The sequence below is a fragment of the Cervus elaphus genome, chromosome 20 (genome assembly GCF_910594005.1).
Source record: "Cervus elaphus chromosome 20, mCerEla1.1, whole genome shotgun sequence".
Taxonomy (NCBI): Eukaryota; Metazoa; Chordata; class Mammalia; order Artiodactyla; family Cervidae; genus Cervus; species Cervus elaphus.
This window is the reverse complement of record NC_057834.1, coordinates 56,270,745-56,342,833: the sequence shown is the minus strand read 5'-3', so window position 1 is coordinate 56,342,833 and position 72,089 is coordinate 56,270,745. Positions and strand designations below refer to the sequence as shown.

The window sequence follows — 72,089 nt, the reverse complement described above, 5'->3', positions numbered from 1 at the left end:
GAATAGAATCCAGAAATAAATGAATGGATATGTGGTCAATTAATTTACAATGAGGGAGCCAAAAATACAAAAAGGAGAAACAACAGTCTCTTCAATAAACTGTTGAGAAAACTGGTCAGTTACGTGTAAAGAGTAGAATTTGACTCCTGGCTTCAGTTCAGTTCAGTCACTCAGTCGTGTCTGACTCTTTGCCACCACATGAACTGCAGCACACCAGGGCTCCCTGCCCATCAACAACTACCGGAGCTTACTCAAACTCATGTCCACTGAGTCGGTGATGTCATCCAACCATCTCATCCTCTGCCATCCCCTTCTTCTCCTGCCTTCAATCTTTCTCAGCATCAGGGTTTTTCCAATGAGTCAGTTCTTCGCATCAGGTGGCCAAAGTATTGGAGTTTCAGCTTAAGCATCAGTCCTTCCAATGAACACCCAGGACTGATCTCCTTTAGGATGGACTGGTTGGATCTCCTTGCAGTCCAAGGGACTCTCAAGAGTCTTCCCCAACACCACAGTTCAAAAGCATCAATTTTTCGGTGCTCAGCTTTCTTCACAGTCCAACTGTCATATCCATACATGACTAATGGAAAAAACATAGCCTTGACTAGATGAACCTTTGTTGGCAAAGCAATGTCTCTGCTTTTTAATATGCTGTATCTAGGTTGGTCATAACTTTTCTTGCAAAGAGTAAGCGTCTTTTAATTTCATGGCTGCAGTCACCATCTGCAGTGATTTTGGAGTCCCCCCAAAATAAAGTCTGACACTGTTTCCACTGTCTCCTCATCTATTTCCCATGAGGTGATGGGACCAGATGCCATGATCTTAGTTTTCTGAATGTTGAGCTTTAAGCCAACTTCTTCACTCTCCTCTTTCACTTTCATCAAGAGGCCTTTTAGTTCCTCTTCACTTTCTGCCATAAGGGTGGTATCATCTACATATCTGAGGTTATTGATATTTCTCCCGACAATCTTGATTCCAGCTTGTGCTTTTTCCAGCCCAGCGTTTCTCATGATATACTCTGCATATAAGTTAAATAAGCAGGGTGACAATATACAGCCTTGACGTACTCCTTTTCCTATTTGGAACCAGTCTGTTGTTCCATATCCAGTTCTAACTGTGGCTTCCTGACCTGCATACAGGTTTCTCAAGAGGCAGGTCAGGTGGTGTGGTATTCCCATCTCCTTCAGAATTTTCCACAGTTTGTTGTGACCCACACAGTTGAAGGCTTTGGCATAGTCAATAAAGCAGAAATAGATGTTTTTCTGGAACTCTCTTGCTTTTTCAATGATCCAGCAGATATTGGCAATTTGATCTCTGGTTCCTCTGTGTTTTCTAAAACCAGCTTGAACAATCTGAGGGAGCTAATGTGAGATAGCAACTTAAACTGTGGGATAGCAATATATATAGAGAGAATTAACCTGCGAAAAGTTCACAGTTCACGTATTGCTGAAGCCTGGCTTGGAGAATTTTGAGCATCACTTTACTAGGGTGTGAGATGAGCACAATTGTGCAGTAGTTTGAGCATTCTTTGGCATTGCCTTTCTTAGCGATTGGAATGAAAACTGACCTTTTCCAGTCCTGAGGCCACTGCTGAGTTTTCCAAATTTGATGGCATATTGAGTGTAGCACTTTCACAGCATCATCTTTCAGAATTGAAATAGTTCAACTGGAATTTCATCACCTCCACCAGATTTGATTGTAGTGATGCTTTCTAAGGCCCACCTGACTTCACATTTCAGGATGTCTGGCTCTGGGTGAGTCATCACACCATTGTTATTATCTGGTCGTTAAAATTTTTTTGTACAGTCCTTCTGTGTATTCTTGCCACCTCTTCTTAATATCTTCTTCTTCTGTTAGGTCCATACCATTTCTGTCCTTTATCGAACCCATGTTTGCATGAAATGTTCCCTTGGTATCTCTAATTTTCTTGAATAGAGCTCTAGTCTTTCCCATTCTGTTGTTTTCCTCTATTTCTTTGCATTGATCCTCTACATAGAAAAACCCTAAAGACTCCACCAGAAAATTACTAGAGCTAATCAATGAATATAGTAAAGTTGAAGGATATAAAATTAACACACAGAAATCCCTTGCATCCCTATACACTAACAATGAGAAAACAGAAAGAGAAATTAAGGAAACAAATCCATTCACCATTGCAATGAAACGAATAAAGTACTTAGGAATATATCTACCTAAAGAAACAAAAGACCGGAGAGGAGCTAAGATGGTGGAGGAATAGGATGAGGAGACCACTTTCTCCTACACAAATTCATGGAAACTACATTTGAATGCTGAGCAAACTCCACAAAACAAGTTCTGATTGCTAGCAGAGGACATCAGGCAGCCAGAAAAGCAGCCCATTGTCTTCAAAAGGAGGTAGGACAAAATGTAAAAGATAAAAAGAGAGACAAAAGAGTTAGAGACAGATATCCGTCCCAGGAAGGGAGTCTTAACAGAGGAAGTTTCCAAACACCAGGAATCCCTCTCACTGGTGCGTCTTGGGGAAGTTTTCAAATCTCAGAGGGCAACCTAACTGAGAGGAAAAATAAATAAAACGCACAGATTACAGGCCTAAAAGCCACTCCCAGCAGAAAAGTACCCCAGACGCTCGCATCTGCCATCAGCAAGTGGGGCTGAATGGAGAGGCGCGGGCGGCATTGCTTAGGGTAAGAAGTGGACCTAAAAGCCCTGAGGGCAATCGGAGGGAGCTAATGTGAGATCGCAACTTAAACTGTGGGATAGCAATAGAGAGAGACAGAGAATTAACCTGCGAAAAGCCCAAACCTAAGGCACAGCCGGCCCATCCACAGAACAAAGAATGGAGCAATACCAGAGAAGAGCTAGCCGGCTGCTGACTGGCCCATCCCCTGCAGGAGGCAGGGGGAGGTGGGCGCCAGGCCAGAAAGGGGCAAACTCAGCCCCAGAGAGGGCATCCCCTACAAAATTGCAAACAGGCTTGCAGTTTCTAACCAAAGACTTCCTGAGATTCTGGATGGTTGACATCCACCGAGAGGGTCGCAGCTAGAGACCAACTCCCCAGAAGAGACACAAGGCGCACTGGACTGGGGCACATGGAAACTGAGACTGGGACCGTGGAGGGGATAAGGCACACCGCACCTGGGGAGAGTGTGCTCATCAAGCTCCTGGGTACCTGAGCTACTCACGGAAGGCACAAAACACAGGCCCAACCCTGTCTGTGTCTTTGTGGAGTACCCGAAAACCTGAACCTGAGCGGCTTAGGCCTGGGAAGTGCATGCAACTCAGGGCCCACTCCCTGGAGAGCAACCTGGAGCCTGAGCAGTGTAGACGGGGAAGGCACACACGCCGTGAGCGGGGGCAAACCCAGTGTGGCCAGAACACTACAAGTGCTCCCCACACACGCCAGTGGTATTTGTCTGCAGTGCCCTTCCCTCCTCACAGCACGACTGAACAAGCAAACCTAAACAAGAGACCACCTCCGCCCACTTGTGTCAGGGTGAAAATTAGACCCTGTAGAGGCCTGCAAACAAGAGCCAAATAAACAAAGGGAACCGCTTCAGAAGTGACAGGTGCAACAGATTAAAATCCCTGTAGTTAACACCAATTACACTGGAAGGGGCCTATAGATATTGAGTAGTATAAGCTGGAAAAAGGAACTATCTGGAGCTGAACTGAACCCACACTGCCTGCAACAGCTCCAGAGAAATTCCTAGATATATTTTTGCTATTATTTATTTTTTTTTTTTGGAGGGCTGGACTTGGTGTTGTTTTTTTTTTTTCCATTTATTTTTATTAGTTGGAGGCTAATTACTTTACAATATTGTAGTGGTTTTTACTATTTTTTTTTTAATTAAAATTTTTGTTTCTTTTTTAAAAAGTCCTCTATTACTCCTCTATTACTCCTTAATTTTCATTTTTATAACCCGCTGCTGTTGCTAAGTCACTTCAGTCATGTCCGACTCTGTGCAACCCCACAGACAGCAGCCCACCAGGCTCTGTCGTCCCTGGGATTCTACAGGCAAGAACACTGGAGTGGGTTGCCATTTCCTTCTCCAATGCATGGAAGAAAAAGGTGAAAGTGAAGTCTCTCAGTCGTGTCCGACTCTTCACAACCCCATGGACTGCAGCCTACCATTGCCTTCTCCGTTTTAACCCACTATAACCTTGCAAAAAAAAAAAAAAAAAAGGACCCTATTTTTAAAGCGAACTTCATATATTTTTCTTAAATTTTTTAATGTTTTTTTAATATTGTATTTTTAAGAGTCAAACCTCTACTCTAGATTTCTAATCTTTGTTTTTCAGTATTTGATATCAATTTTGGACAATTAAGAATCCAATCTTCAATACCCATTTTTACTCAGAGTGTGATTACTGGTTTGATTACTCTTTCCCCCTTTTTGACTCTCCTTTTTTTCCCCCAGATAACCTCTATTTCTTCCCTTCCCTTTCTCTTCTCAATCCAATTCAGTGAATCTCTGTGGGTGTTCTGGGCTGCGGAGAACACTTAGGGAACAGAGTACTGCGTAGATCTGTCTCTCTCCTCTTGAGTCCCCCCCTTTCTCCTCCTGCTCACCTATATCTCCTTCTTCCCTCTCCTCTTCTTCATGTACCTCCGTGAACCTCTCTGGGTGTCTCTCAGTGTGGAGAATCTTTTCACCACTAACCTAGAAGTTTTATTATCAGTGTGGTATGCATGGAGAATTCTTGAGGCTACTGGAAGAATAAGATTGAAATCCAGAGGCAGGAGGTTTAAGCCCAAAACCTGAGAACACCAGAGGAATGCTGATTACTGTTCAGTTCAGTCACTCAGTTGTGTCTGACTCTTTGCGGCCCCATAAATTGCAGCATGCCAGGCCTCCCTGTCCATCACCAACTCCCAGTTTACTCAAACTCATGCCCATCAAGTCGGTGATGTCATCCAGCCATCTCATCCTCTGTCGTCCCCTTCTCACCTGCCCCAAATCCCTCCCAGCATCAGGGTCTTTTCCAATGAGTCAACTCTTTGCATGAGGTGGCCACAAGTATTGGAGTTTCAGCTACAGCATCAGTCCGTCCAATGAACACCCAGGACTGATCTCCTTTAGGATGGACTGGTTGGATCTTCTTGAAGTCCAAGGGACTCTCAAGAGTCTTCCCCAACACCACAGTTCAAAAGCATCAATTTTTCGGTGCTCAGCTTTCTTCACAGTCCAACTCTCACATCCATACATGACCACGGGAAAAACCATAGCCTTGACCAGATGGACGTTTGTGCGCGAAGTAATGTCTCTGCTTTTTAACATGCTATCTAGATTGGTCATAACTTTCCTTCCAAGGAGTAAGTGTCTTTTAATTTCATGGCTGCAGTCACCGTCCACAATGATTTTGGAGCCCAAAAAAAATAAAGTCAGCCACTGTTTCCACTGTCTCCCCATCTATTTCCCATGAGGTGATGGGACCAGATGCCATGATCTTAGTTTTCTGAAAGCTAAGCTTTAAGCTAACTTTTTCACTCTCTTCTTTCACTTTCATCAAGAGGCTTTTTAGTTCCTCTCCATTCTCTGCCATAAGGGTGGTGTCATCTGCATATCTGAGGTTGTTGATATTTCTCCCGACAATCTTGATTCCAGCTTGTGCTTTTTCCAGCCCAGCGTTTCTCATGATATACTCTGCATATAAGTTAAATAAGCAGGGTGACAATATACAGCCTTGACGTACTCCTTTTCCTATTTGGAACCAGTCTGTTGTTCCATATCCAGTTCTAACTGTGGCTTCCTGACCTGCATACAGGTTTCTCAAGAGGCAGGTCAGGTGGTGTGGTATTCCCATCTCCTTCAGAATTTTCCACAGTTTGTTGTGACCCACACAGTTGAAGGCTTTGGCATAGTCAATAAAGCAGAAATAGATGTTTTTCTGGAACTCTCTTGCTTTTTCGATGATCCAGCAGATATTGGCAATTTGATCTCTGGTTCCTCTGTGTTTTCTAAAACTAGCTTGAACATCTCGAAGTTCTTGATTCATGTATTGCTGAAGCCTGGCTTGGAGAATTTTGAGCATTGCTTTACTAGCATGTGAGATGAGTGCAATTGTGCGGTAGTTTGAACATTCTTTGGCATTGCCTTTCTTTGGGATTGGAATGAAAACTGACCTTTTCCAGTCCTGTGGCCACTGCTGAGTTCTCCAAATATGCTGGCATATTGAGTGCAGCACTTTCACAGCATCATCTTTCAGGATTTGAAATGGCTCAACTGGAGTTCCATCACATCCACTAGCTTTGTTCATAGTGATGCTTTCTAAGGCTCACCTGACTTCACATTTCAGGATGTCTGGCTCTAGGTGAGTGATCACACCATTGTGATTATCTGGGTCCTGAAGATCTTTTTTGTACAGTTCTTCTGTGTATTCTTGCCACCTCTTCTTGATATCTTCTGCTTCTGTTAGGTCCATACAATTTCTCTCCTTTATCGAACCCATCTTTGCCTGAAATGTTCCCTTGATACCTTTAATTTTCTTGAAGAGATCCCTAGTCTTTCCCATTCTGTTGTTTTCCTCTATTTCTTTGCATTGATTGCTGAGGAAGGCTTTCTTATCTCTCCTGGCTATTCTTTGGAATTATGCATTCAAATGCAAATATCTTTCCTTTTCTCCTTTGCTTTTCGCTTCTCTTCTTTTCACAGCTATTAGTAAGGCCTCCTCAGACAACCATTTTGCATTTTTGCCTTTCTTTTCCATGGGGATGGTCTAGATCCCTGTCTACTGTTCAATGTCACGAACCTCCGTCCACAGTTCATCAGGCTCTCTATCAGATCTAGTCCCTTAAATCTATTTCTCACTTCCACTGTATACTCATAAGGGATTTGATTTAGGTCATACCTGAGTGGTCTAGTGGTTTTCCCTACACTCTTCAGTTTAAGTGTGAAGTTGGCAATAAGGAGTTCATGATCTGAGCCACAGTCAGTTCCCTGTCTTCTTTTTGCTGACTGTATAGAGCTTCTCCATCTTTGGCTGCAAAGAATATAATCAATCTGATTTCGGTGTTGACCATCTGATGATGTCCATGTGTAGAGTATTCTCTTGTGTTGTTGGAAGAGGGTGTTTGCTATGACCAGTGTGTTCTCTTGGCAAAAATCTATTAGCCTTTGCCCTGCTTCATTTCACACTCCAAGGCCAAATTTGCCTGTTACTCCAGGTGTTTCTTGACTTCCTACTTTTGCATTCCAGTCCCCTATAATGAAAAGAACATCTTTTTTGGGTGTTAGTTCTAAAAGGTCTTGTAGGTCTTCATAGAACCATTCAAATTCAGCTTCTTCAGCATTATGAGATGGGGCAAAGGCTTGGAATACCATGATATTACAGGAAACATTAATTAATAAGAGATCTTCCAAAAGCCTCCATACCTACACTGAAACCAACCACCACCCAAGAGCCAATAAGTTCCAGAGCAAGACGTACCATGCAAATTTCCAGCAACGCAGGAACATAGCCCTGAGCATCAATATACAGGCTGCCCAAAGTCACACCAAACCCATAGACCCATCTCAAAACTCACTACTGGACACTCCACTGCACTCCAGAGAGAAGAAATCCAGCTCCACTCACCAACGCACGCTTCCCTAACCAGGAAACCTTGGCAAGCCAATGGTCTAACCCCACCCACTGGGAGAAACCTCCACAATAAGACGGAACCACAGGCCACCAGAATACAGAAAGGCCACCCCAAACACAGTAATCTAAATAAGATGAAAAGGCAGAGAAATAGCCAGCAGGTAAAGGAACATGAAAAATGCCCACCATGCCAAACAAAAGAGGAGGAGATAGGGAATCTACATGAAAAAGAATTTAGAATAATGGTAATAAAAATGATACAAAATCTTGAAAACAAAATGGAGTTACAGATAAATAGCCCAGAGACAAGGATTGCAAGATGCAAGAAATGTTTAACAAGGACCTTGAAGAAATAAGAAAGAGTCAATTAAAAATGAATAATGCAATAAATGAGATTTTTTTTGAATAAATGAGATTAAAAACACTCTGGAGGGAACCAACAGTAGAATAACAGAGGCAGAAGATAGGATAAGTGAGGTAGAAGATAAAATGGTGGAAATAAATGAAGCAAAGAGAAAAAAATAAAAAAGAATCAAAAGAAATGATGACAAACTCAGAGACCTCTGGGACAATGTGAAACGCCCCAACATTCGAATCAAAGGTGTCACAGAAGAAGCAGACAGAATGAAAGGACATGAAAAAATATTCAAGGAGATAATAGCTGAAAACTTACCCAAAATGGGGAAGAAAATGGTCACACAAGTCCGAGAAACCCAGAGAGTCCCAAACAGGATAAACCCAAGGTGAAACACCCCCAAGACACATATTAATCAAATTAACAAAGATAAAACACAAAGAACAAATATTAAAAGCAGCAAGGGAGAAATAACAAATAACACACAAGGGGATTCCCATAAGGATAACACACAAGGGGATTCTCATAAGGATAACAGCTGACCTTTCAATAGAAACTCTTCAGGCCAGAGGAAACGGCAGGACATACTGAAAGTAATGAAAGAGAATAACCTACAACCCAGATTACTGTACCCAGCAAGGATCTCATTCAGATATGAAAGAGAATTTAAAAGCTTTACAGACAAGAAAAAGCTGAGAGAATTCAGCACCACCAAACCAGCTCTTCAACAAATGCTAAAGGATCTTCTCTAGACAGGAAACATAGAAAGGTTGTATAAACGCAAACCCAAAACAACAAAGTAAATGGCAACGGGATCATACCTATTAATAATTACCTTAAATGTAAATGGGTTGAATGTCCCAACCAGAAGACAAAGACTGGCTGAATGGATAAAAAAGCAAGTCCCCCATATATGCTGTCTACAAGAGGCCAACCTCAAAACAAGGGACACATACAAGCTGAAAGTGAAGGGCTGGAAAAAAAAATATTTCATGCAAACGGAGACCAAAAGAAAACAGGAGTCACAATACTCATATCAGATAAAATAGACTTTGAAATAAAGGCTGTGAAAAGAGACAAAGAAGGACACTAAATAATGATCAAAGGATCAATCCAACAAGAAGATATAACAATTATAAATATATATGCACCCAACATAGGAGTACTGCATATGTAAGGCAAATGCTAACAAGTATGAAAGGGGAAATTAACAATAAAACAATAATAGTTGGAGACTTTAATACCCCACTCACACCTATGGATAGATCAACTACACAGAAAATAAACAAGGAAACACAAAACTTTAAATGGCACAATGGACCAGCTAGACCTAATTGATATCTATAGGACATTTCACCCCCCAAAAATCAATTTCACCTTTTTCTCAAGTGCACACGGAACCTTCTCCAGAATACATCACATCCTGGGCCATATCTAGCCTTGGTAAATTCAAAAAAATTGAAATCATTCCAGTCACCTTTTCTGACCATGATGCAGTAAGATTAGATCTCAATTACAGGAAAAAAAAAAAAAAAAAAAAAAAACTATTAAAAGTTCCAACATATGGAGGATAAATAACATGCTTCTGAACAACCAACAAATCATAGCAGAAATCAAAAAAGAAATCAAAATATGCATGGAAATGAATGAAAATGAAAACACAACAACCCAAAACCTATGGAACACTGTAAAAGCAGTGCTAAGGGGAAGGTTCATAGCAATACAGGCTTACCTTAAGAAACAAGAAAAAAGCCAAATAAATAACCTAACTCTACACCTAAAGCAACTAGAGAAGGAAGAAATGAAGAATCCCGGGGTTAGTAGAAGGAAAGAAATCTTAAAAATTAAGGCAGAAATAAATGCAAAAGAAACAAAAGAGACCATGGCCAAAATCAACAAAGCTAAAACCTGGTTTTTTGAAAAGATAAACAAAATTGACAAACCATTAGCCAGACTCATCAAGAAACAAAAGGAGAAGATCCAAATCAACAAAATTAGAAATGAAAATGGAGAGATAACAACAGACAACACTGAAATACAAAGGATCATAAGAGACCACTACCAGCAGCTATATGCCAATAAAAAGGACAACTTGGAAGAAATGGACAAATTCTTAGAGAAGTAAAACTTTGCAAAACTGAACCAGGAAGAAATAGAAGATCTTAACAGACCCATCACAAGCACGGAAATCGAAACTGTAATCAGAAATCTTCCAGCAAACAAAAGCCCAGAACCAGACTGCTTCACAGCTGAATTCTACCAAAAATTTAGAGAAGAGCTAACACATATCTTACTCAAAATCTTCCAGAAAATTGCAGAAGAAGGTAAACTTCCACTCTCATTCTATGAGGCCACCATCACCCTAATTCCAAAACCAGACAAAGATGCTACACAAAAAAGAAAACTACAGGCCAGTATCACCGATGAACATAGATGCAAAAATCCTTAGCAAAATTCTGGCAAACAGAATCCAACAGCATATTAAAAAGATCATCCATCATGGCCAAGTGGGCTTTATCCCAGGAATGCAAGAATTCTTTAACATCTGCAAATCAATCAATGTAATATACCACATTAACAAATTGAAAGATAAAAACCATATGATTGTCTCAATAGATGCAGAAAAAGCCTTTGACAAAATCCAACATCCATTTATGATAAAAACTCTCCAGAAAGTGGGAATAGAAGGAACATATCTCAACATAATAAAAGCTATATATGACAAACCCACAGCACACATTATCCTCAATGGTGAAAAATTGAAAACATTTCCCCTAAAGTCAGGAACAAGACAAGGGTGCCCACTCTCACCACTACTATTCAACATAGTTTTGGAAGTTTTGGCCACAGCCATCAGAGCAGAAAAAGAAATAGAAGGAATCCAGATAGGAAAAGAAGAAGTAAAACTCTCACTGTTTGCAGATGACATGAACCTGTACATAGAAAACCCTAAAGACTCTACCAGAAAATTACTAGAGCTAATCATTGAATATAGGAAAGTTGCAGGACACAAAATTAACACACAGAAATCCCTTGCATTCCTATACACTAACAATGAGAAAACAGAAAGAGAAATTAAGGAAACAATTCCATTCATCATTGCAACAAAAGGAATAAAATATTTAGGAGTATATCTACCTAAAGAAACAAAAGACCTATATACAGAAAACTATAAAACACTGATGAAAGAAATCAAAGAGGACACAAATAGATGGAGAAATATACCGTGTTCATGGATTGGAAAAATCAATATTGTGAAAATGAGTATACTACCCAAAGCGATCTATAGATTCAATGCAATTCCTATCAAGCTACCAACTGTATTTTTCACACAACTAGAACAAATAATTTCACAATTTGTATAGAGATACAAAAAATCTCGAATAGGCAAAGCAATCTTGAGAAAGAAGAATGGAACTGGAGGAATCAACCTGCCCGACTTCAGACTCTACTACAAAGCCACAGTCATCAAGACAGTGTGGTACTGGCACAAAGACAGAAATATAGACCAATGGAACAGAATAGAAAGCCCAGAGATAAATCCACGAACCTATGCACACCTTATCTTTGACAAAGGAGGCAAGGATATACAATGGAAAAAAGACAACCTCTTTAACAAGTGGTGCTGGGAAAACTGGTCAACCATTTGCAAAAGAATGAAACTAGAACACTTTCTAACACCATACACAAAAATAAACTCAAAATGGATTAAAGATCTAAATGTAAGACCAGAAACTATAAAACTCCTAGAGGAGAACATAGGCAAAACACTCTCCGACATAAATCACAGCAAGATCCTCTATGACCCACCTCCCAGAATATTGGAAATAAAAGCAAAACTAAACAAATGGGATCTAATGAAACTTAAAAGCTTTTGCACTACAAAAGAAACTATAAGTAAGGTGAAAAGACAGCCGTCAGATTGGGAGAAAATAATAGCAAATGAAGAAACAGACAATGGATTAATCTCAAAAATATACAAGCAACTCCTGCAGCTCAATTCCAGAAAAATAAATGACCCAATCAAAAAGTGGGCCAAAGAACTAAACAGACATTTCTCCAAAGAAGACATACAGATGGCTAACAAACACATGAAAAGGTGCTCAACATCACTCATTATTAGAGAAATGCAAATCAAAGCCACAATGAGGTACCATTACACACCAGTCAGGATGGCTGCTATCCAAAAGTCTACAAGCAATAAATGCTGGAGAGGCTGTGGAGAAAAGGGAACCCTCTTACACTGTTGGTGGGAATGCAAACTAGTACAGCCACTATGGAAAACAGTGTGGAGATTCCTTAAAAAACTGGAAATAGAACTGCCATATGACCCAGCAATACCACTTCTGGGCATACACACTGAGGAAACCAGATCTGAAAGAGACACATGCACCCCAATGTTCATCGCAGCACTGTTTATAATAGCCAGGACATGGAAGCAACCTAGATGCCCATCAGCAGATGAATGGATAAGGAAGCTGTGGTACATATACACCATGGAATTTTACTCAGCCGTCAAAAGGAATTCATTTGAACCAGTCCTAATGAGATGGATGAAACTGGAGCCCCTTATACAGAGTGAAGTAAGCCAGAAAGATAAAGAACATTACAGGATACTAACACATATATATGGAATTTAGAAAGATGGTAACGATAACCCTATATGCAAAACAGAAAAAGAGACACAGAAATACAGAACAGACTTTTGAACTCTGTGGGAGAAGGTGAGGGTGGGATGTTTCAAAAGAACAGCATGTATACTATCTATGGTGAAACAGATCACCAGCCCAGGTGGGATGCATGAGACAAGTGCTCCGGCCTGGTGCACTGGGAAGACCCAGAGGAATCGGGTGGAGAGGGAGGTGGGAGGGGGGATCGGGATGGGGAATAAGTGTAAATCTATGGCTGATTCATATCAATGAAAAAAAAAATATATAAAAAAAATAAAAATAAATGAACACACATATAATAATAAATATACTATTTTTATAAATCTTTTTTACAAAATCAATTCCAAGTGAAATAAATATCTAACTATGAAAGAAAAAGAAACATAAAGCTTTTAGAGGATAATATAGGAAATTCTCTTCTTAATCTTGGGGTAGATAAGGAATTTTTAAAGAACACGGCAATAATCACAGAAAGAAGAGACTGATGAATTTGATTACATTTTGTTGTTGTTCAGTTGATGAGTTGTGTCTCACTCTTTGTGAACCCATGGACTGCAGCATACCAGGCTCCCCTGTCCTTCATGATCTCTCAGAGTTTGTTCAAATTCAAGTCCACTGAGTCAGTGATACTATCTAACCATCTCATGCTCTGCTGTCTCCTCCTTTTGCCTTCATGAGGGTCTTTCCCAGTGAGTCAGCGCTTCACATCAAGCAGCCAAAGTATTAGAGCTTTAGCATCAGTCCTTCCAATGGATATTCAGGGCTGATTTCCTTTAGGATTGACTGGTTTGATTTCCTTGCTGTCCAAGGGACTCACAAGAGTCTTATCCGGCACCACAATTCAAAGGAATCAATGGTTCAGTTGCTCAGCCACAACTCTCACATCTGTACGTGACTATTGAAAAAACCGTAGTTTTACCTATATGGAAAATTTTCAGCAAATTGATGTCACTACTCTTTTATACACTGTCTACATTTGTCATAGCTTCCCTACCAAGGAGCAAGTGTCTTTTAATTTCATGACTACAGTCACCATCTGCAATGATTTTGGAGCCCCCCAAAATAAAATCTGTTTCCACTTTTCCCCCTTCTATTTGTCATGAAGTGATGGGACCAGATGCCATGATCTTGATTTTTTTTGCATGTTGAGCTTCAAACCAGCTTTTTCATTCTCCTCTTTCACCCTCATCAAGAGGCTCTTTAGTTCTTCCTCAAATTTCTGCCATTAGAGTGATATCATCTGCGTATCTGAGGTTATTGATATTTTTCCTGGAAATCTTGATTCTAGTTTGTGATTCATCCAGCCTAGCATTTTGCATAATGTACTCTGCATAGACATTAAGTAAGTAAGGTGACAATATACAGCATTTTGTATTTCTTTCCCAATTTTGCACCAGTCAGTTGTTCTATGTGCTGTTCTAGCTGTTGCTTTTTGACCAGCATATAGGTTTCTCAGGAGACAGGTAAGGTGGTCTGGTAGTCCCATCTCTTTAAGAATTTTCCAGTTTGTTGTGATCCACACACTCAAAGGCTTTAGCAAAATCAATGAAGCAGAAGTAGATGTTTTTATGGAACTCCCTTGCTTTGTCTATGAGCCAATGAATGTTGGCAATTTGATTTCTTGTCCCTCTGCCTTTTCTAAACCCAGACTGTACATCTAGAAGTTCTCAGTTGAAGAACTGCTGAAGCCTGGCTTGAAGAATTTTGAGCATAACCTTACTAGAATGTGAAATGAGCACAACTGTATGGTAGTTTAAGCATTCTTTGGCATTGCCCCTTTTGGAGATTGGAATAAAAACTGACCTCTTCCAGTCTCGTGGCCACTGATGAGTTTTTCAAATTTGCTGGCATATTGAGTGAAGCACTTTAACAGCATCATCTTTTAGGATTTAAATAACTGAGCTGGAATTCCATCACTTCCACTAGTTTTGTTTGTAGTAATACTTCTTAAGGCCTACTTGACTTCACATTCCAGGATGTCTGGCTCTAGGTGAATGAACACACCATGTGATTATCCAAGTCAGTAAGACCTTTTTTGTATAGTTCTGTGTATTCCTGCCACTTTTTCTTAATCTCTTCTGCTTCTGTTAGGTCCTTACTCTTTCTGTCCCTTATTATACCCATCCTTGCACTAGATGTTTCCTTGATATCTCCAGTATTCTTGAAGAGATGTCTAGTCTTTCCCACATTACTGTTTTCCTCTATTTTTTTGTGTTGTTCATTGAAGAAGGCCTTTTTATCTCTCCTTGTTATTCTCTGGAACTGTACATTCAGTTGTATATGTTTTTCCTTTTCTTCCCTGCTTTTCACTTCTCTTCTTTCCTCAGCTATTTGTAAAGCCTTCTCAGACAACCACTTTGCCTTCTTGTGTTTCTTTTTCTTTGGGATATTTTTGGTCATAGCCTCCTATGCAGTGTTACAAACCTCTGTCCATAGTTTTTCAGGCACTCTATCTACTAGATCTAATTCCTTGAGTCTATTTGTCACCTCCACTGTATAACCAGAAGGGATTTGATTTAGGTCATAGCAAAATGGCCTAGTGATTTCCCTTACTTTCTTCAATTTATGCCCAAATTTTGCAATAAGGAGCTCACAGTCTGAGCCATAGTCAGCTCCAGGTCTTGTCTTTGTTTACCATATAGAGCTTCTCCATCTTTGATTGCAAAGAATATAATCAATCTGATTTTGGTATTGACAATTTGGTGATTTCCATATGTAGAGAAATCTCATGTATGTTAGAAAATGGTGTTTGCTATGAGCAGTGTGTTCTCTTGACAAAACTCTGTTAGCCTTTGCCCTGTTTCATTTTGTACTCTGAGGCCAAACTTCTCTGTTACTTGATCTCTCTCTCTTTTTTAGAATTATGACTGATTTTAATCTTTTTTTTAAAATTTATTTATTTTAATTGGAGACTAATTACTTTACAATATTGTAGTGATTTTGGCCATACATTGACATGAATAGCCATGGGTTCACATGTGTTCCCCATCCTGAACCTCCCTCCCACCTCCCTCCCTATCCCATCCCTCTGGGTCATCCCAGTGCACCAGCCCTGAGCACCCTGTCTCATGCATCGAACCTGGACTGGCGATCTGTTTCACATGTGATAATATACATGTTTCAATGCTATTCTCTCAGATCATCACCCCCCCCTCGCCTTCTCCCACAGAGTCTAAAAGACTGTTTTATACATCTGTGTCTCTTTTGCTGTCTCGCATATAGGGTTATCACTACCATCTTTCTAAATTCCATATATATGCATTAGTATACTGTATTGGGGAGAAGGCAATGGCAACCCACTCTGGTACTCTAGCCTGGAAAACCCCATGGATGGAGGAACCTGGTAGGCTGCAGTCCATGGGATCGCTAAGAGTCAGACACGACTGAGCGTCTTCACTTTCATTTTTCACTTTCATGCATTGGAGAAGAAAATGGCAAGCCACTTCACTGTTCTTGCCTGGAGAATCCCAGGGACAGGGAAGCCTCATGGGCTGCTGTCTATGGGGTCGCACAGCATCGGACACGACTGAAGTGACTTAGCAGCAGCAGCAGCAGCATACTGTATTGGTGTTTTTCTTTCTGGCTTACTTCATTCTATATAATAGGCTCCAGTCTTGACTTCATCCTTTTACATTCTAGTTCCCTGTGATGAAAAGGGCATCTTTTTTTTGGTGTTAGTTCTAGTAGGTCTTCATAGAACTGTTCAACTTCAGTTTCCTCAGCATCTTTGGTTTGGGCATAGACTTAGTTTACTTAGGTTTACTTTACTCAGGTTTACTTACATTTTAGGTTTACTTTGGTTTACTTAAGTTTGGGCATAGACTTGGATTACTCTGATGTTGAACGGTTTGCTTTGGAAATGAACTGAGATCATTCTGTCACTTTTGAGGTTGCACTCAAGTACTGCATTTCAGATTCTTTTGTTGACTATGAGGGCTATTCCATTTCTTCTAAGGGATTCTTGCCCAATCCCTTAGTAAATATAATGGTCATCTGAATTAAATTTACCCATTCCTGTACATTTTTTTTCATTTATTTTTATTAGTTGGAGGCTAATTACAATATTGTAGTGGGTTTTGTCATGCATTGACATGAATCAGCCATGGAGTTACATGTATTCCCCATCCCGATCTCCCCTCCCACATTTTAGTTCACTGATTCCTAGGATGTCAATATTTCTCTGTCATCTCCTGCTTGATGACATCCAACTTACCTTGATTCATGGACCTAACATTCCAGTTTCCTATGCCATATTGTTCTTAACAACCTCAGACTTTACTTTCACCACTAGAGACATCCACAACTGAGCATTGTTTCCTCTTTGGCCAGCCACTTAATTCTTTCTGGAGCTATTTGTAATTGCCCTCCACTTTCCCCCCATAGCATAATGAACATCTTCCGACCTGGGTGGCTCATCTTCTGGTGTCAAATTTTTTGTCCTTTGAAACTCTTCATGGGGTTTCCCAGCAAGAATCCTGGAGTGGTTTGCCTTTCCCTCCTCCAATGGACCAGAGTTTCTCAGAACTCTTCATTATGACTCATCCATCTTGGTTGGCAGAACATGGCAGGGCTCATAGCTTCACTGAGTTACACAAGCCCCTTTCCCATGACAAGGCTGTGATCCATGAAAGGGTTGATTACATTCATCATATCAAAAAAACTCACCAAATCGGAACACACCACAGAGGTGGAGAAAATATCTGCATCATGGAGAATCAAAAAAAAAGGCTTATATTCAAAATTGATAAAGAATTCCTGAAACTGGATAAGAAAAGAATAATACAGAGAAAGTGGGCAAAAGATTTGACATAAGTTCAGTTCATGTGGTCAGTCGTGTCTGACACTTTGCAACCCCATGGACTGCAGCACGCCAGGCTTTCCTGTCCATCTCCAACATCTAGAGCTTACTCAAACTCATGTCCATTAAGTTGGTGATGTCATCGAACCATCTCATCCTCTGTCATCTACTTTTCCTCCCACCTTCAATCTTTCCCAGTATCAGGGTCTTTTCCAATAGTCAGTTCTTCACATCACGTGGCTGAAGTATTGGAGCTTCAGCTTGAGCATCAGTTCTTCCAAAGACTATTCAGGACTGATTTCCTTTAGGATTGACTAGTTTGATCTCTTTTCAGTCCAAGGGACTCTCAAGAGTCTTCTCCAAGACTACAGTTCAAAAGCATCAATTCTTTGGCACTCAGCTTTCTTTACAGTCCAACTCTCACATCCATACATGATTACTGGAAAAACGATAGCTTTGACTAGATGGATCTTTGTTGGCAAAGTAATGTCTTTGTTTTTTAGCATGCTGTCTAAGTTGGTTATAACTTTTCTTCCAAGGAGCAAGCATCTTTTAATTTCATGACTGCACCCACCATCTGCAGTACTTTTAGAGCCGAAGGAAATAAAGTCTCTCACTGTTTCCATTGTTTTCCCATTTATTTACCATGAAATGATGAGACTGGATGCCATGAACTTAGTTTTCTGAATGTTGAGTTTTAAGCCAACATTTTCACTCTCCTTTCACTTTCATCAAGAGGCTCTTCAGTTCTTTGCTTTCTGCCTTAAGGGTGCTGTCATCTGCATATCTGAGGTTATTGATATTTCTCTCAGCTATCTTGATTCCAGCTTGTGCTTCATCCAGCCCAGCATTTCTCATGATGTACTCTGCATTATAAGTTAAATAAGCAGGGTGACAATATAGAACCTTGATGTACTCCTTTCCCAATTTGGAACCAGTCTGTTGGTTCATGTCCATTTCTAATTGTTGCTTCTTGAATTGCATACAAATTTCTCAGGAGGCAGGTGAGGTGGTCTGGTATGCCCACCTCTTTAACAGTTTTCCATGGTTTGTTGTGATCCACACAGTCAAAGGCTTTGGCTTAGTCAATAAAGCAGAAGTAGATTTTTTCTGGAACTCTCTTGCTTTTTTGATGATCCAACAGATGTTGGCAATTTGATCTCTGATTCTTCTGACTTTTCTAAATCCAGCTTGAACATCTGAAAGTTCACGGTTCACATATTATTGAAGCCTGGCTTGGAGAATTTTGAGCATTACTTTGCTAGCATGCGAGATGAATGCAATTGTGCAACAGATTGAATATCCTTTGCCATTGCCTTTCTTGGGGATTGGAATGAAAACTGACTTTTCCATGAAAACTGACTTCCTGTGGCCACTGCTGAGTTTTCCAAATTTGCTGGCATATTGAGTTCACCACTTTCACAGCATCCGCTTTTAGGATTTGAAATAGCTCAACTGGAATTCCATCACCTCCACTACCTTTGTTCATAGTGATTCTTCCTAAGGCCCACTTGACTTCACACTCCAGAAGGTCTGGCTCTAGGTGAGTGACCACACCATCGTGGTTATCTGGGGTCATGAAGATCCTTCTATGTATTCTTACCACCTCTTCTTAATATCTTCTGTTTATGTTTGGTCCATACAATTTATGTTCTTTACTGTGGCTGTCTTTGCATGAAATGTTCCCTTGGTATCTCTAATTTTCTTGAAGAGGTATCTAGTCTTTCCCATTCTATTGTTTTCCTCTATTTCTTTGCACTGAACACTGAGGAGGCTTTCTTGTCTCTCCTTGCTATTCTTTGGAACTCTGCATTCAAATGGGTATATCTTTTTTTTTTCTCCTTTGCCTTTCACTTCTCTTCTTTTCACAGCTATTTGTAAGCCCTCCCCAGACAGCCATTTTTCCTTTTTCCATTTCTTTTTCTTGGAGATGGTCTTGATCACTGCCTCCCATACAATATCACAAACCTCCATCAATAGTTCTTCAGGCACTCTATCAGATCTAATCCCTTGAATCTGTTCTGTCACTTCTACTGTATAATTGTAAGGGATTTGATTTAGGTCAAACCTGAATGGTCTAGTGGTTTCCCTACTTTCTTCAATTTAAGTCTGAAATTTGCAATAAGAAGTTCATGATCTGAGCCACAGTCAGTTCCCAGTCTTGTTTTTGCTGACTCTATAGAGTCTCTCCATCTTCGGTTGCAAAGAATATAATCAATCTGGTTTCAGTATTGACTATCTGGTGATATCCATGTGTTGAGTCTTCTCTTGTGTTGTTGGAAGAGGATGTTTGCTATGACCAGTGTGTTCTTTTGGCAAAACTGCATTAGCCTTTGCCCTGTTTCATTCTGTATTCCAAGGCCAAATTTGCCTGTTACTCCAGGTGTCTCTTGACTTCCTACTTTGGCATTCCAGTCCCCTATAATGAAAAGGATATCTTTTTTTGGGTGTTAGTTTTATAAGGTCTTGTAGTTCTTCATAAACCCTTCAACTTCAGCTTCTTCAGCATTACTGGTTGGGGCATAGACTTGGATTACTGTGATATTGAATGGTTTGCCTTGGAAACGAACAGAGATCATTCTGTCATTTTTGAGATTGCATCCAAGTACTACATTTCAGACTCTTTTGTTGACCAGGAAGTCTACTCCATTTCTTCTAAGGGATTCTTGCACAGAGTAGTAGATATAATGGTCATCTGAGTTTAATTTACCCATTCCATTCCATTTTAGTTCACTGATTCCTTAAATGTCGACGTTCACTCTTGCCATCTCCTGTTTGACCTGGACCCAACATTCCGGGTTCCTATGCAATACTGTTTTTCACAGCATTGGCCTTTACTGCCATCACCAGTCATATCCACAGCTGAGTGTTGTTTTTGCTTTGGCTCCATCTCTTCATTCTTTCTGGACTTATTTCTCCATTGATCTCCAGTAGCATATTAGGTACCTACTGACCCAGGAAGGTCATCTTTCAGTGTCCTATCTTTTTGCCTGTTTATGCTGTTCCTGGGGTTCTCAAGGCAAGAATACTGAAGTGGTTTTCCATTCCCTTCTCCAGTGGACCACATTTTGTCAGTACTCTCCACCATGGTCCTCCCATCTTGAGCGGCCCTACATGGCATGGCTCATAGTTTCATTGAGTTAGACAAGGCTGTGGTCCATGTGATTAGATTGGTTAGTTTTCTGCAATTGTGATTTTCATTCTGTCTGCCCTCTGATGGAGAAGGATAAGAGGCTTATGGAAGCTTCCTGATGGGAGAGACTGACTAAGAGGGAAACTGGGTCTTGCTCTGATGGGTGGGGCCAGGCTCAGCAAATCTTTAATCCAGTTTTCTATTGATGGGTGGAGCTGTGTTCCCTCCCTGTTGTTTGATCTGAGGCCAAACTATGGTGGAGGTAAAGAAGATAATGGCGACCTCCTTCAAAAGGACCCATGCATGCACTGCCCCACTCAGTGACCCCAACCCTGCAGCAGGCCACTGCTGACCCATGCCTCCACCAGAGACTGACATGACACTTCACAAAAGAGGAAATTCAAACAGCTGGTAAACATAATAAATTACTCAAATTCATGAGCAATAAGGGAAATAAGATATCACTGCATACCTATTACATTGGTTAAGTAAATAAATAAATAACAGAGCTGACTAGTTCCTGTATTAAAATATGAAATATTTGGAAATCTTATATATTGCTGAGGAGTACATAAATTAATACAATCCTTTGTACAACAGTGTGACACACTCTTTGATGCAGAAATTTCACTCTTAAATAAGCATCCTACAGAAATGCATAGTTAAATGCTCATGGACATAATATAAATTTGTTTTACAGAAGCCTTGTCTATAGCAGCTGAATACTGGGGAAATCCCTAATCTCTATCAATAATAGAGTAGATAAATTGTGACATATTCATGTGATGAAATATTAGATGTCAATGAAAATGAATTAACTAAATGATGATGTTTTAAAACATAGTACTGTATTAAAAAACAACACGGCAATAAATATATACAATATATTTCTATTGAAAACCTTTAGAGTTATGCTATATTTTCCATCAAAAAATTAATTATCATTCTTAATAGAGCAAAAATATAAGTATCTAGAAATAAACTTCTAAAAAGTTATGCAAGAGCTTCTTGGAGAATAGTTTAAAACTCAGTTGAAAAGCATTATAGAAAACTTAAATAGAGAAATGCACCATGCTTAGAGATTGTATCTGTTAACATTATATAAGTTAATACATGTTAATTATTTCCAATTTAATCTATTGATTTAATTCAACCTGAATACATACCAACAGATTACATTATGGAATTTGAGAAGATATTTCTAAAATTTATATAAAGATGCTAAGGATCAAAACACCAAGATACTGTTGATCAAGAAAAGTAAGATAGGGTACATGCCAAGATTTATATTAGAGCTACTGTAATTAAGACACAAGTACTCACTGATTTATAGATATCACTTAAGTTAGGTACAACTATACTAATATATATACATAGATATACTAAGAGAAAGACCAGAAAACAAACCCATACATGTATGTTCACTTGCTATATGAGAAACTTGATATTACCTGTCAAAAGAGAAAAGATGGACTTTTCAATTAAGGATCTTGAAACAATGGGTTAATCATCATTTGGAAAGAAATGGAATTGAACTCATTCACACTGTACATACATGAAAATCAATATGAAGCAAGTTAAAGACCACTCTTTGAAAGGAAAAAATTCTAAACTCTTAGCAGAAATTGTTGGAGAATTTTAAAATAAATTCAGGGTAGTGTATAAGTCAGTGTTCAATCAGAGAAGCTGAACCATTAGAATGTGGAATATGTATGTTTGTGTATGTGCAAAAGGATTCATTCTAGGAATCTAATCTTCTTGCGTCCTTGGGAAGAGCTGTTGTCTCCCTATCTGATTGTGAAACTTCAAGACCACAGGGCAGGAAATCAGCAAGAAATTCTGAGGGAGAGGAAGAACAAGTCGGAACACACAAGGACAAGCTGAGGGCCACAGGACAGATTGAAATTTGTGTCAATTCCTGTTGTCTCTGACCTTGATGATATGCATGTTCTCTTTGTCACAGAACTAAACTTAGTGACTTGGCCACCAAGTAAGAGAAGCTGAAGAAAGATACAGGGAAGATGAAGTAGTTCCATATCTGGCCACACCTCATGACAAAGAGATGTGCCAGTAGATCAGACAATCTGTGTGAGCAATAAAGTGGCTACTGCTCTGCTTTTGCCTCCCAAGTTTCCCACAGAAGTCTCTCTTGTAGTCCACCCTAACTAGAAATACGATATACAAAAGGAAGTTCTAGGAAATGTAGCTTAGCCTAGCCAGGTGACTTAATACAAAGCCACTGTTGTTCAGTCACTCAGTCACGTTCGACTCTTTGTAACCCTATGGACTGCAGGACGCCAGGCTTCCTTGTCCTTCTCTATCTCCCAGAGTTTGTCCAAATTCACGTCCATTGAATTGGTGATGCCATCCAACCATCTCATCGTCTGTTGTTCCCTTCTCCTTCTGCCTTCAATCTTTCCTAGCATCAGGGTGTTTTCCAATGTCAGCTCTTCGCATCAGGTAGCCAAGGTATTGGCGCCTCAGCACCAGTCCTTCCAATGAATATTCAGGGCTAATATATTTTTTAAAACACAATATGCAAGGAATGCCCTGGTGGCCGAGGGTTAGGACTGAATGCTTCCAATGCAGGGGACCTGGGTTCAACCCCTGGTGGAGGAACTAAGATTCTGCTAGCTGTGGGGCCAAAACAAAAGCCCTACAATGAGCTGTAATAGCACATGTTAAAATAGTTTTATTCAATAAGGAAACCTGAGAAGCATATTTTCTGGGCTCTTGCATATTTGAGAATATCTTGTTCTACAAATCATTTTTCATTCAGAACTTAGGCATGCAGAAACTTCTTTTAAAAAAAAATTTTTTTTGGAGCGTCATTGATTTACAAAGTGTATGGTTTCAGTTGTACCGCAAGGTCAATCAGTTATACATATGTCCACTCTGTGGGTTTTTTTTTTTTTTTTTTTTTGGCCACACCTTGCAGCATGTGGAATCTTGGTTCCTTGATCAGGGATTAAACTCATGACCCCTGCAGTGGAATTGTTAACCAGTAGGTTGCCAGGAAAGTCCTGCACTTTTTTTTTAAAGATTCTTTTCCCATATAGGTCATTACAAAATATTGAGTAGAGTTCCCTGAGTGAAGTCAGACACAGAAAGACAAATATCATATGGTATTGGTAATAGGTGGAATATAAAAAAGGGATACAAATGAACTTGTTTAAAATACAGAAGTAGAATCACAGATGTAGAAAACAAAATTATGGTTACCAGGAGATAAGGGGGAAGATGGGGAGGGATAAATTGGGAGATTGGGAAAATTCTTTACATTTTATCCCTCAGAACCATAAAAGTTGTGCTTCCCCTTCTTCTTAATATTATTGAAACAAAAGTATAAATTTATGAAAGCTTTTGGCTGTCTCCTAAGTAATATTATATTTTTGTCTAAATAGTTTAGAATATTCATTCTTTGTCCCTCTAAATTTTTTGTCAAAATGTGGTAGATATGGTTTTTGTGGCAGACATTATCAGTAGCCTACCCAGTAACCACTTCCTTTCTTCTTTATTCAACAGAAACTAACTTTTGTTTGAATAGTAATATTCCCAGGTCCCCCCCCAAAAAAAAAAAATTCCCAGGCTTCATTGCAGATGGTCATGTGAAATATTTGGCCAACACATGAAGATATGATGAGAGGTTTTGCTTTCCTAATATATTTCTTCTTTGAGTGTGTGTGTATGTGTGTGTGTGTCTTTCTTTCTGCTCTTGAAACTAGAATAAGACATTGGAGATGAAGCAACCTCCACATGACTATTCATTCTCTCTTCATGTTCACTGGGATAACATCAGTGAAAAAAATAGATCTAACTTTAACTTAGGTGCAGCTTAAACTCTGCTGTATTATCAACATACAATAATATAATCAGTATCAATAAAATATTCAGTATATTGATAATGGTAACAAGAGCAGTGGAAAAAGTAATATCAGAATATGGAATTTCAGGTAGCTGGTGGGTATAAAATAAAATAGGGTAGTGAGAAATGTTTCACTGATAAAATGATATTTGAGTAAAGACAAAAAATGTGAAAGAGCAGGTACATGCAGTTAGTTACAGCCAGTAACTAGAGGAAGAACAGCCAGTGGTATTGGGAATAAACCAATGTAAAGACATAAGCCAGAAATGTGCCTGCTATACTAAGGAAAAATAAGAACTTAGTTTGGCTGAAGTTTAGTGGGGAGGGGGAGACTAATAGGAGATGTTAGAGATGAAGCAAGGGAACAGTGAGTATAGGGCTTCTCCTATATGAAATTTGTATAGGGCTTTCCCATTGTACAGAATTTGGCATCTAATTTGAGTGAGATAGAAAGCCACTAAGAGGATTTTGAACAGGAGAGGGAATATTCTGATCTGCATTTTTTAAAGATTTTGTTTTGTTTGTAAATTTTTTGCTCTAATTCTAGAATAACAGAAAATTTGCAAAAATGGTACAAAGAGTTCCTTTATATCCTTTACCCCACTTCCCCTATTTAACATCAAAAACAGGAAATTAATACTAGCTCAATACTATTAACTAAGCTACAGATCTTTTTCAAATTTCACATTTTTCATTCATGTCCTAGAATCCTACTCCAGGTCCCATATTGTGTGAGTTTTTGTTTTTGTTTTCCTCCTAGTCTCTCCCAGACCACAACCGTTCTTTACTCTTTTCCTTGTCTCTCATGACCTTGACACTTTGGGAGAATACTAATCAGTAATTTTGTAGAATGCTCCTCAAATGGGGTTTACTCACATTTTCTCATGGTTGGAAAGAGCATTAGCTCAGGCTGCCATAACAAAATGTCACAGACTGAGTGGCTGCAGTAACTGATACCTATTTCTCAGTTTTGGAGGCTCAAGTCCAAGGACAAGGTTCCAGTCAGTTCAGTCTCTAGTGTGAACTCCAACGTGAACTCTCTTCCTGGTTTGCAGATGGCTACATTCTCACCATGTCCTCACTTGATCTTCTTCAGAGCGAGCATGCTGGTTCAGTACATTCTTGCTGGGAGGGGTGATTGTGGGGGATCATTCTAAAGTCTCATAAGGACACTAATCTTACTAAATCACAGTCCCATTCCTATGACCTCATTTAACCTCATTTACTTCCTTAGAGGCCCCATCTCCACACTGGGGCTTAGGGCCTCGGTGTATGAATTTTAGAAAGGACACAAACATTCAACCTGTAACAGAAAGGTTTTGCATTTTTGGAAAGACTACCACATACAAAAATGTAGTTATGCATCATATCAAGGGATTCATGATATTGATATGTCTACTTACTGGTGTTATTTATCTTGATCATTTGGATAGGTTGTGTCTGCTAGGTTTCTCCCCTAAATTATAGTTACTTCATTTCCCCTAATAGTTAATAAGTATCTTTGGGGAGATATTTTGAGATTGCAAATCCTTCTCAAACTTTTGCCCCCTAATTTTAGCACCCATTGGTGAATCTTGTCTGCAACAGATATTACCAGGGCACTTACGATGATGATTCTCTAATTCCCCTTTCCATCTACATTTAATTGAAATTCAACTTTAAGGAAGACCTGCCTCTTTTCCTTCATTTATGTATTTGATTTTTATATTCACATAGACTCCCTGAGTATATTATTCTAGGGGTTAAAGTCAAGCACTATTATATTGTTATCCACATTATTCCAGTTCTGGCCATTAAATGCTCCTTCAGATTGGCTTCTCTGTTTTTAACAAGCCTCCATCTTTCAGAGGAGCACTTCCTTACCTTCTGACATCACAAAATGTCCTAAGTTTATCTTGTATTTTTTTGCTCCAGGCTGCCCTTGAATCAAATTACCCAAGGAACTCTGGTCCCTTATGTTGGAGCATGGCATTTAGAAACCAAGATCTGGTAGTAGGTGTGTTCATTGTTCTGGAGTGTCAACTGCTTCTAGGTCTTCTCAGTGAGTTAGGAAATATGAATATATACTAACCCACACATATGCATATATATATACATATATATATGTCTGAATTATATATTAAAAACCATGAATCTATGTAGATGCCTCTTATTCTAATCTAATACCACAGGCTTGACTTTATCCTTCTTCCTTTCTTTACAAAGTCTTCCTCCAACAGTAAGAAGCTTGGCTGTCACTATCCACAATATACGTACTTACTTGTTCAATTCTAGTATATAGTAAGCAAATGCAGTTTCAGGGTTGCTAAATCATATACCTGTGAGAAAAACATTTACTAACTAGAAGACAGTGCTTAAGACTTCAGCTTTGCGCCTAGTGACGATACTGCTTCTAAGTTGCTTAGGTTGATTTTTTTTTTTCCCATCTCCTTAAGTATGGTCATGTTATTCTTTCATAATACATTTACTTTCATTTGTTAGTATTGGCATTCCAATTTTCTTTTGTCATTTCCTGCTTGGTTTTAGTCATTTGTTTATTTAAGGGTATGTGAAGAGTATGCAAGATTCTAAGAATCACATGAAAAGATATAATCAGAGAAATGTTACTCTACTTCATTCTTGCTAACCTATTGCCATTCTCTTCTTCTTTCTATCCCTTTCCTTTAGGTAGTCTGTCTTGTTAGCTTTTGGCTTATGCTTCTCATATTTTTAATTTTGTACAAATGAGAAGATGTTTATTTTCTTATAGTTCTTGTGCCTGCTAAGTTGCTTCAGTCGTGTCTGACTCTTTGTGACTCCAAGAACCGCAGTCTGCCAGGCTCCTCTGTCCATGGGATTTTCCTGGCAAGAATACTGGAGTGGGTTGCCACGCCCCCCTCCAGGGGGTCTTCCCCACCCAGGGATCCAACCTGTCTCTCCTGCATTACAGACAGATTCTTTACTGCTGAGCCACAGGGGGGAGATATTATGAAGGGTAGATACATGAAGGGTAACATGCTATACTCTTCTGTTTTGCTTTTTTTTCATTTTAGAGCATGTCTTAGAAATTACTCCATGTCTTAGAAATCACTTATCAGTTCATAAAGCTCTTCCTCATCCCACTATGTAGACATATCATGGTTTTTTTCAACTACTCTCCTATGAATGGGCATTTAAATTGTTTCCAATACACTGCAATTAAAAACTATTATAATTAATACATTTTTGTATAACTTTAATACTGTTGGAGGGATATCTTCAGGATAGATTCCTGAAAACAGAGGAGCTGGCCCCATTGGTTGAAATGTAAATGAATAATTTTGTTACATACCATCAAATTTTCCTCCAGAAAAACTGTATCCATTTGTAGTCCCATCAGCAACATGTGAACATGACTATTTCTTTACAGTCTTGCCAACATGTGTTGCCATATTCTTAAGTATTTTCCATTCTGACCAATGAAAAATGTTGAGTGGTTTTAATTTGCATTTATCTAATTGGGCTTCCCTCATAGCTCATTTGGTAAAGAATCCGTGTGTGATGCAGGAAACCCTGGTTTGATTCCTGGGTCTGGAAGATCCGCTGGAGAAGGGATAGGCTATCCACTCCAGTGTTGTTGGGCTTCCCTTGTGGCTCATCTGGTAAAGAATCTGCCTGTAATGTGGGAGACCTGGGTTCAATCCCTGGGTTGGAAAGATCCCCTGCAGAAGGGAAAGGCTACCCACTCCAGTATTCTGGCCTGGAGAATTCTATGCAGTCCATGGAGTTGCAAAGAGTCAGACACGACTGAGCGACTTTCACTTTCACTTCACCAATCTCAAATGAATTTGAATATTTTTTGAGTGAAGATTATATCTTTCATCACGAATTATCTGTTCCTGTATTTTGCCCATTCCCATTCTGCTTTTGGTCTTTTACTCTCATTACCTATACTTTTGGGGCTTCCCAGGTGGTGCAAAAGTAACAAATCTGCCTACCAATGTAGTAGCTGCAAGAGATGCAAATTCAATCCCTGGGTCTGGAAGATCCCCTTGAGTAGGAAATGCTAACCTATTCCAGTATTCTTGCCTGGAAAATTCCATGGACAGAGGAGCTTGGCAGATCCACTCCACAAGGTCACAAAGAGTTGGACATGACTGAGCATGCACACATTTATATTTTTAGCAAAATTATTTGGCTATGGTGCTAAGTAAAGGTTGTAGGAGGACACTGGTGGAAGCAGGGACACGGTTGTTTCAATAATCCAAATGACAGATGATGCAAGGTTGTCACCATACAGGTGGTAAACAATGGTCAGATTCCATGTAAATGAAGACAATTTCCTAACTGTCTAGGGTAAGAGAAAAAGAAAAATCAAGGTGTACTCCAAGATCGACTTTGGTGTATGTAAACCCTCAGTCATGTCTGACTCTTTGCGATCCCATAGACTACAGCCCTCCAGGGACATCAGTCCACGGGATTCTCCAGGCAAGAATACTGGAGTGGGTTGCCATGCCCTCCTCCAGGGGATCTTCCCAACTCAGGGGTCAAACCCAGATCTCTGCACTGCAGGTGGATTCTTTACTATCTGAGCCACCAAGGAAGCTCAAGAACACTGGAGTGGTTAGCCTATCCCTTCTCCAGAGAAGCTTAGAGTATAAGAAAAGAAAACTCAAGGTGTACTCCAAGAGTGTACACTTGAATTAGTGGAAGCCTGGATTTGTCATTAACTGAGATAGAAATCTTAGTTGAGGAAAATTGTGGGTGTGGATTAGAACTTCGGTTTGGTCTATGTTAATTTTGAGATGCTCACTGGACTTCTAAACAGAAATATCAAGGTGGTTGGATACACAATGTTGAAGTTCAGAGAAAAGTTCCTGTATATAGATGGTATTTCAATTCATGAGAACTAGATGAGACTATCATAAGTGAATATAGGTGTAAAATCAAAGACACACCAGGACTGAGCTGTATGTAACTTCAACTTGAAGAGATCATGGAGGAGGGAAAAAAATAATGAGACTAAGAAGGAGCAACCAATAAGGTAGTAGGAAATCAAGAATATGTCTTGGTAGCAAGAGTGAAGAACAAATTTCAATGTTGTTGTTCAGTCACTCAGTTGTGCCCGACTGGATGGAGAAATGAGAAATTGACTAAAAACAGGAACATGGAAACTCTTTGGAGCAACAGAAACACATCTTGCTTGGTATAGGTGTGTGTATCAGTTCAGTTGCTCAGTTGTGTCTCTTTGTGACCCCATGGACTGCAGCACTCCAGGCTTCCCTGTCCATCACCAACACCCAGAGCTTGCTCAAACTCATGTCTAGCGAGTTGGTGATGCCATCTAACCATCTCATCCTCTGTCGTCCCCTTCTCCTCCCACCTTCAATCTTTCCCAGCATCAGGGTCTTTTCAAATGAGTCAGTTCTTTGCATCAGGTGGCCAAAAGTATTGGAGCTTCAGCTTGAGCACCAGTCCTTCCAAAGTATATTCAGGACTGATTTCCTTTAGTATGGACTGGTTTGATCTCCATGCAGTCCAAGGGACTCTCAAGAGTCTTCTCCAACACCACAGTTCAAAAGCATCAATTCTTTTGTGCTCAGCTTTCTTTACCGTCCAGCTCTCACACCATACATGGTTACTGGAAAAACCACAGCTTTGACTAGACGGACTTTTGTGGGCAAAGTAATGTCTCTGCTTTTTAATATGCTGTCTAGGTTGGTCATAGCTTTTCTTCCAAGGAGCAAGATTCTTTTAATTTCATGGCTGCAGTCACCATCTGCAGTGATTATGGGGCCCAAGAAAGTAGTATCAAATTTCAATGACAGACTTAAAAAACTGTCAAATGCTGCTGACAGGTCAAGTGAGATAAAGACTAAGCATTGACCATTAGATTTAGCAATATGGTGATATTTGAAGACCTTGAGAAAAATAGCTTTAATGGAGTGATAAAGATAAAACCCTAATTTGAGTGAATTTCAGAATGAAAAATAAGAGTTTAAGACCATCAGCATAAATAAATTTTGAGAATTTTGCTCTAAAGAATTCAAGCTACATTTCCATATTATGGAATTTATTATCAGAAGAAATGAGTGCTCGATAATTCCATAAGCAGCAAAACCTTAATAATAAAAGCAGAAAACATCAAAAGGATGTAAAGTAAGAAAATGAAATGAAAATGGATGCAATATGTCTATTAGGATGATTTTAGATGATTTTATTTAACAAATACTGATACATCGCTGTCAGGCACTATCCAAGGATTTATAAATACCATTCATTCAAGAAGCTTTTGATTCTCAAAATTCATTTGAGACTGCCCTTTTCCCAATCTTTAATTGTACTAAGACATGAGCCCACAATTTCACCTTCTTCTCTGTTTATACTGTTTCCCTAAGTGAAGTTATTCAGACATATGGCTTCAAATGGTATTTATTTACTGATAGCCTTTAACTATGTATCCCCAAGCTCCAATATTTAATATTTTAGCTTGATAGGAAAGTGAATTTTTAATATTTTAGATTGTTGTATTTGCAATTTTCCCACAATGGACATGTACTGCTTCTTTTTTTAAAGCTTAATTTTTTTTTCAAAGGAGGTAATTAATTCATGAACTAATCTCCCCACAGATAGATAAATTAAGAAGACTGAGAACTAACCACTGGATCTAGCAACATGGTAGTCACTGGCATCCTTAACAAAATAGGATGAAGGGGGAGAAAAATCTGCCGGGAATAATCTGGCAGCTCCTCAAAGTTAGGGTATGGTCCAGTATACACTCCTAGGTATATACCCAAGAGACTTGAAAACATTATGTCCACACAAAAACATATACCCAAACATTCAGAAAAACACAACAATATAACATCCTAGTAGCCAAAGTATACACAACCCAAATGTCCATAAATGAATGGATAAACAAAGTATGGTATATTCATACAATGGAATATTAGCAATTTAAAAAATTAAGTATGAATACATATGACAGCACAGACGAACCTTGAAAATATTAAACTAACTCAAAGAAATCAGTCACAAAGGAAAATATACTGAATGGTTCATTCCATGCATATGACTGCCTAAACTACGCAAATTTAGAGAGACAGAAAGTGTACTGGTGGGTTGCCAAGGGATGGGGAAAGAAGGGTCTAGGGAGTGACTGCTAATGAGTATGAAGTTTTCTAGGTGATAATGAAAATTATCTAAAATTAGGTCATGTTGGTCACACAACTCTGTGAATAACAACTGTACACTTCAAAAGGGTGAAACTTACAATATGCAAATTACCTTAATAAAGTTGTTACCAAAAAAAGTGGGGGGGAGGGCAGGAGAATCTAGTTGATACTCAGTTTGCATTTGTTTTATTCCCTCTCAGTCTTTTCTGACTTTCTATTTTCTATTTTGTTGCCAATGTCCAGGTTTTATTCGACCTTACTTCCAGGAATTTATCATTTCTTAAAAATAACCTTTTCCTCCTTCCCCTTAATCCCTATCTCTACACCACTCTCCAACTCTCCAAATCAAAGATAACCAGAGATAAAAATGTCTGGCTCTATTAAGAAAAGCTACACTTTACAATTTTAAAAAGTATTAAATGTGACCATGTTCAGATTTACTTTTCCTACAGTCTTAGTCATATATTTACATATTTCAAAAAAGGGAAGCATTTGCCTAGAGATAACATACACTTTAAGCAAACAATACATTATACAGCCTGAATTCTAAAACCCATTTTGTATCATAAGAAACTACTTTGTAAAAGTTACAAAACAAACATCCCTCATTCTTGAGAAATGTTTGAATTTTTTAATAATGCTGCTATAATACATTTTCTTTCATAAAATTTAAGAAAAACTTACAACAATGGTGAGTAGAAGGTATTGTCATTTTACGGGTAAAGAGACATATAAAGATACAAGCTCATTGGTAAAGTTAAGCTTTGAGCTGATTTCCTATCTTGGATTATATAATTTTAAAAGTACACAATAATCAACTATTGCTGGAATAACATCTGAGCAATTTAGCTAAACATACAAACAATAACAAATATTCAAACTTCGGGAATTCTAGTTGAAGTAATAGAAAAATAGAAAATTTTTCCTTCCAAAAAAAGGTATCTATAGACAAGGATTCAGATATCCCATGAGTTATTCATAAAAGTCAAATGTGAGTTAACGTTTTCTGTATTTCTTACATAAAATTTTATAATCAGCTGATGAAAAGACAATTTTCACATTCAAAAACACTTTCAGAATGCACCTATAACTAACTTAATGCAAAAGTATATGAAAAAACACAGCTATTTCATTGATGCCTTTAAGAACAGCCATTTTACTATTTTTGATGCATCTTCTTACGCATTTCTTCAAGAGCTGCTTCTTTCTCTCTCAGCACTTGCTTAAGTCTTCTTATCTTTTCATCTCTAATGGTTTCTTCTAACTCTGGTGGTGTCATCAGGAAAATATCTTCAGTATAATTTTTATTAAAGGAATGGCTTTGCTCAAAAGCTGTACTTGAGCTCAATGTGCCTTTTTCTTGGTTTCCGTGAGTACAATGCTCTACCTCAGTTCTCTTTTCTTCTCTGGTTTTGTTGCAGCTTGTGAGGATGTTATGGTTTGACACATCTGAAGTTGGTAAAATACTGTTAATGAGCTGGGAACTGGTGACATTAGCTCCTCCATTTATAGTTGTGTTATTAACACTATTGGTTCTTCTCTTCTTTGGACGATCCATCTTCTTAGTGGTTTTTGCTTTTCTTTTCTTATCAATACCCTGCTGCAATTTGGGTAAGATTTCAAAAGAAAAACAAAATATTATTGCTGAATATATACTGTGCTCTTGAATTTAAAAATGTTTCCAGTTACAAATATTTAGCCATTAAATTCAACTCAACAAAACTACTGAGAACAACTACAGGAAGAAAGTAATGTTTGCCACTGTATGGTATCAAAGCGAATGGCAATGTCCCAATGATATTCACTGAGAATAAATTGCCTAATTCACATTTTCCTGCTTAAATCAACTATTAGAAGCTATATTGATCTACTACAAAAGCATAACAATCATTTGTGAAGAGCCTAAGAAATAGATTTAACACATTTAACATTTTTTTTCCTCTGCACAGTAGGCACGTATAAAAGATTATCACTGGGAAAGGTTGACTGGTTTCTGATCTGAAGTTCAGGATATTAAACAATAAGGAAACATTTATAAGTAGAATGACAGTAGAAAAAGCGACAGGGATTTTTTTTGTTCATCATTATTGTATATATTTCTCTTAAGGCTTATATTAAAAGCCATACTGTAGTGAATATCTACATGCTTATATTTTCCCTACATTTCTGTCATTTATTTTCCTTTTTAAATTTTTTTGGCCACACTGTGCAGCTTGAGGGATCTTAGTTCCCTGACTAGGGATTGGGTCCTTGACAGTGAGAATGTGGAGTCCTAACAACTGGACTGCCAGGGAATTCCCTAAACAACATTTTAATTAACTGGGGATATCTTTTTACCTGTTTATCTTTTTACCTTTATTTTCTTATATGTTTTGGTATAATACATATAGACGCAAATTTGGTAAGAACTATCATTCATATTAATACATAAGACTAAAAAATAAAAATCAAGAAAATTAATACATTCATGTATCTTTGGAGTACCTACAAAGGACACTTTAAAATCTATTACCTGTTTTCTCCCTTCCTCCTTCACTATAAACTCTGCCTCTTTGTAAGTTTCATTCTTCACCAAAGGGCTAAAGGAATCAAAACCTTCCCCAGAGCCCAACTGCTGAGGAATCCGAGTAAGGCACACTCTCAAATCTTTAGTGATACCACATATCTTTTTAAGTTCAGCATCACTCTTCAGATATGACGCCTTATTGCTTCTTCGTTGAGAACTGTTCTTGTCATTTCTTTCTTGAGTAACTTTTTCTAGTGTTGATGCCATCTCATTCTGGATCTGGAAATAGGAAAAGAAAACACACAAACAATACTGCCAATTACTTAAGCTATTTTATCACACTAGCAACTAAGTAATTACCTCATCTTACTTAAAATGCCATGCTTTAAAGTCCTAAATGGTTGGATTGCATTACTCTTACCTTACCACCCACACTTGAAAAGCTGAACTTTACTGGGCAAAATCAAAATACTCCCCAACAATTTTACTTTCTTGTACTAGGAAAGTAACAGGTAGTCAATTCTCAAACAAATGAAATGAGAATACAGACTAATAACAAGTTGAAAATAATCTATATGACATTATGTTGGAAACTGTCATTTTCTGAAAAACCCTTATACCTTTAATCAATCTTGTACTTAATCAGAATTTACCTCATTATATCCCTGGAGTTCAATGAATTCTGTACAAAAGGGGAAAATACTGACATTATTAAGTAGACCTCTAAGTACAAATATTTAGAGGTCACACATACACATATCTTAAGTAGAACAGAAATAATTATGTGGATATGTTGGGTAACTGAATGAGGAGTCAGAAAGAAGGGCTAGAAAAAGGAAAGGGAAACTTGTATATTAAAAAAAACACAATCAAGATGTTGATAAATTTTTTCCACATATGAATGAAAGGTGTTAATTAGTCAAGTCCTACCCCTTCCACCAACTACCTAAAAAACTGCCAGATAGCTCCCTACCACAAAACAAACAAACAAATCCCAGCTCTCCTCTAGGCGTAACATTAATCTCTTCATATACTAAAAGTAAGCTCTTAAATATATGTATGTACATGTACTTATGTGTACAAATATAAGCATGCATATATATTTACACACACAATTTTACGAAGCTGTGAATTCACATTATCCTTCTCCAACTCTTCTAAATCTTGTTGCTCTGTGATTTGTTTGTTTAATTTTGCTTTTAAGATTTGGCATGCCAAATGATTCAAGAGAAAAATACTGTTTGGGCTCTATTACACTTCTCAAACATTTCCCTCAAATGAAAGCTTTGGCTTAAGCATTCATGTGTGTATGGTATGTGTATGATGAAAAGGAGGATGGGAGAGGAGGGAAAAAGAGGTATCATAGATAACTAACTTTAAGAATCAAGAAAGAAAAATTTTCTATATACATAAGATTAAAAAGAACACCCTGACATGGGAAAATTACCTTTGGTTCTTGGTCTCTGAAAACACACTGTTGTGAAGTAACAGTTGTTGCATCAACAGAGGAACTTATTTTCTCTATGCTCTGGATGATATTTCCTTTCCTGGGGGCATTTTGTCCTGTACTAAATCCATCTGGTAAGACTGGCTTTGAGAATAAAGTCTTACTCTGCTTTAAGTAGTTAATAGATTGGTTCATACTATGTGGGTTTGGGGCAGAAAGAGATGGTTTCTCCACTTTCTTATTCTTCTCTGCCCTTAAATTGGCCATGGAAGCAAGCTGAGTATTTGAAACTGATTTTGTCTCCATCTGGGAAGATTTACTTTTAGCCAAAACAATATTTACAACCTCTCTGGATATTTCTGTGACTGGACTTGAACTCACTATCTGTGATGCATCTTTTCTTGGTGGAATATCAGAAGAAACTGAATTCTGTTTGTCAATTAGTGATGGCAAAACATCTGTCCCCTTTTTAGCCAAGAGATAGACTTTCCCATTAAACATAACCAAAGCATTATCTTTAATAGGCATACTTTTGGATTGTGTCCCACTAGGACTGATGGTACTCAATGGTGGCATATTTACAGTATTATCTCCCCAATTTTTTCTATCTACAAAAGTTTTTAAAATCTTTGAAGCCACATTATTTGAAGATTTAACAGGAACAAGAGATGGAGTGCAAGGCTGTAGATTTTCTTGAAAAATCCATTTCACTGGAGCAGCTTGAGAATGCTGACCACCTTTTAACTGTGTCTCTTTAGCAACATTCATTGGAATCTGTGTGGTGTTTAGAATCATTGGCTTTGCTATTTCTGTAACAGGTTTTGGGTAAATGTTTTGAAAGTTCTTGGTAACTACATTTTTCACTGTATTTACAGGAGATACATAAATAACAGTAGGTATTTGGGAGGGCTCAACTGTTCCTGAGGTACTTGTGGTGGCAGTTGCAAGTATCTTTTGCTGAACTGAAGGAGGCAATGATGACGCTGGTACAGATTTCACTTCAGCATGGGCTGGAATCTGTAAATGATGCCCAGAAGGCAAAACCGGAGACTTCACAGTCATTGGGAGACTCTGGGTATTTACTAAAATGTAAGATGAATCATTTTGTGTTGAAGAGGGAGAAACAGCAAATGTTTGCATGGTGAGTCCATCAATTTTCACACCATGACTCTGAACTTTAGAAACTGATGAGGTAAAATTTTCAGTTCCCACAGAAGTAACTCTAACTTTTTCTGCTGTATCTACTGTTCTTGTAAGAAAATAGTTTGAAGAACTGGCTGGCTGAAAAATGGGCAATTGAACTGATGCACTTGTGGAAGAGCTGGAAATCTGAGTCTGAAAAGTAACTTGAACTGGACTTCCTGTATTCCCTTTCAAAGCATCAGACATGACTGAAGATTGAACTAGTGGCATAAGATTTCCAGAGGAATTAGGAATTGGAAGTAATTGCAGAAGATTTTTTCCATCCGAGCCAATCGTCTGAACTACTTGGTACATGCAGCCTGAAACACTTAAAAAAAGATTGAGTAAATAAATACAACATACTACATGGTATATACATTTTATTTAAAAACAAGTATTTGTAAATATTATTTTTAAAAAGTAAAAATTTATAAAATATAAGTATGTAATTTGACACTTTGAGTTTTCAAAGTGAAATACTGCAAAAGAAAGATTTTGAAGTAGAAGAGATAATTAAAGATATGGCAAGCTTTGATTTAGATCTTCTCATATGATTAGGCAATGCATATGAGATATTAGCATTTATTCCTAAAACTAAAAGTAGACTTTTCTAAGGTTTTATCTTGTATAAAATTTCACCTACTAGAATATGCTCCTCTTAAACCACATATTCTCCCTTCTTCTTTTCCTTAAATTCTTTCCTCTAGTCCTTCTTCTTTACTATTACTGACCATGATTCTCATTTTACCCCCATTTATGTCATTCTATTTCCCTTTCTCTTTTCTTTCCCTAGCTAATCTGTTCTGTGTTATTCTCACTGACAATGACAAGTTCTATTGTCAGCTATTCTTTTGTTCAATGCATCTCTTAAGACACCACCTTCATGCGTTACGTGTCTGGAGACTGAACTGAGTTACTCACGTAGAAAGCAGATTCTTCTTTGATTTCAGTATGTTTGACATTTAGTACTAAATAGCTCTTGGTATGGCAATTAGTCATATTAGTTTCAACTGTCAATCCATATTTTAATAGCAACACCATTTTAGCCAAATGGCTTTCAATGAATATGGAATATGAACAACATCATTCACAGTAAGCTATCAAATACACTGGAAGTCAGTATTTCTTTTTAACAGCCTATTTTGATCCTGATAGTTATTAGCTATTACTTAGCACAGGTTGTCTGATTTAAAAAAAAAAAAATCAATACATAAAACAGTATCAGATTATATAATCAATTATCTGTAGATTAGTTAAATGCAGACACCTAAAGCTATATACCTAAAACCAACCTCCAGCTCTTGGAAAATACTAAACCCTTAGTATGGGAATCAGGGTCATCACACATGCTGATTAGTTATTAATTAAGTTATTCTTCATCCACCCATGTAACAAGTCTCAACATAAATGATATTTCCCAGAAGATACATCCTTTGGCCACTTTTAACTACACTTGCTCCTCCTTCATAATTAACAACATTACATTTGTTAACTTTCTTCATGGTATATATATCACAAGTTTTTACCATATCTTAATTTTTTTTTCACCAGTTTATGTACTGTCTCTCATGCTAAATTCTAGCAATATGGGTACAGAGTCCATGTCCTATACAGTTAACATGGCCTTATATGACTAAGATCAGATGAAAAAAAATTAAGAATGAAAAATAATGAAATAATAATTAGAATTCTCAGCAGTGTAAACGTATGTTTTACTGCCTAAAGGTGTTTTTTAAGCCTCAGGTATTAATACAAATCAAAGTAAAAAGAATTCATTTGAATCAGTTCTAATGAGATGGATGAAACTGGAGCCCATTATACAGAGTGAAGTAAGCCAGAAAGATAAAGAACATTACAGCATACTAACACATATATATGGAATTTAGAAAGATGGTAATGATAACCCAATATGCAAAACAGAAAAAGAGACACAGATGTACAAAAGAGACTTTTGGAATCTGTGGGAGAAGGTGAGGGTGGGATGTTTCGAGAGAACAGCATCAAAACATGTATATTATCTATAGTGAAACAGATCACCAGCCCAGGTTGGATGCATGAGACAAGTGCTCAGGCCTGGTGCACTGGGAAGACCCAGAGGAATTGGGTGGAGAGGGAGGTGGGAGGGGAGATCGGGATGGGGAATACATGTAACTCCATGGCTGATTCATGTCAATGTATGACAAAACCCACTTCAATACTGTAAAGTAATTAAATAAACTAATAAAAATAAATAAAAAAAAAAAAAACCAAAGCAAATAATTCTATGCAGTACACAAGCTAAGAATGCTTTTTTAAAATCTTTTTTTAAAAAGATCACAAATATTTTGTCATACGTAAAAATTATGAATTTCACTCACTATCCATAAATAAAGTTTTATTAGTAGAGAGTCACCCCTACTTTTTATGTACTGTACATGGCTGCTCTCATGCTGCAACAAGAGTTCAGTAGTTGCAGCAGAGATTATATGGCCTGCTGCTGCTGCTAAGAGTCATTTCAGTCGTGGCCGACTCTGTGCGACCCCATAGACGGCAGCCCACCAGGCTCCTCCGTCCATGGGATTTTCCAGGCAAGAGTACTGGAGTGGGTTGCCATTGCCTTCTCTGATTATATGGCCTATATAGCCTAAATATTTACTATCTAGCCCTTTACAGAAAATGTTTGCTAGCTTCCAGTGTAGTTCAACCCACAATCCCTAAAAGAACTTAAACTGTTGGGTACATGAACATGTAAATAGGCAATTATCATTGAGATGATGATCTATTTGGATGACAACAAACATGCTGACTCCTTTCTTAAAACATTTTCTTCCCAAGGCTTCCTAGATACCATATTCTTCTATCTTTGTAGTGGTTACTCAGTCTTTGCCAACTCCATCCTTGAATCAGCCTTAAAATGTTGGAATTCAACAAAGTTTAAAGTGAACTCTTCCTACTCAATAAGCTTTGCCCCAGATGATTTATTTTATATACATGACTTAAATTACCATCTATATATCAACAATTCAAATATTTATATCTTAGCTCTTTTGAGTCAGGCTTGTATGTCCAACTTCCCTCTTCACATTTCCATTCAGAATCTCAAATGCACCTAAAACTAAACACAGTCTTTCCCAGTGTTCTTCCTTCAATAAATGGTATCCCAACTATCTTAGATGCCCAAATCTAAACAAGTAATTCCAGCTTTCTAACCATATGTATCCAACCTATCTCAAAATCCTGTTGATACTATTTCCTAAATTTCTCTTGATCTATTCAACTGTTTCCAAATCAATTGTTCCCACTCCAGTCTATCTCTGGTTTGGTCTGTTACGGTAGCTTAACAACCAATCTTTTCTTCAGTCTATCATCTTCTCTTCAAATTACTTAGCACTCTTAAAGCTGGCTGGCCCTTCCCTACTTAAAATGTTTCATCAGCTTCCCAGTTTCTCTGAGTGGTAAAAAAGAAACCAAGAGATTCTGATGCAATTGAAGACAAAGGAAGAGAGAGTTTCAAGAAAACTGGGTAATTCCACTGAAAGTTTCTGAGAGACCAAAGAGAAGGCAGATTAAAAATGTATACAGGAATTAATGACATGAGGATCACTGATGGCATTAAAGGGCAGTTTTGTGTGGAAAGAAGTTGGTAGGAGTGAATATGAAGAAAGGAGAAAACTGGCCAGTAGCTGGAAACTAAATGGGGTCAAAGAGGAGATTTTTTTTTTTTTTTTAATGTTAGGTGAACTAGAGCAGCAGTCCCCTATCTTTTTGGCACCAGGGACTGGTTTCATGAAGACAATTTTTCCATGAACCGGAGTGGGGGGATGGTTTCAGGATGATTCAATTACATTACATTAATCATGCACTTTATTTCTATTATTATTACATTAGTTACTACATCAGCTCTACCTCAGATCATCAGGCATTAGATCCAGAAATTGAGGATCCCTGAACTTGAGCGTAAGTATTCATGTGAGTCACCAAAAGGAAGAGACTGGAAATAAAGGAGCAAGAGGGGTAATTAATAATGTAAAGTTTGAAAAGGAGGTAGGAAATTGAGACCACAAGTCAGGTGAAGAGACCTAGAGAAGTGTCTCTCTTCATTGGAAGAGAGGTTAGGTACATTTGGAGGTTAAGTTTAAAGCTTTGGCATTACAAGGTTGAGGTAATTCTGATCTAGTGACTTTTATTTGCACTGTGAAATAAGGACATAACACCATTTGCTAAGAAGAGCAAAAATAGGGAGAAATTTCAAGAAATCAGAAAGATGCAAAAACAATCTTTCAGCAAGAATAAGCTGACTTTAGAAAATATCAGTCATCAGACAGTGTTAATGGCCCAGGGAGGTAGGTAACGATCATTAATTTATAGTGATACCAACTGTGCTGGTGAAGTCTCCTTGTTTTACCAGGTATAGCCAAAAAGAAAGTGTTATCACTAAGTTCATCCAAGGCTGCAGTGACTTCAGAAGGGTGTAACAAAAATCAAAGAGGAGCAAATGATTTTAGGGTATTGAAAACTTTTTTCAAATAATGAAATGCAGAATCTATACTAGATGGGATGAAAATGAGAACATAAAAGGCTAACATTTAGGGAGAAAGGGGCTTCCCTGGTGGCTCAGACAGTAAAGAATCTGCCTACAATGCAACGGAGCCAGGTTTGATCCCTGGGTTGAGAAGACCTAGAGAAGGCAATGGATACCCACTCCAGTATTCTTGCCTGGAGAATTCCACAGACAGAGGAGCCTGGCAGGCTACAGTCCATGAGGTTGCAAAGAGTCAGACATCACTGAGCGACTAACATTTTCACTTTTTCACTTTCATAGGGAGAAAATAAAGGGAATGGACTGAAGGGCCAGATTAAAAAAGTCAGCGTGGGAGCACTTAAAACAACTAAGCTAAAATACAGGAACTGGTGTTTGGAAAGCAGGATGCCTAAAACCAAGGATTTTGTAAATGCAGCAATTTCATCTGATAACAACAACTACAGAAGTGGATTGATGGTGACAGAATGGAGAAAACATTGAAGAAAAAAGATCTTTGTATTGAAAGACCAGGTGACAAAAGAGATTACCCACATAGATGCTGAAGTCATTTGGATTAGAGAGATGATTAGGAGGTGGGTGCTTAAATTCAGTGACAGGAAGTTGGTACATGGTGTTAATGAACCACAATTAAGACCATCTACCAACTTTCTGTTGCTGATATGCTAGAAAGTTGACTTGAAGCTCACTGTCTTCAATCTATTTTTCCCCATATTCTACTACACCTTATTTCCAAAAATTACCAAGTATGTCCTCACAGTTAAATCTGGCTTACTCTGTCTTCATTTTCTAGGTGCTCTCTGCTGAAGCTAACATTGGTAGCTAATTATCTCCCTATCTTGAACCTCTTCCAAACACGGTTTCCATTGTGTGCAGTATTTCTTTTGTCTTTCTTACTGTTCCACTTCTTATTAATTTTCTGCATTTTAAGCATCCAACTATGACTACTCCTGATAATACAGTTCTTGACTATTTTTCTTTCAAGACATTCCTTTGTAAATCAACCATACTTCAATTTTAAAGAACTATTTTTAAAGGCATTCTTGCATAAAGACTGCATCAAGGTAAACAGTTCAAAGCTTCCTCTATTAGCTTCAATTATCTCCTTTGCAATAATGACTCTATTTATTATTTATCTCTATTTATTCATTCCAATTCTTTAATATTTATCTCAATTCTATATTTGTAATGTCTGACCAAATATTTTCACTTTTAAAACCATTACTTGAGTTAAAATTACTCTGTATTGAAAACTAATACTCTTTCTTACCATCCCGTCATGTGTCAGCATTTTCCAAGTCACTTAGGTCTTACAGTATCTAGCCATCTCTATCTTCACCACCCCCCTTATTCACCTTTAATTCACTCAGAGTACCTTGTATTGATACCTTCAAAGGATAAACATACAATAAATGTATACCCAATGAATCACCAAGTCTATATTCTTCCCCCCTTTTTTACAGCTCTTTGTCACATTCTCTTTGTCTTCGCCACTTCTACTTCCTAGATCAGACCTGTATCACCTTGTGTCCTGTCCTCAATATCTCATTCCTATATTTTTTGGCTCTGACTTTTAAACTAGATTTCTTGACTGCAGCCATTATTATGATGTATCTCTGGCAGACTAAATCATTGTTTCCATCCTATTACCTTCTTGCTCAAAGTTTCAATAATTCATCACTGCCAATTCAGTCTGAGGTTAAAATCATCTACAACCTAGTCCCAACCAATCTCCTATAACATCTCAGCATAAAATCTCTGGTCTTATCATAAAGGTCTTTACTATTCTGGATTGTCCCATGTACAATATTTACTCTAGCTATTCTTCAAGTTTTTTTTTTTTTCTTCTCTAACAATTTAAAACAGTTATAAATTGAGGGCCAATCCATTTTCTCCATGAAATATCTCCTAGACACTCAAGCTCACATTAATTTCTCCCAACTTGGAATCCCTAAAGCACTCTTGTTGTTGCCATTAATGCCACATGTTATATAATGCTTTCTGTATTGTCTTTAATCTATTAGTTAATTTTTTAAAATGAGTAAACTATTGTTTTCTTCAGTAAGGCTGAGACTCCTTATGGTCAGAGACTATATCATTTACTTTCTAACTGTTCTTCCAATACCAAGCACAGAAGGCCCTAACAAAATTATATAAAAAATAATGCAACTCTTTGAAATATTTCAAATACATTAAAATGCCTCAATACCTGTATTGTTTAATGTATTTCATCTGTCAGTAATATCTGGCTAACAGATTAGAAGTTTCAACAGAACAGAATCCATGCTTTTATAATTATTTGCATAGTGGATAACATAGGTTGGACTTCCCTGGTGGCTCTGATGGTATGGAATCTGCCTGCAATGTAGAAGACCTGGGTTTCATCCCTGTGTCAGGAAGACCTGCTGGAGAAGGAAATGGCAACCCATTCCAGTATTCTTGCCTGGAGAATTCCATGGACAGAGGAGCCTGGCAGGCTACAGTCCAAGGGGTCCCTAAGAGTGGGACATGACTGAGCAACTAACACGTAGTCTTTTAAGGGCTTCCCAGATGGCACTAGTGGTAAAGAACTTGCCTGCCAATGCAGGAGACGTAAGAGTTGCGGGTTCAATCCCTGGGTCAGGAAGATCCCCTAGAGGAGGAAATGGCAACCCACTCCAGTATTTTTGCCTGGTGGATCCCATGGACAGAAAAATCTGGCCAACTACAGCCCACAGGGTCACAAAGAGTCAGATACCACTGAAGCGACTTAGCACACACGTAAACACATTTTAATCAGCACAGTAGTTAAGCAAATCACACTGGCTCCCAATAGGTCATTCACATACTTCATTATATGACCCCTGTACTCATTTTATAAAAAAACATTTATACTACACAAACTCTTTTTAAAAATCTGATCCAGTTTTTTTCCTCTTTTCCACTTCCCCTCGAAAAAGGGATGGAAAATACAGTCTCTTTTATGTCAGTATATCAGTAGAGATTCATATGATCTGCCAGAGACCTATTCATATCTATGTTCTCTATACCTAATAGAGCAATTGGCACACTGTTAACAGTATTAGCTAATTTGAATCCTACAAGCTGTAATTTTTTAAAAAATCCATGATTTCCTAGTAATAAATGGAATGAGTTCCAAAGATTAAACAGAAATGCAGAATGCTCAGGAAAGAAGTAATAAACCAGGATGAAATTCATACTTCCTCCATCACTACACATTTTTTTCAGACACAGAAGAGACCTTCCATTTAAGATACTAAAGATTATATTCTTCTAGCTAAGGTTAGAACTAAAACTAGAGCCAGATTTTGCATCCCATGCTCTGGTTAGGTCACTTAAACAAAGAATAATCAACATGCTAATTACTTTAAATCAATTAGGATTTGAACTGAGAAATTACATTGGAAAGTTATACAGTTTAAGACTTTAAAAAAGGACAGAGAAATGCATTAGGAAGATTACTGGCTTCTAATCCTAGCTCTCCCAATTATTAATTGACTTTGGTAAACTTACTTAATTTCTTTGAATCTCTCTTTATTTGTAAGTTTTGCTATAACTGGTTGGGATGCTGATAAGCTCCCAATACATGCTAGACATCTTCCATTAAAATATTATAATTGCTGTCCAAGATCAAGTAAATGAATCAGGTAGTCTTCTGAAAATGTGAGAACTTTAATAAAAGATATTCAATAAACTTATTATATAACTTTTTTTTCATTTATTTTTATTAGTTGGAGGCTAATTACTTTACAATATTGTAGTGGTTTTTGCCATACATTGACATGAATCAGCCATGGATTTGACATTTTTGACTTTTTGTTTTGAATGAAGCATTTACAGATTTGATATGGAATCATAAAAATTTTGCAGGTTAGGACTTCTCTGATGGTACAGTGGATAGGAGTCCTCCTGACAATGCAGGGGATGCAGGTTTGATCCCCGGTCTGGGAAGATTCCCCACATCACAAATAGCTAAAGCCCATGTGCCACAACTACTGAGTCCACACTCTCGAGCCCGTGAGCCACATCTAACAGCCCATGTGGTGTAACTACTGAAAATGATGTGCCTAGAGCCTGTGCTCAGCAACAAGAGAAGTCAGCACAATGGGAAGCCTCTGCACCACGACCAAGAGTAGCCCCTGATCACTGCAACTAGAGAAAGCCTGTGCTCAGCAACAAAGACCCAATGCAACCAAAAACAAATTATTTAAAAAAATTTTTGTAGGTTAATAAACATTTTGTAGATAATTTCACAAAATTTTCAGCTGCTAAGAGATTTTTTCCAACTTACTCTCTATGATTATTATGATAATCTCTATAATTATTATTACTCTATTATGCACATACATAACATATACAAGTACATAATGTAATAATATATGACAATATATTTCACATGACATCATATGCATAACAGATGCTGCTATAAATAGTTGTCATTAACTCTAATCCTAAGAAACAGTTCAACAAGGTAGGTACTGCCATTCCCATTTTATAGTTGAGAAAATGGAAGTTTAGTAATATTAAAGAACTTATTCAGAAGGACATGCTTTCTTGGGCAATCCCATTCACTTTCCTGTATTTACTTTAGCATAACCTCAATATAACATGGTCCTCAAAACTCATGCGTAAACTGAGATATTAATGAGAAATACATTTCATTTAACCGGTATGTGTCTGTCTCTCATATACACACACACACTCAAATCACATAAACAAAGATAATAACACACTGTACAAAACTATATGCACATCAAACTGACAATGAAACATTTTATAACCAAGTCTCCTGCTGAGGACACCCATTTAGCTCCCTATTTAAGAACAAACGCTCAAAGGCGGATAGAAGCCAACTGCCAATCACATGGCATCCTAATTCCTATTATTGTGGGATATATTGTCACAGGCTTTTACTATAATTCTTCTAAGCTGATGACTCACAAGTCTCTTTGTGAACTCTGACTCTCAAATTTCCACCTTTGATTCTACCTGAATTTCAGATTCAAATATCTCACTGATCGCTTTCTTGGTGTATTCCTCATCTCAATTAATTTGCCAATATCTGCCCAGAAAACTGGCATCATAATTGACCCACTTTTCTTCATACCAATTCACTGACAAGATCTGCCCATTTGCCTTTCTGTATTTCTTTGAATCCAACCCTTGCTCTACATTCTAGCACAGGCTTTCAGAATCTCTGAAAGGACAACTTAAATAGAATCTTTATTCACCTGACTTGGCACCTCAAATCCACAGTCATCAGTTACCTAAAATTGACACGTGACTGTAACAGTTCTTTTCTTAAAATCCTCAGAAGGGTCTCCAACGGAGAAAAGTCTAATCTCTTTAGCAAATCCTTATGAGCTATCTATTTATCCTACTTGTAGTATAGACTCAAACAATAAATACCAATTACTAGTAATACCTTTTTTTTCTTTTTTAAATTAATTTCCTCTGCCTGGGTATAGCCTTCATTCATCTTTTAACTGGACAGCTAATACTTAATATTCCCCAACCTGGCCACTCCAGAAACCTTTCCCACAATTTCCTTTCTCTATGCCCTCACAGGATCATCCTGTGCATATTTTTTATTAACAAGTGTATTATATTTCCCCCATATGTTAATATTTTTCATGGGCATGGTCCATGGCCTATTCTTTAATCAGTCTCTCCATTTAGTACAGTCTGTCACACAGCAGGCACTCAGTAAACAGCTTTTAACCAAATGTTTTAACTATACTAAGTGACGAACTAGAATATGAACTTAGGTCTCTGTTAACTATCTTCTTTCTCTAACTCTACCAAGGTCTTTGTACCTCAACTGTACCATTCTGACTCTCGCTTTGCTCTTTACATATAAAGTCCAAATCTAAATAAACTTAATGCCTACTATCACAGATATCTTCCAGATTTCTCCTTTGTACTATAAGATTAAATTTTGGTTTTACATCTTATACCCTGATGAATTTGAGACACTTTTAAAGCAATCAACATTCTGTATTACATTACTGAAAGCTTTTACAGCAGGAAAAAGGTAACTCAAGATAAATCCAAGTATTCATAGAAAATAAGAAAATCATATAATAATTTTAAGCTTATAAAAAATGATTTTGTACAATAAAAATATTATCTGATATGTAAGACCATGAAGCTTCCAAAAAATTATAGAGCTGACATTAATCCACCTATTTACAAAAGTATCTTTGGATGTCCTGCAGATTGTTAATTATAAAACAACAGAATCAAATATGCAATCAGTAACCAAAATAAATGTCAAAGAGTTTCAGAAAGGCATCTGGCAAATGTCCCGAATATGTGATTTAAAATCTCAAGGACTTGAAGAAAAATGCATTCAAAGATGATAAAAATTATGCATAAACCAATGAGTTAGCAAACTCCAAATAATTGATAAATGTAGAAAACATAATTCAATTTGCAATGTTTTTAAATATAGACAAAAGTAGAAACAGGAAAATAAAGTACACAATAAACAAAAAGTAAGGTTCTTACTCTAATTTCTGATATTTAAAAAGAATAAAACCCTGAAACAAATTGTATTAAACTAGGGTAAATCAAACGTTATCAAATATGCAGGTATTAAAACAAGATAGAAGAAATCAGCAACCATTAAAGATTAGTTCCATTTTTGCATATCCATACAAGGCACTATCTCTGCCTTTCCCCTTAACTTCCACCAAAAACAAGCCAACAAAAAACATACATGCACAAAAGCTGGCTCTCATTATGATCTGAAATACAATGGTTCTTTCTTGGCAGTTTTCAATGCAGTTTTAGCTAACCACTTTTGATGATCATTTCGTTTTAGATTATTACGCATGCTTTTTTAAAGTGTTTATCACAATTAGGTTTCATATCTACGCATAACTACCTACTTCCTGGGCTAAAATTTTTACAGAAGTAAAATTGCATCCTTAAAATTATAATAATAGCTAACATTTAAACAATGCTTTTCTACGTTTACTGCACTAAGTATTTTAGTATATTCATTCTTTTAATCCTTAAAATACCTCTGGGTGTTTTTACTTACAGACTGGAAACCAAGTCCCTTGGCCTCACAAATAGTAACTAGCAAAGCAAGGATTAAACCTAGTGATACTGGTTTTCTTCAAACATAAATGCTCTTCCATGATTTTTACATCTCCATTTCTACGGTTTCTTCTTCTCATTTTCTTCTACATTTTTTTCTCACCACTTATTATATACTCACAAACCACGGATAGTTTAACTTAAAATATTCTACCTTAGCTTACAATTTTGTTCGTTTTGCTTCATCTTGAATGTTTTTTTTAAAAAATGAGTTAGTGATACACTATTGTCTAAATTTACAAATAAGTGTCTAAGAAATACAGGAATCCCCCTCTCACAAATGTAGTTCCTCTACATGTACATCCAATTCGAGATGGCATTCTCATTACACCTGCTTCAAATACGCTGTTCCGAAGGATTTTACATGATAATTCCTCTATTTTCATTTTTCTGTATCTTCAAATAAAGCTATCATTTGAAAAAAAATTTTTTTAATTGATTCCTTTATTTTAAAACAACTTTTCAGTTTCTATATTCTTATCAATCACGAAAAAAAAAAAAAGCCTTTCCTTCTCACAAACTCTTACATTACAGCTATTTTCCCTGACGGTCCAGCGCCACCTGTGCTGCACTTGCTAATCCGCTCTGATTGCTGCGTGTTTCTCTGCGAATGCGCGAGAATCTTCCAGAAGATTTTGATCATAGAGGCGCGCCGGCCATGTTGATTTTTCTCTCCCATGGAGATCTACTCTGTCAGCCTATGAAATTCAGACGCTGGAGTCCTGCGGCGCCAGGGCAGAGGCTGACTGCGTCAGACTCTGAAGGGGGACGTGCTCTAAGGGATCTAAGCGCCAAACTGCCGCGCACTTTCCCTGGAGTGCTCACCCAGAGGGATCAAAGGCGTCTGAATTGCAGAACGTCAGGAAACGACGGCCGACTCAACATCCTGCTCAGAGACGGGAGAGGGGCCGCCGGGTCGAGGGAGATTCGAAACCGGTACTTACCAATGCGAGGCGTTGCCTGACTTTTCCTCTGTAGGTTTCAAGAAGACCCTTTGTAGGTTATTGGACATTTTATAGGGTTGGGAGGGGCCAGTACATCCAGGAAAGGGGGCAGTGCCGGGGCCGAGGTCCTCCAAGGGACGAGAACGAGAGCGAGAGCGAGAGCGAGAACGAGAATGTTGGGCTGGAGTTGTCCCGGAGCAATTCAGAGGGGTTTGAAGCTGAAAGGAGAAGGATGGCAGGCTCTCGAAAGGGTGTATCCTCACGCTTCGGAGGGAGGCGGCGCAGCCACCAAAAACCGGAAGAATAGAAGAGACTGACGGGGCGGGCCCGTCCCTAGCCTCTCAGAGAAGGGTCTCGAGTCTCCACCCATTCAGCGCCTGGGACTTCGCTCCAGAGCCGCCCGGAATCAACGCTGGAGGCGTGGCCTTAATGGCGCCGCCCCTATGGGTCCCGGGTCAGCCGTGAAGACCGAGCCAGCAGGGCTCGGCCGACCCCGCCCACCAAAGCCGCCAGCTAGCAAAGCTCAGCCTGCCAGCTTCCGGTATCGTCACATCCGGTCGCCAAGATGACTGGCTCGCTAGCACCTCGCCCTTGTACTGTGATCCAATCAAAGGTGATGTTTGCCATCTCTTCTTCCGGATCAAGTAACGAATCGCAGAAAAAAATTCTCCAGATGCCTACGCAAAATAAAATGTTTCCGGGGCAATCGCAAATTTCCTCCCTTTGTATTTGCCGCTGGTCTAAATTTTCTTTTCCGCCCGTGCTTTAAAAGACATTGGAGGGCTCTTTCGGAGTCATATGCACTCCTGGAATGAGAAAATTTTAAGACACCTGCCTGTGGCAAGCGCCTGTTTTATTGCTACTTCCTGAGGATTTCTCGGGTTTTATTCTCTTACTTAAAGCTTTGCCTCGAGAGTTAACCTACGGTCTCCCTCCACTCCGTAATACTCGCTGGAAATAACACTGTCATGTAGTTTTTTAATTCCCTAAAAGTTTCATTTCTTGTATTGACTTACTTTTTGGCATCTTTATCTGACTTTCCAGAGAAATACTTGGCAGACATCTCTTGATTACTGTTGTTAAGTCTCTTATCTGAGAAACGGGTTGAGTCTTTGGCTTCAGCTAGGACTAGGAGGAAGTTGTGGGAGGAATGGTTTAAAAGATCTAGTTTTATCAGCTACCAGCAGTAAAAATGTAAACTTAAGAGACTGATGTATGGTAGCCAAGTTAAAGGTTTATTTTGGTCTTTTAAAAATGCTGGTTAGTCATTCTCCTAACTCGTTAATGAAATGATGAAAGATCTTGATGTCTCGATTATCACAGAGTAATACTTTTTAACTACCATTCACTCTTTGTTAAAGATTAATTTTGGCGATATTGAATCCTGTGTGTGTAAGTGGTATTTATCTTTCAGTCAAATATTCCCATACTAAAGAGGAGGCAGAGTGTTGAGCCCCTTTTACTATCTTGGTTTTGGTCGTCCTCCTGTCTGTGAAAGCAAAATTACATAAATGAGTTGCCCATTCTTGGCTTGTTTCATTTTTGTCACCACTCATTTCTTAATTTTTGCATTTCTTAACTTCTCCTCATATCCATCAGCACTTCTCATAAATGAAGCTCATTGTCACAGATTGGGTTTCCTGGGAGACGGACCCTTCAGATAGACTTTGGTGGGCAGGAAGTTTATTAGGGATCAGTGTCTGTGGAAGGAAGGCATGTTGTTTAGCTGTAAGTCCTGTTGGATTCTTTGTGACCCCATGGACTGTAGCCCAACGTGTCTCCTCTGTCCATGGCATTTCCCAGGTAGGAATACTGGAGTGGGTTGCCATTTCCTTCTCTAGAGGATCTTCCCTATCTGGGAATTTGAACCCAAGTCTTCCACACTGGCTGGCAGATTCCTTACCATTGAGTCACCAGGGAAGCCTAGAAAGGAAGAAAAGGGAGCAAAGTTGGGCAGAGGGAGAAATTAGGTTGTGATGTCCAGTCTTAACAAAGGCCTTAGAGGATCCCACATAGAGCTCTAAAATTAAGATGAACTTTTGAAGCTTTCCCAAGTGGAATTCAGGCTTTGCCAGGGAAGGGTGCATGAACTTAGGTAAGGAAGATCTCTTTAGCCAAGGCAGTTACTCAAAGAGGCATAGCTAAGGCATGTCTGCTGGCAACATTCCCAGTTGGAATGTTGGCAGAATAAAACCTTCATTTCTCAAAGAAGTTCTGGGAAATGCATCAGAGTGTCAAGTGTACTCATTAAACCACTCATTCAGCTATTTCAGTTGATGCTGTTTATCACATTTATTTATATCTTTATTCAGCAGCAGATTTATTAATTAAAGGTTTATTAATCTTTCCACTTGGTGCCATTGGTAATGTATTTTCTTGAATTCCCTCCTACTTTTTTGTGTACTCCTTTTCAGTTTCTTTTGAAGTGTTATCCCTCACATGGCCATTAAACAGATTTCCCTAAATTTGATCATTGATCCTTTTATTTTCTCAAACTAACCTGTCTCCTAAAGTGACTTTAAACATGCTTATGGTTTCAATGGCCACCTCTAGCCATTTTTATCCTAACCAAACACCTACATGAAACTACATGCCAAGCACTATCCTAAGTGCTTTACAAATATTAACTTGTTTACTCTTAACAGCTAGTGAAAAATAGTACATTCTATGGAGAAACTGATGCACAGAGAATAATACAACAGCATGGATAAAGGAATGAGACACCAAAGAGAAACAAGCATATTAAGATAAAGATCTTGTTAGCTGAAAGAGTGACAAATTTAAGCAACAACTGACAGAAATGAGTAGAGTAACAAACCAACAAATGTAGAGGATGGCTTTATAGACATATATCTCTGAGAAATTAATAGCTAAAACATACAAAAGCTAAGCGTAGATTTCAAATTTCTAAACAATTCAATAAACCAGATTGGGACATCAGGTGTGTAAATAACTCTCCATTCATTTAATAATTCACATTATTTTTGAGACCATATAGAATATGTATAAAATAACATGCTGGATTAGGATTAATACTATACATACTATGGTTACCAACCATAGGTTGGTTAAAATTAGCTATTCAGATAATTAAGAATAGCTTTTAGACATATTTGGAAACTGAGTAACCTATTACTAAATTACTCCTGAATTAAAGATGAAATTATACTGAAAATTAAGTGATTTAAATGTTTGTCATAAAATAACAATGTTTAAACACTATGCTGTAACTAAAAAGATTTGAAAAAGATCCCACATACCGCAAGGAAGATCTTGCATACTAAAACTTAGACACAACACAGTCAAATTAATTAATTAATTTTTAAAAACTTAAGAACCCAATTTAGACATGTTTTTAGAAGCAACAGAATACAAAGAAAACAAAAATAAGCAAGTGAAGTAAATAATAATGCAGTAAGTTAACAAAGCCACAAGCTGATTCTTTGATAAAATCAACACTAGAGAGAGATGTTAAGAGAGGTTAATCAAGCCAAAAAAAAAAAAAAAAAGAGAGAGAGAGAGAGAGCAAAAATACAGAATAAAAAGGGGAAATAACTATAAATACAGCAGAGATTTTTCTTTTCAAGTACTATAAATAACAATTATAACACAACATTTGTTGAATCCTGCTACAGTGATGAACTAAGACCTGCTGTTTCTCTCTCCTATAGTATAAAAGGGAAACATATTCTAAGAACTAAGAACACTGTTAGCTTAAGACTCAACATTCAGAAAACTAAGATCATGGCATCTGGTCCCATCACTTCATGGCAAATAGAAGGGGAAACAGTGGAAATGGTGACAGATTTTATTTTGGCGGGGAGTGCTCCAAAATCACTGCAGATGGTGATTGCAGCCATGAAATTAAAAGACACTTGCTCCTTGGAAGAAAAGTTATGACCAACCTAGACAGCATATTAAAAAGCAGAGACATTACCAACAAAGGTCCATATAGTCAAAGCTATGGTTTTTCTAGTAGTCATGTATGGATGTGAGAGTTGGACTATAAAGAAAGCTGAGCACCAAAGAATAGATGCTTTTGAACTGTGGTGTTGGAGAAGACTCTTGAGAGTCCCTTGGATTGCAAAGAGATCCAACCAGTTCATCCTAAAGGAAATCAGTCCTGAATATTCATTGGAAGGACTAATGTTGAAACTGAAACTCCATTACTTTGGCCACCTGATGCAAAGAACTGACTCATTTGTAAAGACCCTGATGCTGGGAAAGATTGAAGGCAGGAGGAGAAGGGGACGACAGAGAATAAGATGGTTGGATTGCATCACTGACTCAATGGACATGAGTTTGAGTAAACTCTGGGAGTTGGTGACAGGGAGGCCTAGCGTGCTGCAGTCCATGGGGTTGCAAAGAGTTGGACACGACTGAGTGACTGAACTGAAGAACATTTTGAAAACTCCAGTGGGAACTAAAGGCTGTCTTAAAATGAATGTGTAGGGAAGAAAGTAGCTGCGATCTGAGCACAGAAAACTGAAATCATACGTTGGAAAAGGGCAATTTTAAATTATTTCTGTTCCCTCTCTCCCATATTGCCTGGGATTATCAATGTCTGTCCATCCACTCAGAAGGAAGTTAAAGAAATAGTCAAGATTCCTGGTGCAAGTGTTCATGATAATATCAAGTCAGCAAAGAGCACTTCAGGCTTCTCTGGTGGCCCAGATGGTAAAGAATCTTCCTGCAATGCGGGAGACCTGGGTTCGATCCCTGGGTTGGGAAGATCTCCTGGAGGAGGGCATGGCAACCTACTCTAGTATTCTAGATTGGAGAAGCCCCATGGACAAAGGAGCCTGGCAGGCTAGAGTCTGTGGGGTTGCAGATAGTCGGGCACACCTGAGTGACTAAGCACACAAAGAGAACTGCTGGGGTGAAGAGCAGAATAAGGAATCCATAGATACGTAGTTTGAGATACAGGCATCTCTGTCTCTCTAAAAAGCCTAAGACTTATAGATGAGAGTCTAGGACGCGGCTTCCTCCCAAAATTCCAGTGAATTGTTTCAGTCAAGTGAAACCCTCACTTCGGGACCTGGTTTGTGGTGAGACAGAAAGCGTGACTATTTTACTGTTTGGGGATACCTGGAGTTCTCTGTTCTAGACTTCAACCTGCCCACTCTCCTTCGTTTTACTGGAAAATGACATAAATATGGGTAAGGCCTTTGACCCTTGCTTAAAACGCATTACCAGGTAAAGCAACCACAGTCAACAGGAGAATATGGCATCACAAACCAAAGTAAGTAAAAAGGAATACACTATTTCAGAAGAAGACAAATGGAATTATTGAAACAATACAATATGAAGAAGAGTTACTAAAACAGATAAACCAAAATTTTAAATATGCATTATCAATCAAATTAAGATTATAAGGAAAATTAAAGGAAATTGTAATTGGAAAACAACCAAAAAATGAACTTACTAGGTCTGTAATATATGAGTTAAAAATACATTAGATGTGACAATTAGTAGAACCATACAGGTGAAGGAAAACTTAGGGAACTGAGAGAACACATCAAGAAAAATGTTGGACAGCAGCTGGAAAATATAAAAATATTAATTATTTAATGGCAATCTTTGAAATGAAATAATAATAAATAAATAATAAAATTGTGTTAGATAGAAGCTATGTGCCAGTATCTAGATAACAAGAGTTGCAGAAAGAGAAAAATGAAAACAATTTTTAAATCTATAAACTATTTTTCCAGGATTAAATAAAGTAGAAAGATGTCAGATGAAAAGAGCCATAAAGAAATGAGTAGGGAAGAAAAGAAAAAAAAAAAAAAAACCAGAAACAAAAACCATGCCTAAAAATAGAGAAAATAGAGACTACAAAAGAGAAAGAGAAAATTTAAAGCTTCTAGAGAGGAAGACTGTATTATATAATGCTGCATTAGAAATTACCACAAGTTTGGCAAGTGAAAAAAACCCACACTTTATTATCACATGGTTTTTCTGGGTCAGAAGTCCAGGCACAGCTTAGCTGAGTCATCTGCTTTAAGGTCTCTCACAAGGCTGCTGTCAAGGTGTTGTCCAGGGCTGCAGTCTCATTTGAAGGTTCAATTGGGCAAGATCTACATTAAAGCTCTTTTGGTTAGCAGAATTCAGTTCTTTGCAACTGTTAGACTGAGGGCCTCATTTTCTTGCTGGTTGTTTCTTCAGAGGCTGCTTTCACTTCTTTGCTATGTGAGCTGTAAGAGATAATCACAGATGGGCATTAGTTAAAACAGTGAAAACATTTCTGCTGCCAGTAAGAGAAAGAACTGAGCCTCATACCAATTTGCAAGGAAGTGTTCTGATATTTAAAAAGGAAAATCAAGGAAAGGTGAGTGGAGACTCAAGGAGAGTTAAAGAAGGGAAAAATTATGAAGGGTTGGTCAGTGAAAATGCAGTTGGGCCAGTGTCTGCTAGCTGGCAATTATCAAGGTTAGGATTTTATGTTACCCCGGAGATTGGGAGTGCTCTATCCTTCCTTATGATTACATTTTGAAGCAATGACTTTCTGGTCTTTGAGAAAGACACATCTAGTTGTAGGACATAGATATACATCTCAAAAGGACATAGAAAGGATTCATAATTGTAAGTCCTTTTATAGTAAATGCTCGAATTAAGGGAGCATTAAGACAGCAGTGGCCTATCATTAGGTACTGGTTAGGACAAACAGTATATTCTCTTGGCAATGTTTAGCTTTCTCAGGTAGGCATTTTAGTGGGGTCATCCTTAGAATTCCAGGGTGTCTGACTCTAGGTGAGAGAGCACACCATTGAGGTTATCTGGGTCATGAAGATCTTTTTGTATACTTCTTCTGTGTAATCTTGCCACTTCTTAATATCTTCTGCTTCTGTTAGGTCCATATCATTTCTGTCCCTTATTGTGCCCATCTTTGCATGAAATATTCCATTGGTATCTCTAATTTTCTTGAGATCTCTAGTCTTTCCCATTCCAAGCTTTCCCTCTATTTCTTTCTTTTTTTCATTTATTTTTATTAGTTGGAGGCTAATTACTTTACAATATTGTAGTGGGTTTTGCCATACATTGACATGAATCAGCCATGGATTTACATGTGTTCCCCCTCCCGATCCCCCCTCCCACCTCCCTCCCCATCCGATCCCTCCTGAGGAAGGCTTTCTTATCTCTCCTTGCTATTCTTTGGAACTCTGCATTCAAATAGGTATATTTTTCTTTTTATCCTTTGCTTTTCACTGCTATTCTTTTCACAGCTATTTGTAAGTCCTCTTTGAACAACCATTTTGCCTTTTTGCATTTCTTTTTCTTGGGGATGATCTTGATCACTACTTCCTGTACAGTGTCACAAACTTCCATCCATAGTTTTTCAGGCACTCTATCAGATCTAATCCCTTGAAACTGTTTGTCATTTCTACTGTATAATCATAAGGGATTTGATTTAGGTCATGCCTGAATGGTCTAGGGGTTTTCCCTACTTTCTTCAATTTAAGTCTGAATTTGGCAATAAGGAGTTCATGATCTGAGCCACAGTCAGCTCCCCGTTTTGTTTTTGCTGACTGTATAGAGCTTCTCCATCTTTGGTTGTAGAGAATATAATCAATCTGATTTTGGTATTGATCATCTGGTGATGCCCATGTGTAGAGTCTTCTCTTGTGTTGTTGGAAGAGGATGTTTGCTATGACCAGTGCGTTCTCTTGGCAAAACTCTGTTAGCTTTTGCCTTGCTTCATTCTGTATTCCAAGGCCAAATTTGCCTGCTCCGCCAGATATCTCTTGACTTCCTACTTTGCATTCCAGTCCCCTGTGATGAAAAGGACATATTTTTGGGTGTTAGTTCTAGAAGGTATTGTAGGTCTTCAAAGAACCATTCAGCTTCAGCTTCTTCAGCATTACTGTTTAGGGCTTAGATTTGAATTACTGTGATATTGAATGGTTTGCTTGGAAATGAACAGAGATCATTCTGTCATTTTTGAGATTGCATCCAAGTACTGAATTTCGGACTCTTTTGTTGACCATGATGGCTACTCCATTTCTTCTAAGGGATATATCTACAGTAGTAGATATAATGGTCATCTGAATTAAATTCACCCATTCCATTCCATTTTAGTTCACTGATACCTAAAATTTTGATATTCACTCTTGCCATCTCCTGTTTGACCACTTCCAATTTACTTTGATTCAGGGACCTAACATTACAGTTTTCTATGCAATATTGTTCTTTATAGCATCGAACTTTACTTCCATCATAAGTCACATCCAGAACTGGGTGTTGTTTTCACTTTGGCTCCATCTCTTCATTCTTTCTGGAGTTATTTTCCCACTGTTCTCCAGTAGCATATTAGGCACCTACTGACATGGGAAGTTTATCTCACTTACCTGCCTCCTGAGAAATCTGTATGCAGGTCAAGAAGCAACAGTTAGAACCAGACATGGAACAACAGACTGATTCCACACTGGGAAAGGAGTACATCAAGCCTGTATTTTGTCACTCTGCTTATTTAACTTATATGAAGAATACATCATGCAAAATGCCAGGCTGAATGAAGCACAAGTTGGAATCAAGATTGCCAGGAGAAATATCAATAACCTCAGATACGCAGATGACACCACCCTTATGGCAGAAAGTGAAGAAGAACTAAAGAGCTTCTTGATGAAACTGAAAGAGAAGGGTGAAAAAGTTGGTTTAAAACTCAACATTCAAAAAACTAAGATCATGGCATCTGGTCCCATCACTTCATGGCAAATAGATGGGGAAATGATGGAAACAGTGAAAGACTTTATTTTGGGGGGCTCCAAAACTACTGCAGATGGTGAGTGCAGTCATGAAATTAAAAGATGCTTGCTTCTTGGAAGAAAAGCCATGACCAGCCTAGATAGCATATTAAAAAGCAGAAACACTACTTTGCCAACAAAGGTCCATTTGTCAAAACTATGGGTTTTCCAGTAGTCATGTAATGATGTGAGAGTTGGACTATAAAGAAAGCTGAGCACCAAAGAATAGATGCTTTTGAACTGTGGTGTTGGAGAAGACTCTTGAGAGTCCCTTGGACTGCAAGGAGATCCAACCAGTCCATTCTAAAGGAAATCAGTCCTGAATATTCACTGGAAGGACTGATGCTGCAGCTGAAACTCCAATACTTTGGCTACTTGATGTGAAGAACGGACTCATTGGTAAAGACCCTGATGCTGTGAAAGACTGAAAGCAGGAGGAGAAGGGGATGACAGAGGATGAGATGGTTGGATGGCATCACCGACCCAATGGACATGAGTTTGAGCAAGCTCCAGGAGTTGGTGATGGACAGGGAAACCTGGCGTGCTGCAGTCCATGGGGTTTCAAAGAGTCAGACACGACTGAGCGATGGAGCTGAACTGAATTTAGGGCCATCATAAAAGCACAGTTTCCTGCAGCTACAATTTTTGCAACTCTCTGACCTTCCCAGTTTGGCACCTTGCTTTGTCAAATCCAACATGCAAGAGATTCTAGTAACAAGATGGAGGTCACAAGCTCATGTAACCTAAACACAGAGGTGATATCCCATCACTTTTGATGAATTAAATTCGTTACACTTGAAAAGAGATGCTTACACTAGATTGTCAACAGAAGAAGATGGGAATCATTGGAGACCAATCTTTAAGTCTGCCTGCCACAACTAGCAAGAATTAAAAAATGATATTGGCATCATACATCTCAAAAAAAAACATTTGATACAAAAGTAAGGTGAAGGGGACTTCCCTGGCAGTTCATTGGTTAAGACTCCATACTTCCAATCCCACATGTCATGCAGAGTGGCCAAAAAAAAAAAAAAAAAAGGAAGTGTGATGGAATTTTTGAACTGTTAAATGATAATTCAAGAAAAGTAAAATTATGGCTTTCATGTAAAATTAAATGGGCATGTATCAATAATTTCATGTTAATTAATGAGGGAAAAATTAAGATGTTGAAATAGGTTTAAATAGAATCCTAAGAGCAGGCAACCATTTAAGCAATGGGAAATGCTGAACTGAATTTGATAATAGGTGTAAATAGGATATTTACTCAATATCTGCTGGGTAATAAAGCAAAATGTAATATTTAAAATCATCTCTTGCACAGAGGTTTGAAAGGGGTATAGAAACAATTGCATCTCTACCATACAAAATTCATTTGCATATTTTTTGAGAGGAACAATTTGTTGCATCACTATCAGGCTTTTGAAAAGTTAACTTCATCACTGAAGAGTTGAAAAATTATCAGAGACAATGGAAAGTGTAAATTCTATAGACTATGATAACCCTTAAAGAGAATTGTGGATAAAGTCCAGCATTCCTTTGAAAGAATGTGTCATCTTTTTTCCATTTCTGTGCCAAATTTTCTGAAAGAATGAAGAAATTTATATGAAGCAAAATTATCACTTAATATGATATTCAAATCCTTAAAAAGATTTTCATTCTAATATATTTTAATTAAATACTAAGTAAAAAAAACTTAGTATTTTTGCTTAAAAACTTAAAAGTATTTTAATTAAATACTAAAATAAAAAGAGAAGTCCAAGAAATAAAAGGGGAAGATAGTTCTTCTATAATGTTTGGTCTGAAAACATGATTTGTTACTAGACATTTGATATATTACAGAAGAATTTGAGAGGATCTAAATTTTGAATTTCCTTAACTGCAGCCATGAAATTAAAAGACTGTTACTCAAAAAAAAAAAAAAAAAAAAAAAGACTCTTCCTCCTCGGAAGGAAAGTTATGATCAACCTAGACAGCATATTAAAAAGCAGAGACATTACTTTGCAACAAAGGTCCATCTAGTCAAGGCTATGGTTTTTCCAGTAGTCATCTGTGGATGTGAGAGTTGGACTATAAAGGAAGCTGAGGACCAAAGAATTGATGCTTTTCAACTGTGGTGTTGGAGAAGATGCTTGAGAGTCCCTTGGACTTCAGGGAGATCCAACCAGTGCATCCTAAAGGAGGTCAGTCCTGAGTGTTCATTGGAAGGACTGATGTTGAAGCTGAAACTCCAATACTTTGGCCACCTGATGGGAAGAACTGACTCATTTGAAAAGACCCTGATGCTGCAAAAGATTGAAGGCAGGAGGAGAAGGGGACGACAGAGGATGAGATGGTTGGATGACATCACTGACTCAATGGACATGAGTTTGGTTAAACTCTGGGAGTTGGTGAGGGACAAGGAGGCCTAGAGTGCTGCAGTCCATGGGATGACAAAGAGCTGGACACGACTGAGTGACTGAACTGACTGAAGTACAATTTTGTGCCTAAAATACACTAGGTAACTGCAAAAGACTGCACCCAGATGAACTGAGAAATGTAGGTCATAAAACACATGTTCCCACACGCCTCAAGGACAGTGAGCCCCACACATCCATATCTGGTATTGAAATTCTCTGTCTTATCTTGGACAACCCTCCTTCTATCACTTGACAATAATTCACAAGTTATATCCCTTCAAATGGTTATCTTGGCTGCTCAGCCTAGTACATTCTAGCTTTAATTTCCTGTCTGTCTTTTCAGACTATTTGCACTTTTTCTCCATGTTCTTTGTTGGTTTTCTTTTTAATCTACCATTTCTCTCAATGTTTTTAAAAGCTCTTTTGCTTTCTTCCTCATACATGCAACCTGATGAGAGTGAGGTGGGCAGGCTGGCAGGAGAATGGGAATGTCCTCCCACAAATAAATTTCATATTTTTCACAAGGTAAAGTGCCATTTTTGTTATAGTATTTATGTATTTATTAGTAATTCAACCTGTTAAAAACTGTACTTCCATTTTTATTTAGTACTTATCTTTTTATTTAATGTGTCAGAATTTTCTGGTGTTGTGTTTATAACCTAATTTTTCTATGAGCAAATTGGGTTTTTATTGCATAATTTTGCATGGCGTGGTGATTTTTAGCAATGTGTATATCATGCTATGTTAAAAATGACTGAAAAGATAATTTAAAATAAACTCTAGTAAAACCACTTCTGGACAAGACAGAGTAACAGGGACTGGATTTAACCTCCAACTTGAAGCAATGACAATAACAACAATCAAACAAGAATATATGAAACAACTGTTTTCAAGATAATCAGATAATGAACAATGTTTCAGTCAGCTTGGGCTGCCATAAAAAATACCATAAAATGGGTGGCTAATAAATAGCAGGCATTTATTTCTCACAGTTCTGGAGGCTAAGATCAGGGTGCCAGCATGTTCAGATTCTGTTGAGAGCAGATTATCAACTTCTCATTGTATTTCCACATGAAAGAGAACAGAAAGAGGACAGGAGTTCTAACTCATATAAGGGCACTAATCTCATTCATGAGGACTCCACCTTCATGCCTTCTTCTAATTCTAGTTACTTCCCAAAAGCCCCATATTCAACTATCATGTGGAGTGGGTGGGTAGGATTTAAACATACAAATTTAGGGAGACACAAACATCCCCATCAGACAGTGATCCCTGAAAGATGGGAAACTTAAAGCTTACAAACGCCTCAAATTACTGCTTTGAGGGTTTCTACACTACAGGTCAGGGAGGGGAAAGTGAGGAAGAACATGTCAGACTAGCTGAATTGTGAAGATGGAGCTGGTGGCCTAGGATACAAGGAAGCTAGAGTTGATAAGGTAAAGAATCCATCTGCAAAGTAGGAGGTCCCAATTCGATTCCTGGGTCAGGAAGTCCCCCTGGAGAAGGGATAGTTTACCCACTCCAGTATTATTGGACTTCCCTGGTGGCTCAGCTGTTAAAGAATCTGCCTGCAATGTAGGAGACCTAGGTTCAATCCCTAGGTTGGGAAGAGCCTCTGTAGAAGGGAATGGGTACCCACCCCTGTATTCTGGCCTGGTGATTCCAAGGGCTGTATAGTCCACGGACTGTATATTTTGATAAATGAAGCTAGGAAAACTGGGCTGCTACATGTGAAAAAATAAAGAAATTTTCTCATACAATATACAAAAATAAGCTCGAAATGGATTAAACACTTAAATGCAAGATGAAAAACAATTAAACCTAATATAGAAGAAAACATAGGCAATCTCTTTGGCATCTGTCTTAGTAGTTTTTTAATATGTTTCTTCAGGGAGACAAACAAAAATAAACAAATGAGACTACATCAGACTAAAAAGTGTAATGTACAGTGAAGGAAACTGTCAACAAAATGAAAAGGTCACCTTCTGAATGGGAGACCATATTTGCAAATAATATATCTGATAAGGGCTTACTATTCTAAAAGGTAGGAAGAGCTCGTGCAGCTCAACACCAAAAAAAGCAACCTGTTTATAAAATGGGCAGAAGACCTGAATAGGTATTTTCCTCTGAAAACAGCAAATAGGTATTTTTCTTATGTTTTCCTAAGGAAACATACTGATTGCCAACAGTCAGATGAAAATATGCTGAACATCACCAATCATCAGGAAAATACAAATCAAAACCACAATGAGATCATCTCATACTCATTAGAATGGCAACTATCAAAATCACTGCAAATAACAAGTGCTGTCAATGTTGTGGAGAACAGGTAACTCATATGCTGTTGGCAGGAATGTAAAACTGTACAGTAGCTTTGGAAAACAGTGTGGAGATTCTTCCCCAAAAAACTGAAAATAGAGCTACCATGTGACCCAGGAATTTCACTCCTGGGTGTTTATTCAAAAACTATGAAAACACTAACTTGGGGGATTCCCTGAATAAACTTCCTATAAACACTTATGTGCAGGCTTCTTCGTGGATAAAAATTTTCAACTCATTTGGTTAAACACTCAGGATCATGACTGCTGAAACATGGTAGAGCATGTTTAATTTTGTAAAACATTTCCAAACTGTCTTCCACAGTGGCTGTACCATTTTTCATTCCAACCAGCAATGAATGAGATCTCCCACTGCTCCAAATCCTCACCAGCATTTAGTGTTCTCAGTTGTTTAGGTTTTGGTCATGGTACTAGGTGTGTAGTGCTATCTCACTGTTGTTTTAATTTGCAACTCCCTAATGACATATGATGCTAAGCAGTTTTCATATGCTATTTGCCATCTGTACATCTTCTTTAGGGAGATTTCTTTCTGTATCTTTTGCCCATTTTGGCAATGTTCATATTCTTTTTGTTGTTACATATTCTTTGTAAACTTTGGATCCTTATCCTTCATCTGACATGTGTTTTGCGAAGATTATCTCCCAGTCTGTGGCTTGTCCTTTCATTCTACTAACAATGTCTTTTGTAGAATAGATGTTTTTAATTTTAATGAAGTCCATCATATCAGTTTTTTCTTTTATGGATCTTGCTTTTAGTGTTGTACCTAAGAAGGCACCAACAAATCCATGGTCACTTGGATTTACATCATCTTCTAAAATTATCACGTTAATTTTGATATGTTGAGCTTTTTTCTTGCTGTTCAGTCACTCAGTCTTGTCCAACTGTTTGTGACCCCATGGACTGCAGCATGCCAGGCTTCCTGTCCTTCACCATCTCCCAGAGTTTGCTCAGACTCACACCCATTGAGTCAGTGATGCCATCTAACCATCTCATCCTCTGTTGTCCCTTTCTTCTCCTGCCCCCAACCCCTCCCAGCACCAGGGTCTTTTCCAACGAGTCAACTCTTCACATCAGGTAGCCAAAGTATCAAAGCTTCAGCCTCAGTATCAGTCCTTCCTACGAATATTCAAGGTTTATTTCATTTAGGATGGACTGGTTGGATCTCTTTGCTATCCAAGGGACTCTCGAGAGTCTTCTCCAACACCACAGTTTGAAAGCATCAGTGCTCTGTCGCTCAGCCTTCTTTATGGTCCAACTCTCATATCTGTACATGACTACTGGGAAAACCATAGCTTTGACTATATGGACCTTTGTCAGCAAAGTAATGCCTCTGATTTTTAATACACTGCCTAGGTTTGTCATGCTTTTCTTCTAAGGAGCAAGCATCTTTTTTCTCAGTAAAAAAAAATTCTTTCTAAAAGAAAGCCAGAGTAGCAATACTTACATCAGATAAAATGGGGTTTAATATAAGGACTGTTATAAGACACAAAGAAGAACAATACATAATTATCAAGGGATCAACCAAAGATAATATAACAATTTTAAGTATATATGCACCCAATATAGAAGCACCTCCCTGTGTAGGCAAATGTTAACAGATAAAAAAGGAGAAATTAAGATTAGCACAATAATACTGGGGGAGCTTTAACCTCCCACTTACACTAATAGACCGATCATGCAGACAAGAAATTGGTAAGTAAAAACAGGTAGTAAGTGACACATTTGACCAAAAGGACTTAACTAAAATTTATAGAGCTTTCTGTTTGAAAGTAGCATAATAAACTTTTTTTTTTCAAGCGCACATGGAACAGTTTCCAGGATAGATCACATGTGGAACCACAAAGCAAGCCTTGGGAAACTCAAGAAAATTGAAATCATATCAATCATCTTTTCCAACAACAATGCTATGAGATTAGAATTCAATTACAAGGGAAAAAACCTTCAAAAAACACAAACACATGGAGGTTAAACAGTATGCTACTAAACAACCAATGGATCACCAAACGAGTCACAGAGGAGTAAATAAATTAACTAGAGACAAATGAAAATGAAAACATGATTTGAAACCTATGGGACAAAGCAAAAGCAGGTCTTTGAGGGAATTTTATAGTGATACAAGTTTATGTCAGGAAAGAAGAAATATTTCAAATAAGCAAACTAACTTACATCTAAAACAACTAGAGAAAGAACAAATAAAACTCGGACTTAGCAGAAGGAAAGAAATCTTAAAGATCAGAGAAGAAATAAATGGAGACTAAAAAATTAAAAAGATCAATAAAACTAAAACCTGGTCCTTTGAAAAGTTTCTTTTTAAGTTGATAACGTTTAACCTTATGTATCAAGAAAAAAAGGAGGCAGTTCCAAGTTGATGAAATTAGAAATGAAAAAAGTAGAAGTTATTATCAACACCACAGAAATACAAAGGGTCAGAAAAGACTATTATAAGCAACTACATGCCAATAAAATGGACAACTTAGAATATACAGACAAATTCTTTAAAAGGTACAGTATTACAAGACTGAACCACGAAGAAATAGAAAATATTAACAGACCAATTACAAGTACTGAAATTGAAACAGTTATTTAAAAACTCCCAAAAAACAAAAGTCCAGCACAAGATGGCTTCACAAATGAATTATACTAAACATTTAGAGTTAATACCGATCCTTCTGAAATTATTCCAAAATATTGCAGAGGAAGGAACACTCCTGAACTCCTCTATGAGGTCCCCATCACCCTGATACCAAAACCAGACAAAGATACTACAAAAAGAAATTTTCTGGCCAATATCACTGATGAACTTAAGTGCAAGATCCTAAAACATAACTAGCAAACTGATTACACCAATACATTAAAAGGATAATACACCATGATCAAGTGGGATTTATCCAACAGCTCTACAGATTAATATCCCAAAAGCCAAACAACCCAATCAAAAAGTTGGCAGAAGACCTAAATATACGTTTCTCCAAAGAAGGCATACAGATGGACAATAAGCACATGAAAAGATTCTCAATATCACCAATTGTTAGAGAAACACAAAGCAAAACTACAAGAAGATATTACCTCACACCAATCAGAATCAGTTCCGTTCAGTTCAGTTGCTCAGTCATCTCTGACTCTTTGTGAACCCATGAATCGCCGCACGTCAGGCCTCCCTGTCCATCACAAACTCCCAGAGTTTACTCGAACACATGTCCATCGAGTCGGTGATGCCATCCAGCCATCTCATTCTCTGTCATCCCCTTCTCCTCCTGAACCCAATCCCTCCCAGCATCAGGGTCTTTTCCAATGAGTCAACTCTTCTCATGAGATGGCCGAAGTATTGGAGTTTCAGCTTCAGCATCATTCCTTCCAGTGAACACCCAGGACTGATCTCCTTTAGGATGGACTGGTTGGATCTCCTTGCAGTCCAATGGACTCTCAAGAGTCTTCTTCAACACCACAGTTCAAAAGCATCAATTCTTCGGCTCTCAGCTTTCTTCACAGTCCAACTCTCACATCCATACATGACCACTGGAAAAACCATAGCCTTGACTAGATGAACCTTTGTTGGCAAAATAATGTCTCTGTTCTCTAATATGCTATCTAGGTTGGTTATAACTTTCCTTCCAAGGAGTAAGTGTCTCTTAATTTCATGGCTGCAATCACCATTTGCAGTGATTTTGGAGCCCCCCAAAATAAAGTCTGACACTGTTTCCACTGTTTCCTCATCTATTTCTCATGAAGTGATGGGACCAGATGCCATGATCTTAGTTTTCTGAATGTTGAGCTTTAAGCCAATTTCTTCCACTCTCCTCTTTCACTTTCATCAAGAGGCTTTTTAGTTCCTCTTCACTTTCTGCCATAAGGGTGGTGTCATCTGCATATCTGAGGTTATTGATATTTCTCCTGGCAAACTTGATTCCAGCTTGTGCCTCATCTAGCCCAGTATTTCTCATGATGTACTCTCCATATAAGTTAAATAAGCAGGGTGACAATATACAGCCTTGACATACTCCTTGTCCTATTTGGAACCAGTCTGTTGTCCCACGTCCAGTTCTAGCTGTTGCTTCCTGACCTGCATATAGGTTTCTCAAGAGGCAGGTTGGGTGGTCTGGTATGCCCATCTCTTTCAGAATTTTCCACAGTTTATTGTGATCCACACAGTCAAAGGCTTTGGCATAATCAATAAAGCAGAAATAGATGTTTTTCTGAAACTCTATTGCTTTTTCGATGATCCAGCGAATGTTGGCAATTTGATCTCTGGTTCCTCTGCCTTTTCTAAAACAAGCTTGAGCATCTGGAAGTTCACGGTTCACGTATTATTGAAGCCTGGCTTGGAGAATTTTGAGCATTACTTTACTAGCATGTGAGATGAATGCAATTGTGCGGTAGTTTGAGCATTCTTTGGCATTGCCTTTCTTAGGGGTTGGAATGAAAACGGACCTTTTCCAGTCCTGTGGCCACTGCTGAGTTTTCCAAATTTGCTGGCATATTGAGTGCAGCACTTTCACAGTATCATCCTTTAGGATTTGAAATAGCTCAACTGGAATTCCATCTCCTCCACTAGCTTTGTTCGTAGTGATGCTTCCTAAGGCCCACTTGACTTCACATTCCAGGATGTCTGGCTCTAGGTGAGTGCTCACACCATCGTAATTATTTGGATCATGAAGATCTTTTTTGTACAGTTCTTCTGTGTAGTCATGCCACCTCTTCTTAATATCTTCTGCTTCTGTTAGGTCCATATCATTTCTGTCCTTTATTGAGCCCATCTTTGCATGAAATGTTCCCTTGGTATCTCTAATTTTCTTGAAGAGATCTCTAGTCTTTCCCATTTGGTTGTTTTCTTCTATTTCTTTGCATTAATCACTGAGGAATGCTTTCTTATCTCTCCTTGCTATTCTTTGGAACTCTGCATTCAAATGGGAATATCTTTCCTTTTCTCCTTTGCTTTTCACTTCTCTTCATATCACAGCTATTTGTAAGGCCTTCTCAGACAACCATTTTGCCTTTTTGCATTTCTTTTCCACGAGGATGGTCTTGATCCCTGTTTCCTGTACAATGTCACGAACCTCCGTCCATAGTTCATCAGGCACTCTATCTATCAGATCTAGTCCCTTAAATCTATTTCTCACTTCCACTGTATAGTCATAAGGGATTTGATTTACGTTATACCTGAATGGTCTAGTGGTTTTTCCTACTTTCTTCAGTTTAAGTCTGAATTTGGCAATAAGGAGTTTATGATCTGAGCCACAGTCAGCTCCCGGTCTTGTTTTTGCTGACTGTATAGAGCTTCTCTATCTTTGGCTGCAAAGAATATAATCAATCTGATTTCGGTGTTGACCATCTGGTGATGTCCATGTGTAGAGTCTCCTCTTGTGTTGTTGGATAGCTGTCATCAAAATGGTCACAAATAAGCACTGGAGAGGATGTAGAGAAAAGGGAATGCTCTCACATTGTTGTTGATAATGTAAATTGGTGTAGCCATGAGGGAAATCAGGATGGAGACTCCTTTAAAAACTAAAACAGATGTGCATTATGATCCAACAATCCCATTCCTGGACACAGAAACAAAGAAAATGCCAATTTAAAAAATTAGTGTTCACTTCAGCATTAGTGACAGTAGCTGGGACATGAAAGCAACCTAAATGTCCATCAACAGATGAATGGATAAAGATGTGGTATATATACAATGGAATGCTTGTTATTCAGTCACTAAATCATGTCTGATTCTTTGCAACCCCATGAACTGCAGCATACCAGGTTTCCCTGTCCATCACTATCTCCTGGAGTTTGCTCAAATGGAATACTACTGAACCATGAACAAATATTAAATAATGGCATTTGCAATAACATGGATGGAATTCAAGATTATCATACTAAATGAAGCAATAAAAAGACAAATACCACATGATATCACTAACATGTGGAATCTAAAATATGATGCAAATGTACTTATTTACAAAACAGAAATAGACTCACAAACATTGAAAACTTGGTTACAAAAGGCAAAGTTATGGAGGGGTAAATTAAGAGTTTGGAATTAACAAACTACTATATATTAAACAGACTAGAAAACGAAGTCTTATTTATAGCTCAGGGAATGATACTCAATACCTGTAATAAGCCATAATGGAGAAGAATATAAAAATAATTCTATATTTTTATAATGTATACATATGCATATATAGGTACACAGACAATAGACTATTACTCAGCCATAAAAATGGATGAAATAATGCCGTTTACAAAAACATGGATGGACCTAGGGATGATCATACTAAGTGAAGTAAATCAGAAAGAAAAGGAGAAATACCATATGATGTCACTCATGTGTGGAATCTAAAAAAATGATACACTGTCATTTTGTTTACCGTTTCCTTCATTGCATAATTTTTTTAGTTTGATGTGGTTCCATTTGTTTGCTTTTGTTTCCCTTGCCTTTGGAGTCAGCCTCACAAAAACATTGCTAAGACTGATGCTACTGAGGTTACCGCCTGTATTTTCTTCTTGGAACTATATGGGTTTTGCCCTTAGATTCACATCCTTAATCCACTTTGAGTTGATTGTTGGGCATGGTATAAACTGCCTTTCATGGAACACAGTCTTGTCATAGAGGAGGGGCTTGTTGGAAATGAAGCTGTTGGAAAATTCTGACCCCAAAAAATTGTACAATGGAGGAGGGATGGCACCATTTCAGTATTCTTGCCAGGAGAACCCCATGAACAGTAGGAAAAGGCAAAAAGATATGACACCTAAAGATGAGCTCCCCCAGGTCAGAAAGTGTCTGATAAGCTATTGGGGAAGAGTGGAGGGCCATTACTAAAGTGTCCAGAAAGAATGAAGCAGCTGGGCCAAAGTGGAAATGATGCTTAGTTGTGGATGTGTCTGCAGGTAAAAGTAAAGTCCAATGATGTAAAGAACAATATTGCATAGGACAATATTGCAAAGAACATTATTGCATGTTAGGTCCATGAATTAAGGAAAATTGAATGTCATCAAGCAGGAGTGAACATCAACATATTAGGAATCAGTGAACTAAAATGGACAAGAATTGATGAATTTAATTCAGATGACCATTATATCTACTGCTATGGACAAGAATCCCTTAGAAGAAATGGAGTAGCCTTCATAGTAAACAAAATAATCCAAATACAGTACTTGGGTGCAGTCTCAAAAACGACAGAATGATCTCAGTTTGTTTCCAAGGCAAACCATTGAACATCACAGTAATCCAAGTCTGTGCCCCAACCACTGACGCCAAAGAAGCTGAAGTTGACCAGTTCTATGAAGACCTACAAGATCTTCTAGAACTAACACCAAAAAAAGATATCCTTTTCATCATAGGGGATTGGAATGTGAAAGTAGGAAGTCAAGAAAGACCTGGAATAACAGGCAAGTTTGGCCTTGGAGTACTAAATGAAACGGGACAAAGGCTAACAGTTTTGTCAAGAGAACACAGTGGTCATAGCAAATACCCTTTTTCAACAACACAAGAGATGATTCTACACATGGACAACATGAAATGGTCAATACCAATATCAGACTGATTATATTCTTTGCAGCCGAAAATGGAGAAGCTCTATACGGTGAGCAAAAACAAGACCTGGAGCTGACTGTGGCTCAGATCATGAGCTCCTTATTGCAAAATTCAGGTTTAAGTATGGAAAACCACTAGACCATTCAGGTATGACTTAAATCAAATCCCTTGTGATTATACAGTGAAGGTGCAAATAGATTCAAGGAACTCGATCTTGTAGACAGAGTGCTTGAAGAACTATAAACAGAGGTTTATAACACTGTACAGGCAGCAGGGACCAAAACTATCTCCCCAAAAAAGAAATGCAAGAAGGCAACGTGGTTGTTTGAGGAGACTTTACAAATAGCTGAGAAACTAAGAGGAGTGAAAAGCAAGGGAGAAGAAAGATATACCCAACTGGATGTAGAGGTCCAGAGAATAGCAAAGAGAGATAAGAAGTCCTTTTTCAATGAACAATGCAAAGTAGAAGAAAACAATAGAATGGGAAAGACTAGAGATCTCTTTCCCCACTCCAGTACTGTTGCCTGGAGAATCCCAGGGATGGAGGAGCCTGGTAGAATGCAGTTCATGGAGTCGCGCAGAGTCGGACACCACTGAGCGACTTCACTTTCACTTCCATGCATTGGAGAAGGAAATGCAACCCACTCTAGTGTTCTTGCCTGGAGAATCCCAGGGATGGCAGAGCCTGGTGGGCTGCCGTCTATGGGGTCACACAGAGTCGGACACGACTGAAGCGACTTAGCAGCAGCAGCAGATATCTCTTTAAGAAAACTGGAGATATAAAGGGAACATTTTATGCAAGGATGGGTGCAATAAAGGAGAGAAATGGTAATGACCTACCAGAGGCAGAAGGCATTAAGTAGAGGCGGCAAGAAAACACAGAAAAACTATACAAAGAAGGTCTTAGATAGCCATGATGGTATGGTCACTCACCCAGAACCAGACATCCTGTAGTCAGTCTGAATGAAGTCAAGTGGGCCTTAGGAAGCATTATTATGAACAAAGTTAGATAGAGTTCTAGCTGAGCTATTTAAAATCCTAAAGGATGATGCTGTGAAAGTGCTGCACCCAATATGCCAGCAAACTTAGAAAACTCAGCAGTGGCCACAGGATTGGAAAAGGTCAGTTTTCATTCCAATCCCCAAAAAGGGCAATGGCAAAGAATGTTCAAAGTACCATGCAATTGTGCTCATTTCACATGCTGGCAAGGTTTTGCTAAAAATCCTTCGAGCTAGGCTTCAGCAGTACATGAACTGGGAGCTTTCAGATGTACAAGCTGTGTTTAGAAAAGGCAGAGGAACCAGAGATAAAATTGCAAACACTCATTGGATCATGAAGAAAGCGAGACAATTCCAGAAAAACATCTATTTCTGCTTCATTGACTATGCTAAAGGCTTTGACTGTGTGGATCACAACAAACTGTGGAAAATTCTTAAAGAGATGGGAGTACCACACCACCTTACCTGTCTCCTGAGAAACCTATATGCAGGTCAAGAAGCAACAGTTAGAACCAGACATGGACCAACTGACTGGTTCACAATTGGGAAAGGAATAGGACAAGGCTATGTATTGTCACTATTTATTTAGCCTCTATGCAGAGTACATAATGAGAAATGCTGGGCTGGATGAATTAAAAGTTGGAATCAAGATTGCCAGGAGAAATAGCAACAACCTCAGATATGCAGATGTACCATTCTAATAGCAGAAAGTGAAGAAGACCTAAAGAGCCTCTTGATGAGAGTGAAAGAGGAGAGTGAAAACACTGGTTTGAAACTCAACGTGCAAAAAAACGAAGACATGGCATCTGGTACCATTACTTCATGGCAAATAGAAGGGGAAAAAGTAGAAACAGTGACAGATATTATTTTCTTG

General features: G+C 38.1%; 1 protein-coding gene across 3 annotated transcripts; it reads right to left on the bottom strand.

The window, feature by feature from the left end:
* Window positions 1–30,541: 30,541 nt before the first annotated feature.
* On the bottom strand, window positions 30,542–49,722 carry LRIF1 (ligand dependent nuclear receptor interacting factor 1). 3 transcript variants are annotated; one of them, XM_043877533.1, is made up of 4 exons: window positions 49,220–49,722; window positions 35,468–36,977; window positions 34,027–34,299; window positions 30,542–33,114 (listed from the first exon to the last, which is right to left on the bottom strand). In XM_043877533.1, the coding sequence occupies exons 1-4, from the start codon at window positions 49,285–49,287 to the stop codon at window positions 32,674–32,676; spliced, it is 2,292 nt and encodes a 763-aa protein (XP_043733468.1). In that variant the 5' UTR covers window positions 49,288–49,722; the 3' UTR covers window positions 30,542–32,673. The 3 variants fall into 3 exon arrangements, with proteins under 3 accessions (XP_043733468.1, XP_043733469.1, XP_043733470.1); XM_043877534.1 differs by having other exon boundaries at window positions 35,468–36,969; XM_043877535.1 differs by lacking the exon at window positions 35,468–36,977.
* Window positions 49,723–72,089: the final 22,367 nt, after the last annotated feature.

Excerpts from the sequence above, each read along its gene's own strand:
- LRIF1 (XM_043877533.1), bottom strand. The coding sequence starts at position 49,287 with ATGTCCAATAACCTACAAAGGGTCTTCTTGAAACCTACAGAGGAAAAG. Across the intron at positions 34,300-35,467 it reads TCAGAGACCAAGAACCAAAG|ATCCAGAATGAGATGGCATC; the intron begins GTAATTTTCCCA and ends TCCTATTTCCAG. Across the intron at positions 33,115-34,026 it reads AGGAGGAAGGGAGAAAACAG|CAGGGTATTGATAAGAAAAG; the intron begins GTAATAGATTTT and ends CCCAAATTGCAG.